Source organism: Cavia porcellus, unplaced genomic scaffold (assembly GCF_034190915.1).
Source record: "Cavia porcellus strain 051 isolate PalLab524CR breed Dunkin Hartley unplaced genomic scaffold, mCavPor4.1 scaffold_28, whole genome shotgun sequence".
NCBI lineage: Eukaryota > Metazoa > Chordata > Mammalia > Rodentia > Caviidae > Cavia > Cavia porcellus.
The window spans coordinates 49,179,967-49,252,055 of NW_026947511.1; the positions used below are offsets into that span (position 1 = coordinate 49,179,967).

Genomic DNA, 72,089 nt, shown 5'->3' on the forward strand with positions numbered 1-72,089 from the left:
CTCAGGTAACTATTCTACTTTTCAATTTCTTTCTATTTTGACTTGGTTCTTAAGTAGATAGGTAGGATAAGGGACTTACCCTTAGTGGATGCAAAAGTTCACATGTAAGAAGTATCTCTCAAGGTGGGGACCCAGCCAGCCGAGTGGAGGGAACTCCGGTCTGGCCCTGCATACAGCCTATCCCACCTGGGAACCACACTACCACCATTGCCTGCCTGAAGGTGAGGGCCCAGCCAAGGAGAGGAGACACTGGTCTGGCCCTGCCTGCTACCTTTCCCACCCTGGGACCGCACTACCACTGCTGCCAGCTGGAAGGAGAGGGTCCATCCCAGTGGAGGGGACTCAGGTCCGCCTGCTGCCTTGTCTGGCCAAGGAGCACACCACAGCTGCTGGCCGGAAGGAGGGAGCTGGGCCGAGCTGCCAAAACCTGCTGTGACCTTGCCTGTGACCTTCTTTTGATCTGGAGAGCACCAGCACTACTGGCACTGCCTGGAGGAAGGAGCAGTCCTGCTGAGGAGGTTTGAGCCTACTTAGGCCATAAGGAAAACTTCTATAAGCCTGGAGAGTTTTGCCATTCAAGGAGCTGGATTGTTACAAAACATCCAATCCCTGGAAGATTATGAGATCCTTGCTTTAAGGGTTTGGGGGCCCACTGGGCTTGCAGCCACAATATACTGGGCTTAACAGGATTTGGGATTGCCTGGACCACAACAGGTAGCCTTCTATCCCTCAGGGGAGCTTTGGTACCAGAAGGGGAAACTATGCAAATTCAGGAGGCTTTAGGTCTACCTGAGAGGAGCCTGGAAAGCCTCTTTTAATCCAGGGGCTCCGCTGCCCAAGGAGGGTGCTACTACCAGAGGAGTCCCAAGAGCCCAGGACATAAGTTTCAATTTATATGATGACTAGGGAAACTGTGGAACAACACTTGAAACACAGTAATATAGGAAAATGACAAAATGAAAGACCAAAATGCAATCTCAAACATCCAACCGATCCCAAGAAAGCCTAGGAGCCATGTACATAGAAGAAAATACATGCCATATACCTGAAATATATGAAACAATAGCAACCGAAATAAAGAAGCAGCTCTGGGAAGCTTTAAAGGAATTCAAACTAGAAATAATCTATCAGGTAAAAGAAGAAATAAAGAAATGAAGGAGATGCTGGACATATCTAAAGAAGACACAACTAAAAAAATTGGAGGAACTAAACAAAAAGATAGAATCTCTGGATGAACAATATAACAAACAAACAGAATATATAAAACAGATGCAAAGAGATATACAGGAAATCAAAAACTCCATTGAAAGTTGTAAAAACTGCCTGAATGAATGTGAAGATAGAATTTCAGACCTTAAAAACAAGATTGCAGCCAGTGAACAGGAAAGGAAAGATCTTTAAAAATAACAAGAAATCAAGAAATAACAATTCAACAACTGCAAGATGACGCAAAGAAGAACAACATAAGGTTGATAGGGATAAGTGAAAAAGAAGGAGATAATACAAAGGATGTCAAGAGGATATTTAGAGAAGTAAATGCTTAAAACTTCCCAAACATGAAAGTGGAAACTCATATCAGGATCAAATAGGCATATAGAACTCCAAAGAGCCATAACCAAAATAAAACTACACCCAGACATATAATAATCACCATTCCAGAAATTGAACAAAAGAATAGAATATTAAAAGCTGTCAGAGAGAAAAGACAGATCACCTATAAAGAAAAACCTATCAGAATCAGAACAGACTTCTCAACACAAACAATAAAGGCAAGAAGAGCATGGAGTGAAGTATTTCAGACCCTACAGGAAAATGATTTCCAACCTAGACTGATGTACCCTGAAAAACTGTCCTTCAAAATCAATGGAGAAATAAAATACTTCCACGACAAAAAAGATGAAGAAATTCATGATCACCAATCCAATCCTGCAAAGATTACTCAAAATAATCTAGATACACTTAAGAAAAATCACTTAAAAATCATTTATGTCACCAATAAACCAATATATAACAGTTATGACCATTAATGTAAATGGTCTCAATGCACTAATTAAAAGAAATAGACTGGCAGAATGGATCAAGAAACAAAATCCAACCATATGCTGTCTACAAGAAACCCATCTAACCCAAAAGGATACTCACAGACTGAAAGTCAAAGGATGGAAAACAATACTTCATGCAACAGTAACCCCCCCCACACAAAAGTGGAGGTAGCTATTCTGTTTGCAGACAATGTGAACTTCAAACCAATAATGATCAGAAGACATAAAGCAGGTCACTACATACTGGTTACGGGAAGGCTTCAAGAGGAAGAGATAACTATCTTAAATATATATGCACCAAATTACAAAGCACCCAGTTATATAAAACAAGTAATATCAGAAATGAAAAACCAAATTAGCAGTAATACAATTAGAAGATTTTAATACACCATTGACACCAATGGAGAGATCAACAAGACAGAAAATCAGCAAAGAGATAAAAGAACTGAATCTCACCTGTGAACAAATGGAATTGATAGACATATACAGAGTATTCCACCCAACAACAACAGAATACACATTCTTCTCAGCAGTACACGGGTCATTCTCTAAAATAGACCGTATATTAACTCACAGAACATATTTAAAGAAATGCAAAAGAGTTGAAATCATCCCCTGAATGTTATCAGATCATAGCACTATGAAATTAGTAATTAATTATAAAAGATACTGCAAAAATTCCACAAACACATGGAAACTGAATAACACACTCATGAGTAATCAGTGGACCACAGAGTAAATTAAAGAAGAAATTAAACAATATCTACAAACAAATGAAAACACAAGTACAACTTACCGGAATCTGTGGGATGCAATGAAAGCTGTCCTCAGAGGGAAATTTGTTGCATTGAGTTCCCACATCAGGAAAACAGAACAAATACAAATAAACAACTTGATGTTACACCTCAAACATCTAGGAAAAGAAGAGCAAGTCAAGACAGAGCCAAAAGAAGAGAGGAAATAATAAAAATCAGAGCAGAAATCAATGCAATAGAGACTAAGAAAACAATACAAAGAATCAATGAATCAAAGAGTTGGTTCTTTGAAAGAATAAATAAAATTGACAAACCCCCAGCCAACCTTATTTAAAAAAGGGAAGAAAAAGCTTAAATTCATACAATAAGGAATGAAAAAGGTGAAATCACTACAGACCCAACAGAAATACAGAAGATCGTCACCACCTATATCAAAAACTTCTACTCTCAAAGGTTTGATAGCACAGAAGAAATAGACAGATTTCTAGAAGCATATGAAGTACCAAAGCTAGGTCAAGGAGATGTAGAACTGCTGAATAACCCAATTTCTATTAATGAAATAAAAAATGTAATTTAGTCAATACCTACAAAGAAGTGCCTAGGCCCAGATGGATTCACTGCAGAATTCTACAAGAAATACAAAGAGGACCTAATGTCAACACTCCTCAAACTCTTCAATGAAATTGAAAGCGAAGCAATCCTTCCCAAGTCATTCCTGGAAGGAAATATTACTTTAGTACCAAAACCTGAGAAAGACCCAACTGAAAAAGAGAACTACAAACCCATCTCCCTAATGAACAAAGATCCTCAATAAAATATTGGCAAATTGGGTGCAGCAAGTCATCGTGAAGATTATACACCATGACAAAGTGGGATTCATCCCAGGTAGGCAGGGATGGTTCAATATACATAAATCAATAAATGTAATCCACCATATCAATAGAGTCAAAAGTAAGAATCACATGATCATTTCTATAGATTTAGAAAAAACTTTTGATAAGGTACAACATTCATTTATGATAAGAACCTTGCAGAGAATTGGAATAGATGGTCTTTACCTCAACGTAATAAAGGCCATCTATGACAAATCAACAGCCAGTATCGTGCTAAATGGCCAAAAATTGAAGGCCTTTACTTTAAAATCAGGCACAAAGCAAGGATGTCCCCTGTCACTGCTCCTATTTAATATAGTACTGGAAATACTAGCCAGAGCAATTAGACATGAAAGAGAAATTAAAGTCATAAAGATAGGAAAAGAAGAAGTTAAATTATCACTATTTACAGATGATATGATACTCTACATAGAAGACCACCAAAACTCCATTGAAAGACTTGTAGATATAATAAATAAATTCAACAATGTGGCTAGATACAAAATCAATACTCAAAAAGCAATAGAATTCTTATACACTAAGAACAAAATCACAGAGAAATAAAAGAAGCAACACCCTTCACACTAGCAACCAAGAAAATTAAATATTTTGGAATTACTCTCACGGAAGAAGTGAAAGATCTATACAGGGAAATTATAATACACTGAAAAATGAAATTGAAAACTACCTCAGTAAATTGAAAGACATCCCTTGCTCATGGATAGGAAGAATAAATATTGTGAAAATGGCCATTCTCCCAAAACTGTTATGCAGATTCAATGCAATCCCAATAAAAATACCATCAACATACCTCATAGATCTCGAAATCAATCCCAAAATTCATCTGGAGTGAGAAGAGACCTAGAATAGCAAAGACAGTGCTAACCAGCAAAGCCAACCCAGGAAGCATCACAATCCCTGACTTGAAGATATACTACAAAGCAACTGTAGTAAAATCAGCATGGTACTGGAATCAAAACAGAGCCAAAGACAAATGGAATAGATTAGAAGATATAACCACAACTAAAAGCACACTCAACCACCTTATCTTTGATAAAGGGGCCAAACATGTTCAATGGAAGAATGACAGTCTCTTCTATAAATGGTTTTGGAAAAACTGGCTCTCCATATGCCGAAAACTAAAACTAGACACATGCTTGTCACCATATACTAAAATAAAATCTAAGTGGATGAAAGATCTAAGTATTAAAACAGAAACACTAAATCTATTGGAAGACAAATTGGGTAAAAACCTTGAAGACATAGGAGTAGGTGAGAATTCATGAACAAGACTCAAACTGCACGGGAAATACTTCCCAGAGTCAATAACTCAGATCACATTTTATTAAAATGTTTCTGCACATCAAAAGAAATCTATAACATAGTGAAAAGAAAACTCACAAACTGGGAAAAAATCCTAACGAACTGCCTCTCATGGGGTAAAACATACCAAGAATTTTTTTAAAAAAATCAGACAGCCAAAATTCAAAGTCCCATCCAAAAATGGGCATCTGAGATGAATAAACAATTTTCAGATGAAGAAATTCAAGCGGCAAATAAAGATATGAAAAAATGTTCAGCATCACTAGTCATTAGAGAAATGCAAATTAAAACTACACTGAGGTTTGATCTCACTCCTGAAAGAATGGCCAAGATCAAGAACACCACCAACAACAAATCCTGGATAGGCTGTGGGGAAAAAGGAACTCTCCTGCACTGTTGGTGGGAGTGTATACTGGTGCAACCATTGTGGAGGTCAGTCTGGAGATTTCTCAGAAAGCTGAGACTGAAAGCACCATTTGACCCAGTTATTCTACTTCTAGGCATTTTCCCAAAAGAACTGAAAGCATCATACCACGGTGATATATGTGCACCCATGTTTACAGCAGCACAATTTGTAAAAGCCAGATCTTGAAAACAAACTAAGTGTCCATCAACTGAGGAATGGATAAAAAAAAGTTGTGGTATTTTTATGCAATGGAGTACTACTCAGCTATAAAGAATGATCACATTGAGACATTTATAAATAAATGGACGCAGCTCGAGACCATACTCAAAAGTGAAATAAATCAAACACATGTATAAATCCCGAATAGTTTCCCTAGTGTAAGAAACGGTAAGAATACATGAAATACGTGGTAATCATGATTTCCAGTCACTCTGGTTTGAAGCCATATAATGTTTTCACACATTAAGTGTAATGGTTTTAATCTGGGTTGTTTTATTTTATTGTCTGTGATACTACAAATAACTATTTTGAAGAAAGTAAGAGCATAATAGCTAGTGCTGATTTAATATCATCCTGTTTTGAAGCCCCATCAAGTTGTTGTTCATTTGTTTCCATTGGTTCTAACATGTTGTATCTTATTATATCTTAATGTATGCAATAGTATAAGCAAAATTTTTATAGACAAAGAGACAATATAGAAATTGATGTTCTGTTTCTGCTAGCTGGTTCTAAATACCCTACAATAATTTCATTCTCTTGAATGGTTTCACACCGTCTTGATAAGTTTGATGCTATAGTATATGAAGTTAGACTCAAATATGTCAAGGAAAGAGTCACTATGGTAACTATTATTAATGTCAGGCTATCTGGGGGTGAAACACAATGATGCTTAAATTTTTGGTTCTGACTGGTGTTGTTCTATTGATATGTTCTTTTTTTATCTCAATCTCTCCCCCTTTTTCTTCCCTTTTTTAAAAAAATCAATTTATTTCTTAGTATCTGTTAACTAAGGGAAAACTAAATTTAAAATAGTGTGATAGATTATAGTAACTTTTTTTTGTTTGCCTATTAACCTGATTTGAACCCCTGTATTGTTCTCCACATCTTGTTCTGACTGATTTTATTATATTCTGTTTTGCTTAATAGTATCAAGTTTGAGGGTATAGGCAACCAGTTGGAAGGCAACCAGATATTCTATGCTGCCCATTGTTGTTTGACTCTTATCTTCTTTGGAAGTCCTGTAAGCTCTCCAATGTGGGTTTTATTGGTCTTCTGTGCAGTTTTGTTCAATTCTTTTATACCAGCTGATATAGGCTACTCTTTTTAGTATAACAAGAGGCATAATGGTAACCACTGTTGATCACCTAGTAATCTTTTTTTTTTTTGCATTATATACAGTGTCCATCCTCCTGTTCTAACTGACTCTGTTTTGCTTTTTCACTGAGTTTTTCTTTGGTCCGTCTTGTTTTGTTCTTTGTTTTTTGGCTTTTTAAAAATCTTTTTTCATTTCCTCTTCAAAAAAAAAGTTATAAAAATTGTGGGAGTAATGGAAACTAAAATGTGTGATTGTTAGCATAAAAAGAGAGGAAGGAAAGTGATCTAAAGGATATAACTGCAAGTATATTTAAATGTGTAGGATAGAGAACCATATTGCTGAGTCTTTCTTGGATCATTGAACAGAACTGACTGCAATCTCACTGTATTAATGTCTACTTTGTATGCTTTCATTTTGTAATCTGGACAACTGTTTCTAAGATGACAATATGTAATCTATTAACTGGTGAATTCTTACTGTATATTTTTTTATCTTGAAAATTTGTATTACTTCTAGCCTTTTACTGTTTTGCTTCATTTAGTTTTATTTTTCTCTTTAAATAAATAAAAGAAGTATCTCTCTATAATGTGATAAATATCTGTGATTCAGCAATGAAATTATGAGCTCAGGTAATGCCTTAGCAGTGAGTGCTATTGAAATAGCAACAGATTCTGGTGTCACAGGAGGTAAAGTTTAATTTTTGTGGCCAAAGCAGGCAATTCTGTGTTTTCTACTATGAGATATAGGTGCATGTGTCAGATTCAATGGAGGAATGTGAATACAGTCAGTTCTAAATATTTATGGATCCCATACTGTGGGTTCCATCAACGTGGCACACATTTTGATTTAAAAAAAATTATTTGTACTGAACGAGTACAGATTTTTTCATATCCTAAATAAGATTTCAAATCTGTAAGTCAAATAACTATTTACAGAGCATTTGCATTGCATTAGATTTTAGTAGTAATTTTATATGAATATATATATATATATATATATATATATATATATATATGGTTGGTTGTAATTTGTACATATATTACATTTTCGATGAGGAATGTGAGAATCATATATTTTTGTACCTGGGTGACATCTGGACCCAATCCTCCATGCATGCTGTGAGACAGGTAGCACTATAATCCAGAAAAGAGCCAAGTTTCTATTACACACTCCTAGTGAATTAGTTGGCTGTTATTGAGTGATAAAGTACTCTAAAACTGAGAGGCTTAAAATAACAAAAGTGTATTGAGTGGTTTTTCCCATATTAAGGCTCTGTTTGTCTCTGGACAACGCCTCCTTGCCTTCTTCTAAGGAACTCACAAGTCAAAATGCTTGCTTTCTCACATGCATAATGACTCCTCCTGTCGGCATTAATGTCATTCCACCCAACCCTTTGACTTAGCCCCTGTCCAATTCCAAATAAAGCCCATAGTTTTTTCCCCCTAAAGATTCCAGAGGGTGCCTGCATCTCTTCAGCAGCCTTCCTGTGCCCTCAATAAAGGCCTTTTTACTTCTTTTTTTTTTTTTTTTTTTGTCTTTTTCATTTTTATCGGTACCAGGGATCGAACTTAAGACTGCCTGCTTGCAAGGCATGTGCTTATGCTGCTGAGCTAAATCCCCAGCCCCAAGGGCTTTTTACTTCTGTTTCTCACCTCTTTACTCTCTCTCTGTCTGTCTCTGTCTGTCTGTCTGTCTCTCTCTCTCTCTCTCTCTCTCTCTCTGTCTCTCTCTTTTTCTCTTTTGCATCACAGAAGACAAAACACATACTATCTCACAGCTCACAGATTGGGGAGCAGCTCAGCTGGGAGGCCTGGATCATGGTTCCCATAGATTGCAGTACAGCCAATGACTTGGGCTGAAGCCATCCGCAGGTTTAGCTCTCATATGGGAGAATTACATATAATATTTAACTGAGTCTGGCATATTTCATTCAACATTATGATCCCCATTCACATTCATTTTCTAGTAGATAACATTGTTTCATCCTTATTTATGCTTGCATGACATTCCATTATGCATATGCATCACCTATTCTGTCTCTACTCACCTGATGATAGCTTCTGGTGTGTTTTTAAAACTGAGCTTAGTGAATTTTGCTGAAACAAGCATAGGAATGACAAGCATATTAGTAGAGGATGCTGTTTTAACTCTTGTGGGAAATATTCCTGGGAGTGCTACAGCTGCCCGCTAGTGACTTTCATTGGTTCATTTTACCCTGGCTAGTATGGCTCTGTTTTGTTCTATTGTTTCTGGATTAGTTGCAGTGATTGACATACATTTCTGGAGATAATTATGTCCTGCTAACACTGAAACATAGTTTTCTGGAGAAAATTATCTCCTGCTAACACTGTAACAAGTAGTAACCTCTCTGATTCCTTTCTTGATACACAGCTTGTTCAAAACTCACTTGTTGGCCAAGGATTTAGATCAGTGCTGTAAGCACCTGACTGACAAGTGTGAGGTCATGAGTTTTATCCCTGGTATCCATAGTCATTTATTTACCTTCCATGTATTAGGGTAGTTACCAAATTTTAAAATATCCACTGATGCAGAAGTACACAATAGAGCTGTGAACACCACGTGATTGGAAGTGAAGGATATTAATGATGGGTATAAATCTATAGTCAAATAACGAGTGACTTTCAGAGGTCTGCTGTATAACATAGTGTACAATAGATTTTAAAAAGCTGTCACACACTAAACAGCTTAGTAAGAGTGTAGTGTCCTTTTAAAGTGTCCGCACATAAATGGAGAAGCCATGAGAAAACTATTGGATGTGATGGATATGTTTATTACCTTAATTATGTTGAGGCAACTTGAATATTGACATATATCTATATTTACCAAATTGCATATATTTTCATAAACTAGCTTTATCATGTTGGAAGAAATTTTAAAAGTAGTGTAGGGACTCGAATAAATATTCCTTCCAATAAGATATGTAAATATGCAATACACATAGAAAATACATTTCACAACATTCATTATTCACTAGAGAAAATTAAACCAAAACCACATGATAAGACCACATCCCCTCCCAAGCAAAGGGAAGTACGCCTGGTGAGGACAAGAGCATTGTGAAGAACCATATGAAATAACTTGGAATTTCATGAAAAATGTTAAATATAGAATAGAATATGATTCTACAATTCCACTAAAGTGATGTATTTATCCAAGAGATTTCAGAGCTTATGACCTTGGTGACATAGTTCAGTAGAGGAATGCTTGTGTAGGATTTGGAAGACCCTGGTTCAGTGTCTAATATGTTAAACAACAGCATAGATTCACACAAAAATGTGTAAACGTTCAGAGCACTATTTTTTATGATAGCAAAAATGGATAGAGAACCCAATGGTCCATTATCAGATAGACAAACAATAATACAATGGCAAATTATTTCACTACAGAAAGGATTGTTGGAAACTAATACATGGAAAAGTACGTAACTGTGTTAAAAGCATGTTTAGTAAAAAGAATTAGATACAAACATCATGTTTATATTAATTTTATCATACAAAATTTCACGAATAGGCCAATGAGTAAATACAGAAAATAGAGTGATGTTCACCAGAGGATGAATAGAGTAAGAGAAACTGGCAACTCATATGGGGTATCCACTGGGGTGGGGAAAACTTGTGGGAAATGGTGGTGATTGTGATGTTGTATAATATTATAAACATTTTAAAAATTTAAGTAGTATATTTTATGCATGCAAATTTTTTCTCAACAAATTGAAAGATATAGATATGAACAAACTGATACTATTCTCATTTTATTAGTGCTTATTAATTATAGAAATTACTGGTTTCCATTGTGGCATTTCATATAAGAATTTCTTTTATCATTTCTTCTTTTACCTGAGAGATTATTTCTAGTTTGAATTCCTTTAAGGCTTCCCAGAGTTGCTTCTTTATTTCAGTTACTATTATTTCAGATATTTCAGTTATGTGGCATGTGTTTTCTTTTATGCACATGGCTCCTAGGCTTTCCTGGGATGGGATGGATGTTTGGGATTGCATTATGCTCTTTTGTTTTGTCATTTTCCTGTATTTTCGAGCTTCAAGTGTTGTTCCAAGTGTGGGAGAGAGTTCCACCAGCCTGGGATGAGGTTCCCTGTGGCAGCCCCACTCACTGGACCTGGCAGGGAACCATGGCCTGGCCCCCAGGTCAGGAAGAGAGTCCCCCAGACTGGGGTGGGTTTCCACGCCACTACTTCTCCTCTCACCCCTCGCCAGTCCCGGCAGGGAACTGACCTGGTCCCCAGGCCAGGAAGAGAGTTCCCCAGGCTCGGGCGGGTGGCATTTCATACAAGAATATAGCATTCATGTGATCAAATGATACATGATGAAGATAGCCTCGTGGGGAATATAAACTATAGAAAGACAAAAGAGTATATTTTTCTGGAATGTGCTGGCCCACACCTGTCATCCCAGCACTTGGAAGGCTGAGACAAGAGGATCGTTGCAAATTCAAGACCAGCTTGGGCTGCAAAGGAGCTCAAGGCCAGCCTGAACTGCATAGCAAGACTCTGTCTCCAAAAGACAAAAATAAAAACTATGCCTTTGCAGAATCTAGCTTCAGTATGATAAATAACTACAGAAAAATGTGGGACTTGACAATAGAAAGTTAATAAATCTGCATAAGAAGCATCTTGGAACAGGGAGCTTGAACCAGTGGGTAATCTGGGAAGAAACAAAGGAACCCAGAGTCAACTGCTTACTCTGTGGTCACCTTAGCACAGTTTCAATTACAAGTAAACACAAAACTTCTCCCTCCTTCAGCACAGAGAGTCTCCTGGGCTTCATTTTGATAAAGAACAAAATCCCACAGAAACATGTTCTGTCATTTTTCGGTTGAGATCTGTGCACACAAGTATTTGCACATGTATTCAAATGAGCACATGAACCCTTGCAACGAATTATTGGTTTGTGATCTCCTGTGAGGTCCAGGGTCCACCCTCCTCTCCATATCCCATTTGGCTACACATCTCCTAAGGAAAACCTGGTTTGTGAGACAAGTTTTTCTCTGCCTAAGGTGGCACAGCACCCTCTCTGTGCCTATACAGGGGGCCCAAAGGCATAGGATTTCCCTGGAATTACCTTGGAATAGCTGGAATTCCTAGGGCAGGTGCATTGGACCTTAAACTGACTCTCCCAGAAATGGTGAATCCATAGATCAACAAATGTGAGTTTTTAGTTACTGCTGTTACTTGTGCCTGTGTAAATGTATGTATGAGCCTAAGTTACTGTCTTTCAGAAAAGTATTGTGTCACAAAGAAAGACCAGGCCCCAGAGCATGAAGCTGGAATTTGATAGGAGATACTCAGGCCCAGCCATGTGACTCCTTGTTTCTTTTCATCTTCTGATTAGGTTCTGACAGAGAGCTCTCAGTTAACTAATCACTCCCTGATTAGACATTGCTAGCTCTTTACCTCATCCTGATTCCAGGAGCCTGCTCTAACTTTTGGAGCCTGAGTTCTTCATGTATTTCTCTGCTTCTTGCCTTTGCTGGCCTTTGCCAAATGTTTCCCACATATTTTGAATATTTTTCCTCTACTCCACAATTCTGACTATCATGCTGATCATATTTCCAACCTTTCTATATGTCATTAGAAAGTTCCTCCTTTTCTGTTTTTATTTTTTTTAATCTCTTTCTTTCTGTCTTTTGCACTTTCTTTCTTTCTTTCTTTCTTTCTTTCTTTCTTTCTTTCTTTCTTTCTTTCTTCCTTTCTTCCTTTCTTTCTTTTCTTATTTATGTGTAGTCCTGGAGTTTGTACCCAGTGCCTTGAGCATGCTAGATAAGCAGTCTAATACTGAGTTTTAGCTTCAAGCCTTCTGAAATTTTGAGACAGTGATCTCACTGCATTGTGCTGGCTGGCCATGAACCAGGTATCCTTCTGCTTTAGCCTTCCAATCAGGTGAAATTAGGCTGTGCCACTGTGCCTGGTGAAACTCACTTCTTTTAAAATATAACCAATAACTGGCACTTAAGATATGTGATACCTATACCCTAAATATAGTGCAAATTAATTTGGCAAGATTGAAGTTCTACACTCATGCCTAATACACACAAACATAATAATGAAATAAAAATTTCTTTAAAAACATATTGTTGTGTATTTGTATGGGGCTATTAATATTCACAGAAAAAGCATTTCAATGTATACTAAATGAAGGTTTAGAAACAGCAGATTCCAGCCTATTGTGATTATGCTTCTGATTCATAGGAAATATTGAAATCACTAATGCGGCAAACTGAGAAATTTGCTATGTTTCTATGTTTGGAGAAATAACCATTTAACTAAGTTTGCAAGAGCACTGAAGTCTAACTGAGACCATTATAAAAAGGAGAGATTTACTTCTGGCCATCAGAAGCATAGTATTAAATTTATACTCATGAGAACTGCATACACTTTTTCTCTACTTAGCGATGTGATTCTATCTCTAGACTCCTTGTAGTCTGCTGACTTCCTTTGGAGAGTAAATGTGCAGTCTTTATTTGCTCTTATCTGAGTGAGGTGATGCCAAGAGATCATTGGCAATACAAGAAGAGAGATCGTCCATGTGGTTACATATTGTAGAATTGCCTTTGTGTTGAAACCAAACTGTTGCTTATGCCACATAGCATGTATCATTTTTTCTGTCATAGACATTTAGGGTTGTTTCCCCAAACTTAGCCATAGTGACCAGTGCTGCAGTCCACTTGAGAGTTGATTTCACATCATCTATTCTGTTCCACTGATCCTCAGTCTGTTTTGGGGCAAGTGTTATGCATTTTTTACCACTCTGACTTGTAGTATAATTTCACAGTCAGGGATTATGATGACCTCTGCCTTGCCCCTGTTGACCATAACTGATTTTGCTCTTCTCGATAGCTTCTGGTTCCAGATGGAGTTTAGGGTTGTTTTCACCATTTCTTTGAGTTGTGGTTTACACATTGCATGCATTCTGTATATCAGTTTTGAAAGTATGGCTATTTTCACTGTAGTTTTTTCTGCCCATTCTAGAACAGGGAATTCCTTCTCATCTTCTAACATTCTGCTAGACCTCCTTTTTCAGGGTACTGCAATTTTTAATAGGAAGCTTCTCCGCTTCCTTCACTACATTGATTCCCAAGTACTTCATTTTTCCTTGATGATCCTGTGAAAAGTATTGTTTTCCTAGTTTCTCTCCCAGTGAGTTTGTTATTTGTATACAGGAATGCTACTGATCTTTAATATTGACTTTGTGTCTTATTTTAGCTATTTGGTAACTAATTTCCCTTGTCTCATTGCTTTTGAATAATTTTTCCATAACTATGTTTCCAGGACTGGTGGTGGTGAGCATTTTCATCTATTGTGACCGATTACAGAATGGATGCCTTTAGTTTCTGTCCATTTAGTCAGAGGCTTCATGCTGGCTTATCACAGATGGCTCTCATCATATTGAGATAAAGACTTTCCATAGGATTTTTTATCATGAATGAGTATTGGACTTTGTCAAGTGCTTTTACTGCCAGTATTGAAATGATCACAAAGCTTTTGTGCTTGGTTCTATTGATGTAGTGAATTATATTTGTTGATTTTTTTTGTGTTGAATCATGCCTACATACTTGAGAGGAATCCTGCTTGGTCATGGCATGTAATCTTTTTGATGACATATTCTATGTTGCTTGCCAGAGTCCTACTGAGGACTTTTGCATCTAACTTTACTAAGGAGACTGACAGAAAAAGCTTTAGACTTAAGAAGAAGTCACTGCTATTAAACTTTTAGCTTATATCACTTATAGTGTGATATTGGGAGAAATGTTTTACCGATATATAAAGTTCCTCCTTTTGAAGGAAGGAGATTGGGTGTGAAACCACAGGTACAAATCCTTGAGGTAAAAGTGTAACTGGAATGGCGCTACAGGCCTTCCAGTTTCTCTGAAATATTAAACACTACTTGAGAATTGTTACTGCGGGCTGGGGATTTAGCTCAGTGGCATAAGCACCTGCCTTGCTAGCAGGCGGTCGTGAGTTCGATCCCTGGTACCGATAAAAATGAAAAAGACAAAAAAAAAAAAAATAAAAAAAAGAGAATTGTTACTGCATAGAAAAACAGCGAAATATAAAAAAACATAAGAGCAAGTAAAGATGCATCACAATTACTTTATCTTAATTTTTCTTAATTATTATACTTTCTTAATTATTATACATTTTCTTAATTATGTAAGGCAATGTTCATTCAAACTAAATCATCTCAATATATTATTTATTACATTCAGATGTAAAATATATTATTTTACATGTGTAGTATTTATATTAAATATGTGTATTTTGTACAGAACACTAATCACAGAAAAACAGATTCAAGGTTAGAAAGAAAATGAATGTTTTTGCTTAACTGAGTAACGACATTTATCCAAGTATCTCAAGGAAAGAGAAACTGGGATGGGAAAAGGAGAAAAGAAAGAATGGAAAATGAAAAATAAATATATTTACATATATAAAAATGTTTAAGATAATTATACATCTAATTTCTATTAGGTCATTGAAAAGTAAGTGTGCTTATAGTTTGATCAATTTTTCATGACTATGTCTTATAATCTGAGCAACTATCTGAAAGATAGCTATATGCAATGTATTAACCATTGTTACTCTCCTAATGTCTTCTATTCAATTTCTAAAAAAAATTTTATTTAAAGAAAGACTAAACAAAACAGAAAACAGGTAGAAATAATACATACTTTCAATTAAAAAATAAACAATAAGAAATCACTAGTTGATGCTTACAGATTGTTCTGTTAGAAATATTAGGCACTAAAGTGGCACATATGAAATGGAGATTCAAACAGTGAGACAGCAACCAGTTCTCTTCAACTATCCAACAAAAACTTATACATATGGTTATCAATCCTATACACTTAAACATACATGCAGTTATCCATATCTTCAATTACGTTGAGATTCAACAAACCCAAGCAGTCTAATATCACTCTGAACAAAGAATAATACTATTGCTGGGTTTCACATTATGACTCTACAGGATCAGCACTGGGTACTTCAGTGTCTCTTTTTCTTCACAGTATCCGTTCATTTCGTCATGTGCCATAAGATCAGTTCTCATAAACTGTTAATAGATTCTATACATGCATGAGTCCTACATGTATTTCTATTCTTTCTATGTTGGAAAAAAAATAAAGCAAGACAAACCAAACATATGCCTATAAACACATGAAACAAAAAAAAAAAACATATAAGACTGCTGTACAAGGAGTTCTACCATTGTTCCTGTGTTGTCTTTTGTTATCTTCAGTAGAATTAGCAATATCATCAGACATAGTATAATTGAATATATCAGTGCACAAAAGTAATGAAAACACAATTTTTATATAGTAGTAAACATCAAAAACAGTCAGTTATCAAACTGAATATGGATTGCAGTCTTGTCATCTTCAGTGTAGTTGCCTATACTCTCAGACTTGCTACTATCATTCATATCAGTTTTGAATAAAATCTGTTGATATCAAACAGCAATCACACAAACTACAATTAACTAAGATCAGTCATGATTTATTTTGAAATTTTATATTGTTTTTATTACTTATTTTTTCTGTTTTCTTTTTTATCTTCAAGAAAGTAAAACAATCATAAGAAAACGGAACGAAGCGATCAGAAAAAAACAGTGTAAGTGACACAGATTTCAAAGCAAGACAACAGGAGATCAACAGTGGCTACCATAATGTGTCTTTTTTCTTCCAAATAATTGTCTATATCTTGACATGCAATGAATTCATACAAAACAAAATAGTACAAAACTGATCAGAGCACAGTAATGAAGTAATTACAGGCCTTCAAAACCAGACAATAAGAAAATCAGCAATAACTACCATAATGTCTCCTGTTCTCTTCAAAATAGCTGTCTATACCTTCATGTATGTTGAAATTAAACAATACAAACAGACTAAAACCACTCTAAACAAAGAATCATAGCATTACTGTATTTCACAACATGACAATAGGAAATCAGCAGTGGATACTATAATGTCTCTTTTGCTTCAAAGTAGCTATTCATTTCATCATGCATAATATAATTGATTCTCATAAACTGTTTAGGAAAAGCTCTACACATGTATAAGCCTCTGCATGTAGACCTATTCTTTCTGTATTTGAGGGAAAGAGAAACAAAAACAAAACAAATTTCTAGAAAAACAAGAAACAACAAAGACAAAAATACAAGAGCAAAGAGCCCAAAACAATGACAATATAGGCCTTCAAAACAAGGTGGTAGCAACAGAACTAAGGTTGTTATTTTACATAGCGATCTTCAAAAGGGCTCTATTTTTTCTCTTTAAAATAAAAATGACACCCAGGTCTGTTTTCTCAGTACATATTTCTTTGGCTGCTTCATTCTGTACAATTGAAACCACTACTGATAAAAAATTTCTTTAATTTGACTAAAAAGTGAGACATTTGAAAATTTATTTTGATTGCAGCCTCATTTTCTACTTTCAAAAGAAAATATTCTTAGTGAGACATTTAATTTTAACTGTCAGAATTTAGCCTAAAATTTTAATGTTATGATTTCGCTTAAAATTGTGTTACTTTAGCATAATTTGTGCTTATAGTGATAAGGGCTTCTCAGGTGATGTCAATGTATAGTGATATTCATTAGTGGTAATTTCATCGCATAATGTGTGCATATAATTCAAAGATTAATTGATCCATGATCCAATAGACATTAGCATTTTTATTCAAATGTTAATTTTAACTTTTTTACATGATTGGAATTCTTTTAAATTTTTTTCTTAGTACACATTTGCACTACATACTATTACATTTATTTTGGGGAATTGTTTCAGATGTAACATACATTAATTCTTTTATGTCCTTTCCCCCTTCCCTCTGGGCTGCATCACTTTCTATTTTTCTTCACTCTCCACCCTCCATCTTTTCAACTGTCTTTCCTTATGACTAGGATACATCTTGCTACCTAGTATAAACTTTATAATGTTTATTAATTAGGTCTCAGTTTTCTCATGTAAGCTAAATCATTAATTATTTAAATGTGTGACTTATTTATTCCTCTAATATTACTTTACCAAAGGGCATTGATATGACAACGACTCAAGTTCATCATAGGTTGTGACATGGTAGTACTCCATTCTGTGTAAAGACCACAAGTTCTTTATCTGCTCATACATTGATGGATATACAGGTGAATCAAGATTAAGCTATCATGGGTATGGGTGTGCCACTGTCATATGATGTATTTAGTTTTTTGGGGAGAATGTTGCAGTCCCACAATAGGTGACTCACTCAAAGCAAGGTAGGGCTATAACTATCCCCCTGCACTATGAGATTCTTCATGTTAGTGACTCAGTTCTCCTGTATGGTTGGGTTTAATAGACAGTAACTTTTGAGTTTTGTATAATTTTATGCCATGAAATATAAGTAATGTTCTCATTTATTTCAATGATTTAAAATATAAAATCTATTCTGATATTACAGGAACCTAAAATGCATATCACAATTGATTTGACCCAAGTACCATAAATTGTTACATCCTGCCCTGGGTTGTGTTTGCAGAGAGAACAAAAAAGTGATAAGGGCGCATGTAGAACATGACAGGGAATCTTACATTTACCCTGAGGTGTCTGTGCCCAGGAACCTCACACAGCCTGTGGATAAAAGCAGTTATCTAACATTTTTTTCTGCTCTAAAATAAAAATAACATCCAACTCTCACCCTGTGTGTCTCTTGGAAATAACAAGAATACTCAACTCCTTTGCGCCATCTGAAAATTGGTCGTATTCCCAGTGTTTGCTCAATGCACTGAATGAAATGCCTATTTTGAAACCACAATAAGGTGGGCCTGAATTTTAATAAGAAAATTTTCTGGTATTTATTTTCCAGACTTCAACTTCAAAATAAAAACTATATGTTTTGTGCTCTTACCATGTGCTTCCCAATATGTGTTCTTATTTATTCATAATATGTGTGCAAGAAGAGATATTGCAAAAAATGTAAAAAGTTTGTAAAGTTCTGATTCCTTAAGGAAACTGCCCACTACTCTGAAAATTTTGACCTGGTTTTTTGAACAGAAGAACAAATAGTAAAGGAAAATTTAAGTCTAGGATTTGGAGATCTCACATGAATGTTTACTATTCACCTTGGAGAGAAGTCATAAATTTAATTGAAACACACAACGTTTTTTAAAAAAGATTTTGGTAAAATGCAATCTATCAAATGTACAGTCCATAAGGACTGTAAGTACACATCAAAATTCTTAGTATGAATAATTAATATAAATACTTAACAGATAAAAGCACTTAATGTACTTGTGAACCTTATGACTATTACACTAACTCTTCATTCCCTTCAGCTGTTAGAATTGAAAATAATAGATGAGATTGTAAAGCATCAAATTTAAACTATCTAAACAGAAATATTTTAAAGGTGTAGACAGTTTTAATATTGAATGTGCCTGCAAACAAAGAAAAGGCTGACTTCATTCCCACTTAATGATTCTATAAAAGTCTTCATGGTCATATAGAGAAATAGTTTTACTTATATGAGATTGTGCAATTGTTATTGTTGTCTCAGTTACTTTTCTCATTTCTAAGACATAAATACTCAGCACCCAAAGTTAAAAGAGGCAAGATTTATTTGACCCACAATTTGTAGATGTTTCAAACCATAGTAGGCAGGGTGGCATGGCAGGAAGGCATCACAGTAGAGAAATAGTCCACAGCAAGCAGGCAGTCAAGCTCACATTAGCCTCTTTCTGTCCTTTGTAGTCTACATAGGCTACCTGTCCTAGGGCAGGTGTAGCACTCAAACTCTTAACCCTCACCGGAACTAAGCCAAACCTGGACTGATTTAGCAATCATGCACACACTCTAGGCCCAGCCACTATTTCTGGATTCTTCACATTTTTCTTTTTTAGAATATCCTGCAGTATTCTCTGTAGAGTTGACAGCAATAATACAAAGATTAGAAGATGATAAGAGGATCTATAACTTAAGAATTAAGAACATAAAAGAAGAGGTAGGGACACAAACAAATGAAGTACAAAAGCTACTCTCAGAAATAATCCAGGAGAATTTTCCTAATTTAGCAAAAAAGTAAAGATACTCAGATGTATGAAGCATACAGGACCCCAGCCAACTACAGCCCAAACAGAGCTACACCCAGGCATATAATAATAAAAATACTAATATAAGAACAGAATATTAAAAGATGTCAGAGACAAGGAACAGATCACTTACAAGAGAACACCCATCAGAATTACATCAGACTTCTCAGCACAAACCATCAAATCACGAAGAGTGTGGGGGGAAATAATTCAGGCTTTGAAAGATAATAACCTCCAGCCAAGATTGATATATCCTGCACAACTATCCCTGGAAATTTATGGAAAAACATGGTGCTTCCAGGATAAAGAGGAACTAGGGGAATATGCAACGTACAAATTCAATATATGTTAATTTTCCCTACTTACCAGTGATTGTACCATACTTTTCTTTATTTCAGTGTTCTTTAATGTTATTTATCATTTCTGCTTTGAAGTTTATGTATGTTAAGCCCAATTCTGAATCCCGATTCAAACAATTACTACTGATGCTTCTCTTCCAGGGTATTTTTCATGCTTTCCTATCCTTTGCATGCCTTATACTACTTGGTTACAAATGAACTAATACAAACTACAGATTCCAATTGTGCTCTTACTATTGAGACTGCTACTTCTGTTGATGCTTTTGGCTTGGTTAACAATTTGAAGACATTAAATTCATAGTCTGCCTCTCAATTAATGTGTGACAAGGTCTCTGCTCAGCATTATTCATTACATTTTTTAACTGGCTTTCTAGGACTCATCCATGGTTCAGCAATGGAAGGAACAAAAGTTTGTGATAAAGCACTTTGGAAAATTACATTTTATTGTGCTTCATGATATTGTATTTGCTTTAGAAATTTCTTCAAATTTCAAGCAGTTATGTAGACTTTCTCACATTTCACTATGTGCATACGTAGTGTCAAATATTCAACAAAGGAAAGTTCAAAAGACAAGAACTACTTTTCATACTGAGCATATGTGTAAAATTGTGTATTTGGAGCCTCCAAGGGAACAGAAATCTATCAAAGCTCACTAAGGTGCACAGTGGTTATTTTGTGGAATTCAGGAATATTTACCAATCACTTGCCCAGCCCCGCACATAACATGACAGTAGCAGCAAAGAGACCCAAACACGATTGTTTGAAACTGTTTCTGGAGAGCTTCATTCCTGCCCTTTGCTATTAAAGCATTCCTAGCGCATCTAATATGTAGGACTCTGTCTCTAACAGTTTAAACCCTTTAGCATCTACACTACTGGAATTCATGGTTTGCAGAGACCTGGTAGAGTCAGCACCAGGCACTTAGGGACTGTAGCAGGACCTACCATCTGGAGTAGCAGCATTTTCTGTGAAGCATCACACTTTTCCAACATTAGTGTTTCAGAGTTTGGTGTGTGACTTTCCAAATTCCTGAACTCTGAGATGCTCATCTTTGAAATACTAATACTTTTAGTCTTTGGGGGGAAATGATTTGGGAGGCTAAGTCACCTTTCTCCATTTTATAGGCATCCAGTTAGTGTCATGTATCAACAATGATATCCAAAGTTCAATTACAAACACATTTGCCTAGCCAATTGATGTTTTTGCAGAACTCTCTTTGCAGGTGCTCTCTTTATGGCTGTGAAATCTATCATCTCAATTTGTGTATTCCTTAAGTAACTATATTCATTAACCAAATTACAGCATTCATTTCTGTATTTTTAATCTTTGTCTCTTATGGTTGGTCTACAAAGTGTTGGCACAGATTCCCTATGAAGGAGCAGGTAATGAGTATTTTAAGGCTTAGATGCTTTATTGTCCCTGTCATAAATAGTCAGTTCTATCCCTGATGCATGAAAAGAGCCATAGACAATAAATGAATAAATTGTTGTGACTAGTTCTAGAACAATTCTATTTACTAAAAGAGATTTGAAACTGATTTTGGATCTTTGTTCATAACGCAACTCCTAAATTTTATACAGCCTGAAAATCATTCAACCAAAGAGATGTCTTATTTAGCTCATATTTTTAAAAAAGTGAACAATTTTGCTATAAGGAATTTACTTCAATAGTGTACCATTACACCCTCCGTGAATGCCTTCACACCCAAGTACTGATGCTTCCCTATGCAGACCTTCCAATCTGCTTGCACAAAGCAGTGCATGTAGTGACCAATAATGGATTCCCTAAAATCCTTTTTCTAGATAAATAATGTGACACTGTCACACGATCTGTTTTCCACATAATGCATACAGTTTTAACCAGATTTCCTTGCTTCCTGTCATGAACGACTGTATATGCAGACAGCCTTCTCTTCTTTCCTACATCTGTTACCTAAACTCACTCAAGACTACAAATTGGATGCAGTCAGCACAGGACTTCATTCGAAGCTTGCATATCTAAATTGCGTGGCAGAAGACATTATCATTTTTGTAAAACATCGACTGATTCTACTCAGTAGGGAATTAAGCACAGTTGTCAGGGGCAAGTGTAGGGCATTCTGCACTCATGCATATTATAAGCTAGACACCACGGATATCCCTGGAAACTGTGTTCAGAATGCTGCCTTTAATACTAGGAGTTGTTGATACCCTAGTCTTCTACATGCTCCAATTTACTTACAGCCTATTCCAACCTGGGGTAAGACACTGCTCTATTAAGAGTAAGAATGGAGAAATTCACCTGCTTTACTCTCAGGTGTGAGAATGGTACTGTGACTGCTGTGCATACTTCATCAGCCAGAGTGAGATAATTCTCTCACCTAAATGTAGGAGGAAACTGACTGCATAATGTGTGATTTCCTTGTTTCTCATAAAGAGAGTAACTGTGTCCTAATCTATATCTGCAGTCTACAACACAGGAGGTACAAACCAGAGCTGTTACTTTCTATACGTACATTTAATGATGGACAGTGGAAAACACATTTCAAACAAGAGAAGTAGAAAATGTTTTAGATATTACCAAACAGGAAAACAACCAAAAGAAAATATTTTAAAGAAAAAAAATTGTCATGTCAGAAATTCAAATGTAAGTTATAATAATATATATTTATGCTCTTTTCAGACTGGAGGAAAAAATACTACCAAGCTGGTGAGTCTGACCAGCCAAGAGTGACTACACTCCTCAGGCTCTGCACAGTCTCAGGGGAGCTCTAAGTGGGGGAACAGGTGACAGAAGGCTTGGGGCAGTATATTCTCCTCACTGCTCCCAGACATCTCAGGTTTCAAAACCATCCTAAGTACAAAATTGCTCTAGTCTTCTCAGAGATTAAAAGATTATTTTCCTTTGCAGCAAATGTGTCTCTGGACCCAAACACAGCCCATCTGCCCTCTTCTTGTCTGAAGAAAGATGATGAGTAGCCATGGGGGAGAAACCTCAAGATCTTCCTAGGAGCCAGCTGAGATTTGAATCCCTTTCCTGCGTGCTGGGTCAACAGTCTTTCAGCTCAGAGCGGCACTTCTTGGAGGTGAAGGTCGACAGCAGTAACTCTGGGACCTGGGAATCTGTTGGAGTGACATGGTGAGGAAGGAGAAGACTTACATAAAACCTAAGGACGGTTTCTGGGCCATTAGGTTTTATAACGATGAGTACTGGGCACTCACCTCTCCATAGACTCAACTCACTCTAAAAGAGCCTCTGTCATGGTTTATGTTTGTGTCCCCCAGGCCTCATGAGTTTGCATTGTTCATATGTGATGTTTCATTGTATAGTGCTTGGATTGATGGTGTCAGTGCTCCACCCACAAAGGGGTGGAGCCAGGATGTGATGTAATGGCAGGAAGAAGGTGTGTTTTTCTCTTTGCTGGTTCGACTTTGCTGTTGCTGGCTGCCATGAACTGCAGCCCAGCCATGCCTGCCTGTCTTGGAGCCAACTGAGTGTGGACTGAAACCTCCAAAAACTGTAAGAAATAAACCTTTCCTTTCCCAACTTTGGGATTCAGGTATTTTGTCTCAGCGACGAGCATAAAGTGACTAAGACAACCTCCTAGTATTGTGTGCATTTTCTTAGACTATGAGGATGGATGTGTCTCCTTCTATAACATGGCAGCCACATCCACACCTTTTCTTAAGTTGCTTTTTCTGGGTCCCTGAGACCTTTCTTCAGGCTTTGGTCCAAATATTCAGGACATCTGGACATTTGTCCACTCCCTAAGGAGTCGTAAGTGGTACAGCTTGATGACGACCCTAACTCTCCTCTTAATGAGCTTGTGCACACATAATATTCTCCTGAGATTAGTAAGGGCTGAAACATCAGTCATAGCATGGATCTTCCTACACTAGAGTGCACGGTTTTTCTCAGTCTTTTTCACTGTTCTTTTAATAATTTAATTCCCCTCATGTACTGCAATCAAATATTATGTTGTACTGTAAGGAAATTGTTGCTTATGCTCTGATTAATACAAATATATGTATGTGCATGTAAATCAACACATTCACTTATTGTAATCCAATCCTTATTACAGAATTACACAGGGAAATGTGCACTGCTTATCCAGGGTTAGGGTGTCAAATATTTTACAGAACTAGCAATAAAATGGATTATTTCCTTTTGTGTACTTTGGGTTATCTGTTCTGGTTAGAAAATGACACACATAAAACAAAGTTACAATGTTTTAAATAAAAAATAATCAAAGTGCTCTCAGTTGTCCAAAACAGTATCACATTCAGGAGAAAACAAGTGTATGAATCTCATGCCTCATAATCCTGCATGGGAATTATACCTGTAATATACTCTTATGTCATCATACCCTTCTTTATCCTCTGACAAGGATTTATATTCTGTCCTCTGTTTTCATCACCATTTATTTTGGAGGGCATTTTCTTAATATATATGATAAATTTTTCTGCATTTAGCATCAGTGTAAAATTTAAGAGCGTTTTGATTTCTATAGCCACTGTACACAAGATACATAACAGTTCCATTAAACAAATAGAATTTCTCATGCTGTTCCTTTGTGATCAGATTCTCCTACACACCTATCATGGATCCAAGCGACCAACATTATTATTCTGCATTTTGCATTTTCAGGATGTCCTAATAGTTTTCACATAATACGTAATCTTTTGAAAAAGGTTGTTCTTCTTCTGTGTAAGGCTCTACATCCTCATCCATGTTAACGTAGATAGTAGAATTTAGTTGTTCACTAAGTAGAGTTCCACAGAACAGATTTCCTATTATTTGTTTATTTCTTCATAATGAACACTGTTGCTATTTCAGGTTGGAGTGGTTCTAAATAGAACAGCTACAAGGATTCAGGTAAATATTTTTATATGAACATCAGTTTTCATTTTTATATGGTATATAAATACTTGGTGTTACGATTTATAACTAGATAACCCTCCAACGCTTTATACACTCATTGGGCTGCATGTTGGTCAGTTGCTGGATCATGGGTATATGACACTTATCACTGTACTCGTCCCCAATGAGTTTGCAGCTGGGAGTGATGTTGGGATTGAAGCCTGGAGGGAAGCGGTGAATCACTATGCATCCTACCTGAAAGGATTTGTCTCCCTTCTCCTGCACTTGTTCCTCGCTGCCTCCATGTCACAGACTTTTCTTCTCTCCCATGCCGCAACCTTTCTCTCTCTCTCTCTCTCTTCCTCTCTCTCTCCCTTTCTCTCTCTCACTCTCTCTCTCTTCCTCTCTCTCTTCCTTCCTCTTTCTCTCTTCCTCTCTCTCTTCCTCTCTCTCTTCCTTCCTCTTTCTCTCTCCCTTCCTCTCTCTCTCCCTTCCTCTCTCTCTCTCCCCCTTCCTCTCTCTCTCTCCCTTCCTTTCTCTCTCTCCCCCTTCCTCTCTCTCTCTCCCTTCCTCTCTCTCTGTCTCTCTCTCCCTTCCTCTCTCTCTTCCTCTCTCTCTCTCTCCCTTCCTCTCTCTCTCTCTCTCTCTCTCACTTTCTCTCTCTCTCTCTCTGTCTCTCTCTCACTAACTGTCTCAATCTCTCTCACTCTCTCTCCTTTGTACTGGGACTTGAAGTCAGCACCTTGTGCTTGCCAGGCAGGTGCTTGTGCCAATAAGTATACCACATCCCTACCTTTTCTTACTTAACTTGTGATTTTTGCATACTGGATCTCAGCATATGAAAAGAACTAAGGCACTTGATCATCCTGTAAGAATAGACGCAAGATTAATAGAAACTGCCATACACTTCCAGAAGAACTATACCATTGTACATCCCCTCTGTAAATGTGTTTCAATTTCTGAACTTATTCAATTGCCCTTAATATTGTCAGAACTATTTGTAGTTTTCTATTTTTATTGCTTCAATGATATCCATTAGTATTTTTCCTAAGCATTACAGCATATAATATATCTGAGCCCAGAATTTACCAGGGTGAGTACTTGGGATCAATACATCTTACTTTTCTTTAAGTCTCACATTCATGAATGTATATACAGGTACAAGGAATGGGATTCCTTTTAAATCTACAGCTCATAACATTTGGTACAGTAATCTTGAAGGAACACTATTCCAGTCAAGATGCATGCCTAAATCACCTCAAAATATTTGCTCATGTCACTCTGTGTCAGTCTCAAAATTTCTAAAGAGGGCTGACTATAGGCATGTTGTTTATCACTAGTAGTAATAGTTTTGTCAATCTCATAGTTTACAATTCTCTATACTTTATAGTTTAAATCAAATCACCTTTTTCAAAGACATGATCACGAGTTTTAGATGGCCAGAATTGAAGTGTTCTGATTTAAAATTAGAATGCTCCATATCATGGGCTTATAGCCAGGCTTTTTGGAAGGTGACTGAATTGTGGAGCAGCTATCTGAATTATGGAGCAGCTATCCTGATTAGCTCATAGGGCCTGGTATTAAGAAGTAGATCATGTGAGGCTTAACTTGCATGAATACATTTCCTCCCCGGTTCCTCCAGTCTCTCTCTTCTTCCTGATGTCACAATTTAAGCAACTTTCCTACTGAAATCCACCCAAGCATACACTGAAAAAGGAAGCCAAATGGAATCTCTCCTTTAAATTTCAGGTATTGAGTAGTCAATCTCAGTAATGAGGAAAGAGATTAGACAAGGCATGAAAACACAGATAGATAAAAGGATACATTCTGCTGTTCTCTATCATGGTAGGATAAATATAAATCATAACTTCTTATGTATTTGATGAAGATCTGAAATAGAATACAAAAGCTCCAAACTTAGAAAAAATGTTCTTATTTGAAAAGTGCATTCTGTGTATATATGTTGAAATGTAACACTGGACCCCATTAATTATTGACTTAGTAAAATAAAAACCTAAAATTTGAAGGACTGCAAGGACAAGAACATGAAGTCACAAAGAAGCAATCCCTCTTGCAAATCAGCACTAAGTATGGGCTTCTGGGAGATGGGCCAGACCCCAGCATTTTCCCATGAGTCTGCAACATTGGTGGACTGCAGGTAAGAGAACAAGTCATCAAGAAGCAAGCCCTCCCTGTAAATTGATGCCATGCGCTGGAAGGAGGAGGGAGACCAGATGCTAGACCATTCCAGCATGTGGGCTGGGAAACAGAAAGAGCCAAATCTCCTCTCACCTCTGCTATATTCTGGAGAAACACAGGCAGCAATGATAGCTATTGAGGTAAAGTACAAATTAGTTATTTTTATTGTTTTCATTTTTTTAAGAGTGTAAAATGGAGCACAACAGAACAAAATAAAACATAACATAGAAGCAATGTAAGCGACATAAATTTCAAAGCAAGACAATCAGAGATCTTCACTATCTATCATATTGTTTCTTTTCTTTCAAATAGTTGACCATATCTTCAAATACAGAAAATTCTCACAAAACAACATAGTATTGAACTGATCTGAACAAGAAGAGAAAAGTGGACTGTACCTCCTGATATACTGTGTCTGTGTCTGTCTTTTTTTTTTTTTTAGTGTATCCAGGCCATCTATATTAGAGACTATAGCCAATCTTCTCTGCCTTATTTCTGCTATGCTATTTTTCTGTCATTATTTATCTGCTTTTATCTTTCAATCCACTTTCTGCCCCATTAATTAGGGCCTCTCATCCACTGTTTCTGAAATCTTGGTACATTTTTTTCTCCCTCTACAATCTTCATCAGTATTTTCTGTAGTGTTGGATTGGTGGGTGCAAATTGCCCCAGTTCCTCTTTGTCTTGGAAGCATCTTGTTTCTCCATTAATTTTCAGAGACAGTTTTTCAGGGTACATCAAGCTGGGCTTGAGGTTACTTTCTTTCAGGACTTGGAATGCTTTGCTCCCAGCTCTTCTTAATTTCATGGTTTTTATGGAGAAGTCTGTAGTGATTTGGATGTGTTTCCCTTTGTAGGTGATCTGTTTCTTTTCTCTGACAGCTTTTAATATTCTGTTCTTGGGTTGAATTTCTAGGATCGTGATTATTATGTTTCTGGGTGTAGCTCTGTTTTCATTGTAGGTGGCTGGATTTCTATATGCCTCACACATCTGAATATCATTTCTTTTCCTATGCTTGGGAAGTTTTCTTTAATTATTTCTGTGAATAAACTTTGTATTTCCTTTGTTTTTACTCCTGCTTCTTCATTCACATTCTTTATTCTTAAGTTATAGATCCTCTTGTCATTTTCTAGCCTTTGTATTGTTACTTTAAGACATCTTTTCTTTCTTAGTCACACATTGCATATTTGTCTTCAAGTTTTGATAGCATTTCCTTAGTTTCTTTCAAGCAGTTTTGCCACTTTTTGATGGAGTTCTTAATTTCCTGGTAATCTCTTTGAATTTGCTTCATATTTTCTAAGTATTCTTTATATTCTTCATCAAGTGTTTCTCTCCTATTTTTGTTTTCCTCCATTCTTCTGTCTGTGTCTTCTTAGGAGGTTCTTAGCATTACTTTTATTAATCTACATATATCTTTCTTCACTTGATGAAATATTTCACTTTTGAACTCATTAATGAGGTCTCAAAGATATCTCTTTATGTCCACTGATCCAATGTCTGATATTGCATATTTGCTGCACTCAAACTCTTTTGTATGTACCTCTCTTTGTTCAATGTTCTCAGGGCAGTGAGCTGGGGACTTTTTCTTATTTCTTTCTTTTGTCATGTTTTTCGTTTCTTCCATACAGTTGTACAGATGAAGTCCCTGCTCAATTCCTTGTTCGTTATGATTCTTTTGAAACACAATGGCTATGTATTTCTGCTCTCTCCAGTTTGATGTTGGTCATTGAGGTGCAAACAGGGGTGGCGTATGCCACTCCTTCCCTCTTGGTCAGTCAACATTCTGGGGCCTTCACTGTATTAGTGTATGTCATGAAAACAGAATTGGTTTGGGATGAATTATTGGGTCCCATGCAAGGGCATGACCAAGGCCAAGCAGATCCCGCCAATCTTGTCTGGGAAGGGAACAACAGACTGATGTCTCTGCTCGTCCTTTTTCATGCCTGCCCTGCCCAATTTCAACATGTCGTTCAGTTGGTTGCTCCTTTCCTATGGGAGGGCCTTATTTCCAGCACTCCTGAAAGGTGAGTGCAGGTCCCTTGCCAGCTCCATTGGGCTTGCAAACCTCCCACTTCAGCAGCAACCGTGGCTCCAGCGAGTCACAGAGGCAGAAGTTCAAGTGGCCCCAGCAAGTCACAGCGGCTTCAATAGTAGCCCCAGAACTGTATTTGACCACCTCCTTTCCCTTTAGTTTCTTCCTGGGTCGAGACGATCCATCTCTGTCTGTCTGGGCCACTCCATGATGTTTTATTCTCACATCTAAGATGTCTGTGTCAGGGAGCCTCTGTTTTCTGCTGCCTTCCAAACTGCCATTTTCACCTCCTCTCCTAAAGTACAACTTAAAGTTTGTAGTGTTTAGTGTTTCACTGACTTTGCAGGACTAAAGCCTGTAGTCTGATCATCTACTCACAGAATGACAATATGCAGTGAAACATCTATAGGGGATGTCCTTCTGAAGGGGGCAGTCTTTGTTAATTCCCTATTATCTTGTTTTGGGGTCCTCTATCCTTTTCATTGTTGACTTTTGATTGTTTTGAAATCATGTGTTACTTACACTGGTTTGTTTGGCTTTGTTCTGTTTTATTTTGCTTCATTGTATTCTTTTAAATAAAATTTTTAAAAAATTAAAAATAATTTGAAAGCATTTCTCATCGTTAATTGGTTGATTCAGTTTAAGAAATTTAGTTAAGATAAGCTTACCTAAATTCACTCAACATTTCCACACCCTGGAAGTACACTTGGGTGACTCCTTACCTGGATGGTATAAGATAAGTGAGGGAGGATGAATCTGCCTCAGTTTCTTCAGAGGAGCTCATTTTGGCCTTCCTCTTAATATTATCTCCTGGCTTTAGCCTAAGCTGACCCTTAAACATCTGGCATTGAGTTTTTAGCTTTTCACTGCAGAACTGTTAGGATCCTCATAGACTTGCATGCCACACTGCAAAGAGCTCCAGATTTTGGACTAAATCTTTTGGTCTCCAATGTATACACAGACCCTCTGCACTCTTCCTCAGAAAACTCTGGGTGGTCCCTGTAAGCCAATATTGTAAATCTGTATATATCTGTATGCCCTGATCTACAGCTGTTTCTTTAGTAAAACACTGAAACATACAGCTTCAATCAGATACAGCCTAGGATCCAATAGCTTCACTGTTGAACACTCCCAAACATTTAAAATACAAATGTCAGTATTTTCAAAACCTTGCAAAAAGATTCAAGATAATCAAACATGTTAAATTCCTTTTATGAAGACAGCAATATGCTGATATGTAAATATAAGATATGGATTCTACATGAAAATTAAATTGTCAACCAATATCCATGATGTACATGGAAAATCCTTCAAGAAACTATTAGCAAGCCAAATTCAACAGCATATTACAAGGATCATTTATCATGATCTAGTGTGAATTTTCCTAGCAATTCAAGTCCTTTACTCCATTTTGTTTCACTACAACAGAATGTCACAGCTAAGGCACCTTATACACAAAAAGTTTTAATTTTTACACTCCTAGAATCTCAGAAGTTCAAGGCTTAGCTGCCCTGCAGACAAATGACTTCTATCTAGAACATATAAATAACTGAAAATATCAGGTCCCCAAATTCAAAGATCCAATCCACAATGGACATATGACAGGGATACATACTTTTCAGATGAAGAAATAGAAATGGAAAATTATATGGCAAAATAGTCATCAGTGGTCATTCGAGAAATACAAATTAAAACAACACTGAGATTCCATCACACTCCAGAAAGAATGGCTGCCATCAAAAAAACAACTGATATAAAATGTTGGCAGGGCTATCAGGAAAAAGAAACACTTTTCCACTGTGTGTGGGAGTGTGACTGGTGCAGCCACTGTGGAAATCAGTATGGAGTTTCCTCAAAAAACTATGATTGGATGGCCAGGGATTTAGCTTAGTGGCATAAGTGCCTGTCTGGCAAGCACAAAGTCATGAGTTTGATCCCCAGTACCCTACCACAAATAAAACTAGGATTGAAAGTCCCATTTAATCCAGCTATTCCCCTTCTGGGTATTATCCCACAAATTGAAAATGTCATGGCACAGTGATATGCGTTCACCCATGCTTATAGCAGCACAATTTGTAATAGTGAAACCATGGAAAAACCCCAAATGCTGATCATATGCAGAAATGGATAAAGAGGTTGTGGTACCACACCAGCAAGTAAGCCCAGTATGGGAACCAGCACCATGCAGGGGCTGCCACTGGACTAGAACAGACAGATGTCACCCTTTTCCAGCACAAGAGCTAACAAACAAGATGTACAAACCACCTCACAGCCAAACACAGCATAAACGAAAGCCTTATCTGGAGATACACAGGCTGTAACAATAGCTATGGAAGTGAAATGCAACTGAATACTGGTGGTGCTTTGGTGTTTCATTAACATTGCAGGTCAAGGGCCATTGGTCTATCATGGGTTCAGAGGATAGCAGTAGGTACACAGTGTGACATCTGAGGCATCCCCTTGTGAGGGTTGCAGCCATTGTTGTTTCCCTATGGTCTTGTTTTAAAAGTCCTATATCATTTCCACTGTTTTGTTGGGTTGAGTTTTATTCTCTTTTGTTTTGTTTGATAAAGTCGAATCTAATGGCAGGGACAGCTATTTAAAAAATGGCTAGATAGATTATGGTACCAATTTTGGATTTACTATATGCTTGTTTTGAAATCCTTTATTGCATTCATTGTTTTGTTTTTATTGTTTCTATTCGATTCTATTCTGTTTGATTTTTACTATATCTGAAGTTATCTGCAAATAATTTGAAGACACCAAAAGGCATTATGGTAACTATTGTTTTTTTCATAAGGTTTTGAAGTCCTGTATCTTTAATACAGGTTTGCTTTGATTTGTTTTTTTTTTCTGTTTTATCCTACTTAACATAAAAAAAGAAGTTCCCAACAGATTGAAGAGAAATACAAAATAAAAATTTAAAAACTAAAATTAAAAATTAATTAAATTCAAAAATGTGGTTGTTTTATACATGAGTATTACTTGGCTATAAAAAGGATAATCTTGAGGCTTTTATATGTAAATGGAGGCAACTTGATACCAAATTTATAAGAGAAATAATCCAAGCTCCCAGTTATAAATATGGTATTGGCTTCCTAGTGTAAAAAATCTAAGTGAGTAATTAGATCCAAAATATGCAATAGGTATTACAATAATGAAAGGGACAGAAAGTTCTCAAAAAGACAGAAGCACTGGGAAAGGGGAAAGAAAAAAGGGAAGAATAGAAAAGATTATATATATGTTGGTAAACATATATAAACATATACATGTATATGTATGCTAGCCAGATAACTGTACTACAAATCTCTGATAGTATTATGAATTAATAACTGGTGATCAACTTAATGCCAGCTGGATTACATCAGCATGGCATTGAGCTAAGATGCTCCATCTGAGGAAAGTTGCTGGGATAAACAGGAGGAGAAGAAGGGAGGTGTTGAGGGTTGAGGTGTTAAGCTATTGAAGCATTAAGGTTCTCTTACGAGTTGCTTTCTGAGCTGTCAGTTTTTGTGGAGAAGCTTTGGTCCTCACATGGAGCATTGCTTTCTGGCTCCAGAGTGGAAGACATGCGCTGCTTGGTTTCCAGGACAAACTTGTCACGCTGCTTCCTGGCATGTACCCGACTGTGCTTGTCGTCCGTGGAGCTCGGGGCCTCCATGTCGCTGAGGACATCTGTGGTGCTTTTCAGGATAGCCTTGGTCTTTGTTTTGAGTGTGACTTCTCAGCTCCATCATACAGCACTCATCCCACCAGCATAGCTCCTTCATCCTGCTGGCATAGACTTTCTAGATTCCACCACAGACCTTTGAGTCTTCCTGGAACGGATTCATAAAAGAGACTGGCGTAAGTCCTTCTTGTGGGCTCTGGACCTCCATTCTGACTCGTGGGAGGCACTGTCCTGAGCTCTGGATTTTTATCTGGACTCATGTGGAACATTGTTGTGGAGTTTAGGCTCTTGAATAAATAATCTACGTCTTTGGTGTTGCAGATAGATTTCCTACATTTTCCTGTATTAACTCCCGGTTACCATTATAAAAATATTATAAATTCCATGTCTTGATCCTAATTGTACTCTGTGTACAACCCCTGACTACAACAGTTAATTTACCAAAAAACAGTTTGCACTGTCATTGTTTGATTGGTCACTTTTGTGCCTAGATTTTATAACCTCAACAACCTACTCTTAGATAACAATATACAATATATTAACTAGTGTTAATTCCCTACATTTTATTTTTGAAATTCTGTATCATTTCTACGCTTTTTTCTGCGTTGTTTTTTTTAAAATAAAAGTAATGAAACAAAGAATATCGTATTGTCTCACTAGTGGGAGCAACTCAAATTGCAAATAAGGACCAAGCTGTATAAGGGATATGGTGAAATCAGAAGACATTGTCAAAAAGAAAGTGGAATTGGGGAGAAAGGACGGGAGAAAGAATGAAAGTAAAAGAAAAGAAGGAAAAATGGAAACAAATCTTTGTGAATGAGGAGGAGAAGTAGAATTGAAGGGAGGGGAGGGCAATGGGAGAAAGAAAAAGACAAATCAAGGTGTATCATGTACAGTTAAAAATTCCCTATGATGAATGTGATCAGCATATATACTTAAACTGCACCAAAAATTTAATTGAATTGTTAAGTACAATTAAATAAGGAAAGTTGGCCTTCCAAAAAAAATAAATAATTCCTCATGGTAAGTGGATAATACAAATTTGCACAAGTTTTTAGAGTAACGGAAGGAAACACATGTGTATCAATGTCATTTATTACTGTTGTGAGTAATGAATATGAGGGAAATGACTTAATTAATGTAGAATTTTTCTTTCCTTCTGTATTTTTCAGGAATCAAATGCAATTGCTTATTGAAAACAGCATATCTGTCATTCTCTCAGTGACACTGAAGTTGTATTGGTGCTCCATTTCACACATGCATGGTCATCCCAATGTCCTCCTGCATCATGTATACCAAGATCTTCATATATCTGAGGTATTACCAGGATAATGCCAAAATTAAGAAACTTTGTATCATTTGACAGTGATTTCTACATGATCTCACAGTTAGAAAAATGCTATTTCCAAAGGACACTAAACCAATCAGATGTGCATGTTTCATATCTGAAAATAGCTAAGACTGAACCAGCACCCTGAGGAACCACACAATGTTAACATAGACATAACTTTATGATAATCAGTAAATCTTAAATCAAGACAAAGTTTTTATAAAGATTTTGAGTTGAGATGAAAAACTAAGTACTTCAATATACATATTTTTATAAGATATTCCAACCTGAAAATAACAAAGGAAATAAGAAAACATTATGAAAACTGTGCAAGGAAAAAAAAAGCTATTTCCAAAATATACCCCTCCTTCATCAACTTTCATTCTTGGATAAGACTTAGAGTAAATCATTCTTCAACATTATATAAAAATTATAGAAAAATTTCATGATTCATTTGATAGATACAAGTGCCTCTCCTTTCTCAAAATTTGTAAGCTCTTATTAATATTATTTAGGATAATCCCAGGGTAATAAACGTATACATGAACTAAAGCTCTTGTTCCTAGTCTAAGTCTTAAAACCACATTTGGCAATTATTTTTGAAAATATTTTAAAAAGAAAATGAAATCACTTCTTAAAGATAGATCAAAGGGCACTTCCAGAAACTTATTCCAAGACCAAATGTTCTTAACTATGTCATAAGTTTTAGTGACATACACTAAACCTTATGGTGAGGCAATGTATCATTAGAGCCATAGAGATAAGATATGGACCAAGGACAAAGCACGTAGTTGTGTGTCAAAATTTTAATTAGAACAGAGTTCAGAACAGTTTTTGTCTTTCATTCTTTGGTTAATATGGTAACACTGTTCTTGAATCTGCACAGGCCCTTCTTTACCTCTTGTTGTAAGACTCAGAAAGAACTGGCAGATAAAACATAAGAAGCATGTAGTTATTTATTGAAGCCTTTGCTTCCTGACCCTGGATCACGGTGTAAATATTTAGAAATTCATTTTATTAGTATCTTTTAATTTAATTTTTCATTCACATGTATTACTTGTACATATTTATGAAGCACGATATGATACTTTAGTTCATGTATACACTGAGTAAATATCAAAGAGTAATTAGATAACCATTATCTAATTCTGTAATTCTGTAAAATTCTGTAATTTTTTCATGACTGCATATTCATGCTATAGAATAATGACTTTCATATTGCTGTGTGGGTACATGCAGATAATACATTGTGATGGTGTTCACTGACTGCCCACCTCTTTTTCCCTCCCTCCTCTCATGGTTCTCCTTCCTCTTCTCTAAAATTCTAACTTCTGTATGATGAGCATAGTCAAACTCTTCTATTTTGAAATATATACTGCAATAGTAATTGCACTCTGAATGGCATAAAACATCAAAATTTATTCCTTTTATCTCACTATAACTTTGTACCTGTTGAGGAAGCTGTCTTCTCCCTATTCCTCTATTTTGTCTGTTTCTAATAACCACTATTTTGGTCTCAGTCCCTATAATGTTGACTTTTTCAGATTTATCTCCCATGAATGAGGGAGATCATGTGGTATTTGTGACTCGGTGCCTGACGTATTCCACCTAAAATCATGTCCTCATAATCATCCATGTTGTCACAAGTAACCAAAGTTCATACTCTAAGTGGCTAAATAAGGAGGACCCAACCCGGCTGAATAGAAGAGGAGTCACACTGAAGAGACTCAGAGAGCAACTAAAATCCCAGGTAACTGGAAACAGGGGACAAATATATGTAAATCCTAATATTGAAAAATCAATTTGAAAATCAATATGGCTTTCTTTCAGCAATGTTGATAAAAATCTTCCTATTCCTGTTGTAACTTTTTCCTTTGGTGTATGGATTGGTGATCTGCTTTGTGAAGTAAGTGTCAGATTAGTGCTCCCTTATGAAAACTCCTGAGAATGTCCTGAGGATAGGGCAAGGGATAGACATTCTCTACTGCAGTGTTATATTTCTTGTGCAAATAGCCCCCTAAACCTCATGCATTCATCGGTGGAGCTTTTAGGAGACAGCTGGCTCATGTGTGTGATGCTGGATTAGGGTGTATGATACCAGGATTAAGGATGTGTGCTAATGAAATTGGTTTAGCAGAGTTCTGGGTGTGGATAACAGAAGCCTCACCTTGGGTGTGGGTGGCAACAATCCATACCCTTCAGGCTTTGATGGAGTATGAACCTTTGTTCCTTCTGTATCTGCTGCTATTAATGATTTCCTCTCCGTATTACTCTTCTGCCATGCTGCCCTGCCTTGTAGTTACCTCTAACTGTGAATTCAAACCTCTACAAACTGTTTGATGAAATAAACATTTCCTCCTTTAACTTGTGGGTTTCAGGTATTTTGTCCCAGCAATAAAAATTAGCTAAAACAGGTAACTTGCTGAAGACTACACAGGTCTATTTTCCCATGATGTACAACCCTTCAGGTTCACTGCAATTGATTCCCATTCTGTGGGGATTGATGGGACTCAGGACATGTGTATAATAACAAACTGCAATTTGTGTATTAATCAATAAATCTGCCTTCACGCTTTACTTGTTTATTCTCAAGTGACATTTAACTAAAAACAGACCCATGGCTTCATACATCAAGGTCAGAGACTGCAGGAAATCTCAGTACTGATAACCACTTTCTTCCAGAAACCAATTTAAATTCCTTTTCCTCAGGAAATAAGCTATCATTAGCACCTGCCACCCACATCCGAGGTTGAGAAAACTACTTCTTTCCCTGCTTGCAGTGATGAAGTTTGAGCTAAAGATTTTGCATGGGATGAATGTTTGGTGATGCTTTGCATATTATTTTACCTAAACTGTCCTTATGTTGAATAGTACTGAAGATATAGTTCATTCAAAGTAGCACAATTCTGGAACTCATAAATGTATACCACATACGGAATTTAGCTCCTAGGCTTCAACTATTGAGCCACACATCAGACCACTGGATGTAGGGATTTTGAGAACATTGTTAACTTTTGTACCAAGGAAACTAGTGTGGAGCCACGGGTATCAGTACACATCCTAGATGCAAATATTGTCATTTTGAGGGATGTATAATGATGGTGATGTACTGACTCTTGAAGGAACTGGAATTCCTATGTAGTCACTGGCCCAAATCATATGAAACACTGTCATTTATAAAAACTAGTAGTATTTATTATTAATATCCATAGCCAAGATCCAAAGTTACAAAAATAATTTTAATATAAAGACATTATTCTCTTTAGACACCAAATGTGAATAGTGTAATGTAATAACAGGAATTGAGGCAGCTGAATTTTATAACTCAGTTCAACCTATAATTTCCTAAATTTTTATTCTTCCTGGAGTTGTTCAATCACACTCATTTATTATAATGAGAGACTGAGGTGATCATAAAATTTTAAAAAGTGTATGATATATTTTTAAAAGCCCAAAGGTAATTCTGAGTGAAATTTGAAGGGCTCAGAATGCACTCAGCAGATTTTAGTAATTTTAATTGTAGTACAATGACTCCTGCAACTAGGAATGTAAAAAACATAGAGAATGACCTCTTGTCAGCACTGTGGTAGACTGTGAATTAATGCTAACTTGTACATATGTAGTTGTCATTTAAAGTCCATTTAGAGAATGAGGCTTTAAGTAATGTAATATATAAATATGTGTGTATGTAATAATGATCTAATAGAATAATTACATTTTTAATTTGATAATAGTGTTCAATGTACTGAAACTTCTATAATAGTTTCATTAGCAAAATATTTTCATATGGCATCTTGACATAAAGTAAAGGAACAGAAAGTTGAATCATATCCTAAATAAAATAAGGAAATCACAATAGGAACCAGGACTGATTTATTGAACACACATAAAATAATAATTATCATAAGGTTTTGTATCAAAGACTGACTTTGGGTCAACAGAGATGGCTCACCATAGTGGATGAATATGTGTTTCAGGTGAAAATGTATCAAACATTTGTAGCCCTAAATTAAAACCATGTCTGTATGAAAGACACTGAAAGTTTCAGAAAAGTATCTTCATACAAAATCTCTGACCACCAAATAATGATATCATCCACCTCTGATGCTGATTGGTTCTTCCACCCTGAAATTATCCAAAGCCAGCATCACATAAAATGCATCTTGCTTCTCAGTATTTTTGGAAAGGCGTCCCTGACAAGGGTCATAGAGCTCACTGAGTGAGATTAGTATGCTCCTCTCTGACCCAGTTCTCTCCTGTCTTCCAGCATGCTTTGTGTGTGGCTCCCCTGAGGCTCTTGTGTATCATCTCTGACAGTGACACTGATGGTGCTGAGCCCACCTGTGGCTTTGGTCAGGGATACACATGAAAGTGCACACCTCAGATACTGAGCTACTATGCCTGACTTGGTGAAGAAAGGAGGTCATATTTCACTTTGTCAGAGCCAAGTCCCTTACAAAATCCTGCTGTTTTTTTGTTGTGACCACTTATTACTATCATGTGAGTCTCCAATTATTTCCACAAAGGAGCCCTGATTCTTGTCCTTCCCCTAAGACCTCCATAGGGAACCACTTTATAGCCCATACAGCCCCAACTCTGCTCCAAAGAAACCTCACTAGCCTTACATCAGATTCCCTTTGGAGTTTGAAAGAACAGAATTGTAATGGTGCTAATTGCCTGTTTAACACTTCCCTCTTTCCTGTTGAGTTATGCCAGGAAAGGGAAACTGTCTCTGGAAATTATACGTGGAGTCACAGGAAGCTGCAAGCTTCCACCTGGAAGAACCTCCTAGGTTTCTGCCCATGTACTGTGAGAGGTCATAGCAAGAGGCATCTTTGGTTAACTTCTCTTTTCTCTGAAATGGAACATTCCTGATGCCTGTGCCTTTGTGCTGGAGGTGCTCTGATGAAGTTGGGGTTAGGGTGCTGTCTTTCTCCTGTGGAAAGTGATAGATTTTTTGGCACAGCTAAAAAGATAACAGATGTGAAATAAAAGTGATCTTTATTTTAAGAATATGGAGAGAGACTCCCTGACATCCGGGGTCTGGCTTTATCTCTGCCGGATACATGGTATGGGGGCAAACATATAGCTTAGGTTTGGGGTTGTGCCTAAGGGGCATTACTAATGCACAAGTAGCCAATTGGAATTCATTTCATGCCACAAGTGAATTACCTAGGTGCAGGAAAGATGACCTCAAGAAAGAACAGTTTGGTTACGCCTCCCAGCCTCCCACCACTGCAGCTTCCATTCCAGGGTAAAATCCTTTCATCCCCATCTTTTTATTATTAGAAAAAAGGGCAAAGTTTTTCTTTCTTTTACTGCCTCTTGCTGAAAGGGGGCATTGTATTGTGGTTTAGGATTGTCAACAGGATGATGGTGATGCCCACGTAGAATACTGGTGCCAAGTATTTTAACCAGGATGATTTATCATTGGTGAATGCTCACATGTTAGACTAGAAAAACAAAGAGACAAGGTGTTATGAGGAGGTGGGTCACATCATATTTAAGGATCTAGGTGAGGTAGAAGGAAAGGTGCCTATGATTTAGGACATGTCATTTTTCAGAACCATGTTGAGGCAGAATCATTGCCATGGTGAGGTAGAATTTTGAAAATAAGTGTTATGTTAGGAGGAGGGCAGTTATGAGAGGTGATTATCCCCCCATCTGAAAGGGTAAATGTTAAGAGGGTAGGTAGGTATTTCTTGTCTCTGGTATGCATGATGTGAGAGTCTTTAGGAAAGCCTCTTGAGAGTCCTTCTATAAAGAGAATAATCAATAGAATGTAAGAAATTAGGAACCACAATAGGTAACAAAATATGACAGTCTGAGAGTTATGGTTGTGAGGACTTTATGAGGTGGGGATGAGTGAGCAAAGGATGGTTAGATCTGGGGCTGGGAGGGCACCAATTAACCTGCGAGTTGTGAAACCAGGATGTCAGTCTAGCAACTTTGACCACTGTTGATGTTGCCAAGAAGACCAGGTATGGACCGCTCCACATTGCTTGTAGCCCTTGTGATGGTTTTATGTAACAGGACTTTAGTAAGTGTATCAGTAGTCTCCCTGGTTGTGGGAAAGGCTTTTATTTATCCTGAAAAAGTATAAATAAAGGTGAGAAGATAAAATTTATCTGTCAGTGTTGACCAGGGTTGTGCCTGAGAAATTGGCAAATAGGAAAGGAAGTGGGTTCTAAGTATCCCTGAGGAGAGGGTTTACTAGTGATAATAGGTGTAAGATGTTGAGACCTCAGAGTCTGGTTCAGTCTGCATAAACACAAAGGAATAAAAAGGCATTTTTAAGATCTAGGGCTGTAAAGTGAGTGGTGCATGGAGGAATATGAGAGAGCATGGTATAAGGGTTTAGCACCACTGGGTGGTTTGGGTTAACAGCACTATAGAGTATCTTAATGTCCTGTAGCAAGTGATAGGACCCATCAGGCTTGAGTAACAGGAGAATAGGAGTACTATAGGAGTGGGTAGGTTTAAGAAAACCATTGTCTAAATGGCACTTAATTATAGGTTTAAGTCCCTGTAAATGTTTGGGGGAATACAGGAAGAATTGGAGGATCCCTGAGATGTATTAAAATAGGCATGGCATGGGCAGTGCAGGTGGTGGTGGAGGTATCTGAAACTATGGGATCGCCCAGAAAAGAAGTAAGTTTGTAACCTGCATGAAATGGGTCCTGTCCGTAAAGGCTGCATAGGTTGGCCATCAATATCCCCTATAGAGTTTGAGGACTTAATAGGGTTAGGGTTAGCAGCCTTAAAACTCAGGAAGAACCCTATACATGGCCTCTATGTCCACAAGTATAGAGAATGTCTTACTTGAGACCTATAGCAGTACTTGGGTTCTGAGAAGGACACCTTAATGGGGGCTGTGGACCCCGAGCCCCATCAGTCTTCAGTAGCAAGTCCAAGCAGATCTGTCAGCAATGACTCTGGAAGTATTGGCATTTCCTGTGAAGGCTAGAAGTTAGGAGGATAGTTTTTCCACTCTCTGGTGGCTAGGATAGTTACTCCAGTGGCCCTGGGGCAAGGCCCCAAAGGAAGGCCATGACGGGGAATTCGCTTGCCCGGTGTCATTCTGCTGCATTAAAAACATGGTCCAACAAGAAACAGATCACTTACAAGGGACCACACATCAGAATTACAGCAGACTTCTCGGCACAAAGCAACAAATTGTGTGAAATAATTCAAGCTTTGAAAGATAATAACTTCCAGGCAAGATTGATATATCCTGCACCACTGTCCCTAGATATTGAAGGAAAAACAAGGTGCTTCCAGAAAAAAGTGGAACTAGGGGAATTTGCAACCACCAACTCAACTCTACAGAGAATATTGCAAGACATTCTTAAAAAGAAAAATTCCAAGATTCCAGAAAAAGTTGCAGAGAGGCCACAGTGAATGGAGCAGAAAGGAAAATGAAGAAGAAAAACTGACAACTAATGACAAAAAGAGCTCAACAGAAATGAGGCAGAGAAGGTTGGATGGTAGGAACAGTTATTTTGGAGAAAACAAGACATCATAAGAGCTAGTGCTGATTTAACATCATCTTGCCATCAAGCTTTTGTTCTTCTGTCTCCATCTGTCTTAACATGTTGTATCTTATTGGATTTTATTATATTTGATAATATAAACAAAAAATTTTATAGACAAGGAGATTATACAGAAACCATTGTTCATTTTATGTTAGTTGATTCTAAATACCCTGTAATATTGTCATTCTCTTGAATGGTTTTACATTGTCTTGATATGTTTGATGCTACAGTATATGAAGTTGTACTCAAAGGTTTCAAGGAAAGAGACCCTATGGTAACTACTTTTATGTTGGGATATCTTATGGTGAAACACTATTTTGCTTAAATGCTTATGTTTTGAACTGTGCTGTTTTGTGGTTATGTCCTCTTTTATCTGAATCTTCTGTTTTATTTTTATGTTTTTATTTGAGGTGAAAATAAAAAAATAACAGGATATATTAAAGTAACCCACTTTGATTTCTTATTCACTTGCTTTGAAACCCTGTATTGCTCTCACCATCTTGTTTTGATTGATTTTCTTCTATTCTGTTTTGTTTGATAATACCAAGTTCGAGAGTACAGGCAACAACTGTGAAGACAATAAGACTCATTATGACACCCATTCTGGTTTGACTATTATCTTCTATTGGAGTCCTGTAATGTCTCCAATGTTTTAGTTTTATTGGTTTTGTTTTTTACTGTTTTGTTCAATTTTATTATAACTGATGATATAGGCAATTCTTTTTAAGATAGCAAGAAGCATTATGGTAACCATTGTTGATCATCTTGTATTTTGTTTTTACATTATGTATTATGTCCATCCTTTTGATTTGACTGACTGTGTTTTATTATATCACATTTGATTTTATTCTCTTCAAAAAAGTAACGAGAACTGTGGTAGTAATAAAACTCAAATTGTGTAATTGTCATTGTACCAAAGAGAGGAAAAGAAAGTTCTCTAAAGGATATAACTACGTGTATATTTAAGTGTATAGGATAGATAACCATATTACTGAGTTTTGTTGGATCATTTAACAGAACTGTTTTCAGTCTCACTGTTGGAATGTGCACTTTATATGCTTTAATTTTCTAACTTGAATAACTATTTCTAGATGACAGTATGTAATCCATTAACTAGTAATTTCCTACTGTTTATTTTTTTCTGAAATTCAGTACAACTTGTACCCTTTTTCTGTTTTTTTTTTTCTTTTTCTCCTTAACTAAAATTAAAAAACAAAAAACAAAGCATGGTTCAGGAGGGGCTCAAACAGTTCCACCTTGTGTCAGTATAACTGTCTCAGAGCTGTCTCAGAGTATCACTGCTATAAGATCAGATTCTTATTTTTTATCTCTGTTGTTGAAAACACAAAATGCCATGTTAAGAAAGTCTCCCTGTGGGGTTTGAGGGCCAAGTTTAGCCTTTTGTCTTGGTATCTGGCCCACAGTGGAAGGTATCTGTAGAATCAAATAAGTATGCAAGAGTCAAATAGTAAAATCAACAGGGTATTTATGATTAAAGTTTTGTAATGGCTTTCCATAAGGAAGTATCTTTTTATGCTGTTAAAATGTCTAATGCCATCAGATTTTTGGAGGATGGTCTGTTTTATTAATTTTACCTTTTTGTTTAGCAGAGAGTTCAGCTATGGCGTCATTTAACACCATGTGAGCATAGTTAATTACGGCTTGGCGGAGGGCTGAACCAGGGCAGGCTAACAGGCTGGGAAAGTCGCAAGCCTGGCCTCTGCCTCAGTGTTGGTCTTATTGTTTTGCATGCATCATATAACCTTTCTAGAAAAGGTCTGGTGGATCCCAGGAATCCAACAGGAATTTTTAATTATCTCTTAATTTTAGTTGTTGAACATCTAGAAGATTGATAACAGTACAGTACAGAAGAGGCTATCAGCTTAACATAGAACATCAAATGGCTGTCAACCATGAGTGTTTTAACATTTGAACACTGAAGAAATTTGTGAGGCATCTCTAAGCATATGCCTGGATATGAAAGAAAACATTTGTCATCATACATTACATAATTTTTGTTTAAAAATTATTTGCCTGGTTTCCTAATGTTGGTCTGATTTATATCCCTTGGCTAGAACACAAGAAAAAGGCAGCAGAAAAAATTCCAATTTTATATTTGAAAGCATGAATATACTATCAGATCAGCAACAATGAATTGTCTTAGGCATATGAACTTTAGTTAAGGCATCTCCCATAAGGCTATGGAGATCATTGCAGGCTTCAATTGATAAACAAGGCTGGTAAAATTACCAGGTGGCCACTTCCCCATTCATCAATTGAAGTGTTGTCTAATTTCTCCTCACCCAAGAGATTTTATTTAACCAGTTTTAGCACCATTTTGACAAGCTAGCAAACCAGGTGGAAGCCTGTTTTTTAAATCTATAACCCAAATAAAACTTGATTAAATGGTTTGAGAATGTAAAAAAAAAGTAGAAAAAAATGTTGTGCTCAAACAAGAAGGAACAACTGTTCATAGATCAGGCAAATGGACAAACATGGGCAGATATCTGTACAGTATAAATGGACTAAACAAACTGATTTTATAAGATATATATATATATATATATATATATATATCTTATAAAATCAGATTGCACTCAAACATGTTTGTTCAATTTAATAAAGATCACTTGAAATAAGAATTGACCCCTTTTTTCTCCCACTGTGTCCTCTGGTCTCCCCCTCCCAGCCACTGTGCTCTGCTCATGCTCAAGGGTGGGGGCTGGGATTGCTTGGGAGGTTCGTGGAGCATGCAGGTGTTTGTGGAACACGTGGGGGGGGCAGATCACACAGGTAGGGTATAGAGCTGGGGTTCAGTGTGAAAACCCACAGCAGCCCACTCAGCCTGGTGCTGAGAAAGTTACAGGATTTTTGGTATGTGACATATAGGGCAGAAACTATAAAGAAAGAAGCCATCTCCTAAGTTTGGGGAGGCAAAAAGATCCTGGAAAAACAGGGAGAGAAGGACACATTCTTAAAACAAAGGCCTAAAGATGGAGATTTTTTGCAAACTTGTTGTCAGTGTGATAAACTATAAATAAAAGAACAGCTTTTTGGTTTTAGGTAGCCTTTTGAACCAGGTGCCCCATAGATATGTTTTCTGGGGCACAGGAAGATTAAATCACAGTCAGGTAAGCCTAAGGACCATAATCTAAGCCAGGTCCAGTCCTCACCTGATCTCTTAGACTGAGAGTATTCAGTTCCACAACTTGTGTTCTTGATCATTACTAAAAAGGCATGAGTGGATTTTCCATAAATTAGTAATGGCTCTGTGTGGGGCTGCCCCAAGGGATGTGAGAGCATTACCTCAGTCCAGGGAATGGAAAGAAAATCTGGCATGGAGCTTGGCCCCACCACAGAGTAATCTTTGAACAGGATCTGCTCACCTGCAGCAAATGAATTAGAACAGTGTTGTTTGCAAACCAGCGGTGACAAGTTTAGCAGCTCCCAAGTGTTTAGAAGTGAGGAATTAATACAAAATGCAGTCCAGTCCATGAACCAGCAGGGGACTCATACTGGGAGCCTCCCAGGAGTCAATTGTCTGCAATTCCTGGGGAGGGAACCATCTCATAGAATTGTTGGCATGTCTAAAAGGATAACATATATGAAATAAAAGTGGCCTTTATTTGAAGAATGCAGAGAGAGACTACATGACCTCCAGGATCTGGCTTTCTCTCTGCCCAACACGTGGTGTGGGGGCATACATAGAGCTTAGGTTTGGGGTGGTGCCTAAGCTCCATTAATAATGCATAGGTAGCCCATTGGAATTCATTTTGTTGCACAGGTAAATTGCCTAGGGGCGGGAAAGTTGACCTCAAGATAGAGTCCCTTAGTTTTGTCTGCCAGCCTCCTACCACTGAAGCTTCCCATCCAGGGAAAAATCCTTTCAGAAAGTACCCTGTATTTGATGCAAAACAGTAAGTACTCAAAAGAGCCCTAGAGATAAGGAGCAACTGTAGGTTATTGTTTGGTTCCTTAAAGTGCTTAAACCATTTTCTGAAAACCTAGCACAGTTTAGTTTTCATAATGACCCTAATCTGAGCCTTTCTATCCTATGGGCATATCCTATGACTTGCACATCACTGGCTTGACCCTATTGGAACAAACTCGAGGGTTTTTTTTTTAAAAAAAAAAATTCTATGTCTTGTCATATTTCTGGTTTCTTTCAGACAGGTGTGTCCTGGGGTTCGCTGGCCCTCTCTGTATTGCTTATGGTCTTTCCGAAGCTTGCTGATTGTGGTTTTGCTGCACTTCCCAATTTGCTATTATCTGAGCTACAGGCGAGGATGCAGGAACCATGCAGGCTAGCCTCTAGCCTCTGAGCCAGTCAACCCACAATTTCCTTCAGGGACTTATGTTGTACCTTGTGGATGTCATTGAGTCATGACCTTTTTGTCCTTGGTTATTGGGTCACAACCAGAGGCGTAGCTCAACCTCAGCAGAGCCCACCTATCCTCTCTGTGACAGGGTGGCCCAGTGACACCAATACGGTGCCAGGATCTGCCCAACTCCGAGATGTCCTCAGCCAGCAACAGCAGCTGTGGCACCCAATTCCCAGCAATAACCAGGAATCAAGGCAGCTTCTCCTCTTGACCCCACTTCACTCTGCACTGCATCCACCCACCAAGGGCTTGGAACTCAACAATTCCCCTTATCAGCAGCCTTGGCTTCAGCTCGACCTTGAGTCACCTGACTCCATGAAACTCCCAGTGCTCTGAGTGAGCATGCAGGGTCCCAACCCTCCACTCACATTTTTCCTTCCTCTGCAGAGGTAGATTCTAACTTGATGTGGATTTTTCTATGTCTAGATCAGCATCGAGCCTCTACAGAAAGCTGCACAGTGTGGAGCCTAGCTTAGATGCCCAGGCACATGGTCCTCTCTGTGGCCTCCTCTGGCTCAGGGCCAAGTACCTGGTTTCCAGTACTCACGAGAGCCAATAAAGCTCTCTCCCTTGGCTCCACTTTAGACTGCACTGCATCTTCCCGTCAAGGGCCTGGGACTCATTGACTCCCGTTCTCTGCAGCTGTGGCTTCAACACCACATTGGATCATCCAAATCCAGGGAACACCAAGCACAGCGTAGAATAGGTCTCAGTGAGCACTTGGACTACAGCCCTCCACCCGCACTTTTGTTTCCTCTTCCTACTTTTTCAGAAACTGAACAAAGATGCTGCGGACAAAGAACTCAGGAAACACTGATAAACACTGGGTGACATGGAAAAGCCAAATGTGGAGATCTTGAACTTGCACTGATTGAATGAAATCAACAAGAAAATGAAGAATTCATGCCACTGCCCTGTTGGGTTTGTTTTGTAATGAGATGAACTAAAATAAACCACAAAAAATTGATCTCGAAATCAAGTGCTTGTGAAAAACAAATCTAGGATTTCAGAAGCAGCATGGTGTAAACCAATGTGCTCAACCTCTGTGAACAATCTGTGACACCCTGTGAGCACCTTGTGACCTTTTAAAGCAGACAATTTGCCTAAGGTCTGCTGACAGTGAGATGTATAAAGCAAAACTGGCCCTGGTAAGAATCACTGGTGTAAAGCACCCAAAATATCAGATAATTATGAAGTGGCTGAGAGTCACATAGAAAACTTTACCAATAAAGGATCTGATGAAGATCTTGGTTCTGAACAAATTTACTTTGCTGAAGAAAAGCCCACACTAGGATGAGATTTCTAAAAAAATTAATGTTTAATCAGAGATAAAATTGTTTTCAAAGATATTAGAGATTCTAAACTAATTTTTACTCTTCTTGGCTGTGATGATACTCACCACAAACAAAAGGGGAAACAAATAGAAAAAGTTAAAATTCAACATGTGTGAAGTGTGTATTTTACTTGTGAATTACTTTTTAAAAGGAAAATGTGAACAATCAATGATATGTTTTTGACAGTTTTAATGGCTTCTCCTGTCACTGTCTCAAATTCATCCCAAGCAAGTCTAAAATTTTATCTTTCCTGTAAAGTGCTGCTCATGCCATGATCCTGAACAACATGTTTGTAAAAGGTGAAGTTTTGGCTTTTAATGTGATGCATAAGACATCTGGGTTGAAATTTTTATTATCAAAGAATCTTGTCCTACGGAGTGCAGGTGTGAGTAATTTTTAAACTCTATGCTTACTGCAGATTATAGATGACTAATAATCCACAGACACCTGAAAGCACTTAGCTATTGATTTTTAAAGCTAATATTTAATAAATAAACCTTAACAAATATCTGGACAGGCTGGAGACTGTGTCCATGTTTGCAAATGGACTAGCAGAGGAAGCATAGGTAAAATATCATCTCATGAATGAAAAAGGAATCATGTAAATTTCAGTATATCAGAAAAAATCCAAACAAATGAAAGAAGATGACACAAAAATACAGAGTATCCATGTCCTAAAATTCCAGCAGCGTGGATCCAGGTCTGCAATTCCAAATGTCACCGGCACATGCACTGGGGGACCTGTGGAATGTGTTCTCAAAAGTCTTTGTACTTGAAGCCACAGGTGATGGTGTCAGAAACCCTGATAATACTTGTGCCTATCCCTTGGGACTTAGAGAAGCTATTATCTGTGTCCTATAGGCCCACAAAAGTGGTTCACAGGACACACTCCAGCACTCCATACGAGCTAAGCAACATAGACCCTTCTGTTTTTACAATAAGTTAACGTCTACTCAGTGTCCTATGCTGCTGTATATTCTTCCCTTTACAAGCTTTCAGTGGTCATCAGTTTACCAGCCTTGGCTAGGACTCCTAGGCCTATAGTCAGGCCCTCAAAACAGGGAGGCACAGGGAACATGGTATCTTCACAAAAGCTGTTTACAGATTCTCCAGACTTAGGCCTGGAGAAAAGTTGGCAAGAGGAGTGAATTTTGGATCAGGCCAGGACTATCTTACTGTTTGTGAATTATCTCCTTTGTGACACACGAGAAAGTTAATGAGTACAACCAACGTTTCTGTCTCAAATCACCTTCCATGCTGCTCCATGTTATCACTGTTACTCTGTGCCACAGACTGTCAGAGTGATTGCACACTAGTGAGTCTCTCAGCAGCAGAGGAAGCATTCTTTGTTTAGTATTTTGAAATGTCTAAATGCACTTAAGAATCTATTGTCATATCTCTCAAAGTGAGTAATTACAAACTAAAGGAATGGCTTGATTAGTGTTCATTAGAAAATCTAGCAATTGCAATAACAAAAAACCTTGGATCCTCTTTCAAATGCCACTAGCACTGCTTCTCACTGCCTTTCATATACCTCCTTGCTCTTGTCTCCCTCCCTTCCACTTTTCCCCTTTCCGGCTTCCTGCTCTCCAGTCCCTGTTCCTCTGCCCAAGGTTCCCTGAAGGTGTCACTGGGTTCCTTCCCTAATAGCTCCCTTCAACATCTAAAAGACAGGCAATGGAAACAGACATGTCACTTGCACTCTTTAGGCCAAATCAGAACTTTTGTCCCTTAGCAAAGATTTCCCAAATCCTACCAATGCATTCACTTCAAGCATCAATTTAGCCTGATCACCAGTGCCTACAAAAGTAGGTCTTAAGATCTTTCCAATTAGACCACTTTCTTGTGGGGAACATGGTGGCCCAGGAACAGATGGTAATTGCTGAATTGGAAACAGCTTTGGGAATTTAAAACCAGCTTCCAGGTTAGGATTTGATAAATGAGAGAAGAGCAGCTAGGCTAGAAGGGTTAGCGCTTGGATTTTCCTCCCATCAGAGATAATCTGGAAAACTGTCCAACCTTGAATCCCCCCCCCCCAAAAGGATGCATCAGTCCTCAAGTACTTTCATAGATTTGAATAAGACTGCTAAGCAAACTGCTTCAACGTTTGTCTTCGTGGCTGGACTTTCTCAGTCTCAGCACTCTTTGGACAGATTGGTGTCTACTGGTAGACAAAATGGCCTGGGAAATAGCTCCCCCTAGCGAACCAGCTGTGAGGCACTATTGAAAAAGGGAAACAAGAGTTGCCAGCGCCTTACTTTTCCCAGCTAATGGCCCTGCAAAGGCAGGTAAAGAGGGTCACCAAGCACCCACTATCTCAGACAAGAATGCTACCTTTTCTGTGCACACAGAGTACTTCAACGTGGACTGTCTTCAGTTCAAATACAAGCTATCATAAAATACTGACAAGTTACTCCCCATCTCCATCCAGGTTGACCTGAATTGGTCTGGGGGTAATTGTCTTACTTAAAAGCCATTGAGGGAATGAGGTATAAGACTGGGGACAAACAAATTATTCAGAACCCTGATTAATTCTGAAGTTATGCTGTCTCTCCTTCACCCTAAGAGAATTTCAATTTCTTCCTCTCCAGATTTCCTGTTTATCAAGATGTTCATGGTGATAACCAAATAAGGGAAGCTCCAAAATCTCTATCCATTTGCTTCCTGGGAGGTTTTCCTTTGGAAAGTTACTATTTCTTGCACACCCTGTTAGTTCCCATGCACCTTTTGAGGAGACGTTGGTCTCTACAAGCTCATCAGCCTATATCATCTCCTCCACCCAAGCCACTTCCTCTGTGGCTGAAAGGGGAAAGTGGAAAATAAAACACATTTATTTGTTTGCTTAAAAGAGAAGTCTTTGGATGGACCCCTAGGGTGCCCCAGTCTCCCAACTGGCTTACAAGAAGGACTTTTATATTTGATTCATGATCTGACTCACTGGGATACAGACAAGATGTTCCAACAGGGAAAGCAGTATTATTGCAGGTCCTCACTCACCATTGCATCTCAGGGTTACCAACTTCATCATCATGCTCATTTACCACTTTTCAGACGACATTTCGAACTATAGAATGTCTTTCCCTATCTGTGTATCATTTAAAATTCATTCCCCCTCAGTTTGTTTCACTTTTGCATTTTAATGTATTAGCAACGTTTGCAGTGCATAGTATTTTCATTCCTTGTGGGGAGTCTGTACACCTGTGTAACACACCTGAATTCTTTATTGCATCCCCCTTCCCTTCTCTCCTTTCCTTCTCTATCCATCTCTTGGTCCCTTCCCTCTTAGTACATTTTTGCTGTCACACACACACACACACACACACACACACACACACACACAAACACACACATGCACACACACACACACACACACACACACACACACACACAAACATAAGCACAAGCACAAGAACAAGCACAAGCAAAGCACATAGTAGGAAACACCAGGAAACAATTCTTCTTGTTTGGAACAAAGGGAACTCACAGATACTCTGCCCGACCACTTCTCCCACTTACCTTCTACAAACACCTGTTACAGTGCCTTTGATAATTGACTAATCTTTATTTGGGACTTGTTGTAGACTATGAAGTTGAAATTATCATTAAAAGTATGTCATTGCAAAGTTACTAGCTCATGGTATAGTTCCATTTTATTTTTCATTCATATAATTCTCTACTTAACTTTAAAAACTTCTTTGGAATATTATGTGTTCCCAAATGACATACTTTTCTTTTTCTTTTTCTTTTTCTTTTTTTTTTCTTTGTATTGAGGATCGAATTCACCACCTTCTCAGGGAGGTACTTATGCTGCTGAGATAATCTCCAGCCAAATATATTTTTATTTCTGGACAAGGGGCTGTCATATAACTGTCTTCATAAATGGAGAACTGGAGGATCTTGCCTTTGGGGATGATTCACAACCCCATTTATAATATTTAAGTCCATTATAAGAAAACCTTTCTTCACTTCAGAGAAAAAAGTATTTATTCTATTACACAATCACTTTAATGGCAAGCCTTCAGATTATAAGTGTGACAGCAGAGTTTTACGTTAGACTAACAGATTTGTATGTGAGCAGTGAGGGTGTGACTTATCAAGTAGATTTGACACAGGTCCTTGGCTTGGTACACTACATACAACTTGTCAGTTGGTGCTGCTTAGCTTGTGTACATTATGCTCAGAAACCTTCCTAGTGCCATCATTGGGGCTGTGCTGTTGCTCAGTCACTGTGGGCCCAACAAGGACCTGCGGGTTTCCTTTACCTGAGTAGCCTGGATAACCACACGGCATTACCTCCTTATCACACAGCGTGGTATCTGTGCTCTTTTTATGGTCTTATGTTGTACTTGGATAAATACATCTGGACAGAGTTCTAAACCTTACAACAATCTAAGTTCCTAAAAGGAAAATTTCAAAAGGTCCTCATGGCTGACGAAACTTCCAGTCCTCAGATACTTTCAATTCACATCACTCTGGAAATAGTTTCCAATTGACTTCTGCTCTGCAGTTTTTAGTGATCTTTTCTCAACTTACAATGAGAAAAGTTTTTTTTTTTTTCCTGAAAGGTGCACTTTCCTTATTTAATTGTACTTAAAAGTTTAAATAAATTTTTGGTGCAGTTTAGGTATATATGGTGATCACATTCATGATAGGGAATTTGTAACTGTACATGACACACCTTGATTTGTCTTTTTCTGTCTCCCATTGCCCTCCCTTCCCTTGAATTCCACTTCTCTTCCTCACTCACAAAGATTTGTTTCCATTTTTACTTCTTTTGTTTTCCTTTCATTGTCTACCCCTCCTTTCTCCCTAGATCCACTTTCTTCATGAAAATGTTTTCTGATTTCACCATTTCCCTTATACAGCTTGGTCTTTATTTACAATTTGAGTTGCTCACACTAGTGAGACAATATGATATTTTATATTGATTATTTTTAATCTTAAAAAAATACCACAGAAAAAATAGGAATGATACCGAATTTCAAAATAAAAATGTAGGGAATCACCACTAGTTAATACATTGCATATGGTTATTTAAGACGTAGTTGTTGAGGTTATAAAATCTAGGCACAAGGAGCTGGGGATTTAGCTCAGCAGCATAAGCACCTGCCTTGTAAGCAGGCAGTCGTGAGTTCGATCCCTGGTACCAATAAAAACAAACAAACAAACAAAAAAAAAGACCAAAAAAAAAATAAAATCTAGGCACAAAAGTGACCAATCAAATAATGACAGCACAAACTGTTCTTTTTGGTGAACTAACAGAGATTAGTAGTATAGTTATCTATCTAGTGTACATATACATGTACGCATTTATATATGTTTATCAACATATATATATATATATATATATATATATATATATATATAATCTTTTCCATTTTTCCTTTTTTGCTTTCCCCTATCCCAGTGTTTTTGGCTTTTTGAACACTTTCTTTCCCTTTCATTGTTGCAACAGCTATTGTATATTTTGGAACTTATTACTATTTCAGACTTTTATTTTTTACAATACCAAGACAATACCATATTTATAAATGTGAGCTTGATTTATTTCACTTATAGATATAGTTTCAAGTTGCCTCCAATTACTTATAAAAGCCTTAAGATTATCCTTTTTATATCCAAGTAATATTCCACTGTATAAAAACATCACATTTTGAATTTAAATGATTTTTTAATTTTAGTTTTTAAACTTTTATTTTTATTTCTCTTCACTGTTTGTAATTTCTTTTTTATTTTAAAGAGGATAAAACAGAATAAAACCAATCAAAACAAACCAGTATTCAAAACATTATGAAATCAGCATTATGAGAGCAGTATTCAAAATATTATGAAATCAACAATAGTTACCATAATGCCTTGTGATGTCTTCAAATTATTGGCAGATAACTTCAGATATAGTAAAAATAACACAGAACAGAACAGAATAGAAACAAGAAAAACAAAACAATGGATGCAATAAAGATTTCAAAACAAAAATATAGTAAATCCAAAACTGCTACCATAATCTATTTTGCCATTTTTGAAATAGCTGTCCCTGCTATCACATTTGACATAATCAAACAAAACAAAAGAGAATAAAAACCAACTCAAGAAAAAAGTGTAAACAATATAGGACTTCCAAAACAAGACCATAGAGAATCAACCATGGCTGCAACCTTCAGAAGGGGATCACCCCAAATGTTACACTGTGTATGTACCACTATCCTCTGAACCCATGACAGACTAATGGCCCTAGACCTGCAACGTTAGTGAAACTCCAAAGAACTGCAAATATCCAGTTGCATTTCACTTCCATAGCTGTTCTTCCAGCTTGTGTTTCTCCAGATAAGTCTGTAGCTTATGGTGGCTGTGAGATGCTTTGTACATCTTGTTTGTCAGCTCTTGTGCTGGAAAGTGGTGACATCTGTCTGTTCCAGTCCAGTGGCAGCCCATACATGGTGCTGGTTCCCAGACTGGGCTTGCTTACTCGTGTGGTACCACATCGTTTTTACATTCGATAGTTAATGAGCTTTTGGGGTTTTTCCAGGATTTAACTATTACAAATTGTGCTACCATAAACAAAGGGTTATATATATATCACTGTGCCATGGCTTTTTCAATTTTTCTGGTAAAATACCCAGAGGGGAGAAGCTGGATTAAATGGGACTTTCAATCCTGTTTTTTTTTTTTTTTTTTTTTTTTTCTTGTAGGGGGACCTGGGGATTATATTCATGACCTTGTGCTTGCCAGGCAGGCACTTATGCCACTAAGCTAAATCCCTGGCCCTCCAAACCTAGTTTTTTGAGGAATCTCCATACTGATTTCCACAGTGGATGCACCCAGCACTCTCCAACCAACAGTAGAAAAGTGTTCTTTTTTCCCGATAACCCCACCAACATTTGGTATCAGTTGACTTCTCTATGGCAGCCATTCTTTTTGGTGTGTGATGGAATATCAGTGTTATTTTAATTTGTATTTCTCGAATGACCAGTGATGAATATTTTTCCATATATTTATTTTCCACTTCAATTTCTTAATCTGAGAAGTATGTATCCCTCTCATATGTCCATTTTGGACTGGATTTTTGAATTTGGGGACATGATATTTTGAATTATTTATATGTTCTAGATAGAAGTCTTTTGTCTGAAGGGTAGCTGAGCTTGAACTTCTAAGTATCTAAGACTCTAAAACTACTTTTGTGTATAAGGTGCCTTACCAGTGGCATTCTGTTGTAGTGAAACAAAATGGAGTAAAGCGACTTGAATTGCTAGGGCAATTCATACTATGTCATGGTAAATGATCTTTGAAATACATTGTTGAATCTGGCTTGCTAATAGTTTCTTGGAGGGTTTTTCATGTACAGCATGGATATTGGTGGACAATTTATTTTTCATGTAGAATGCATGTCTTGTTTTTAAATATCAACATATCGCTGTCTTCATAAAAGGAATTAGAAATGTTTCATTTTCTTCATTCTTTTTGGAAGGGTTTGAAAAGTATTGAAATTTGTCTTTGAAATATTTGTGAGGGTTCAGCAGTGAAGCTATTGGATCCTAAGTTGATTTGATGGGAGGCTCTCTATCTTTCAGTGTTTTACTAGAGAAACAGCTGTAAAACAGGGTATACAAGTATATATGGATTTACAAGATTGGCTTACAGTGGTAACCCAGAGTTTGCTGAGGAGGAGTGCAGAGGTTCTTTGTGTACATCGGAGACCAAAAGATTTAGTCCAAGATCTGGAGCTCATTGCAGTTTCCCATGCAAATCTGTCAGGAACCTAACAGGTCTGGAGTGAAAGGCTAAAAACTCAATGCTTGAAGCTGAACGTCTGCACTGGGGGCCAGGAGATAATACCTAAGGATAGGCAAAAATGAGCTCCTCTGAAGAAATTGAAGTATATCCATTCTCCCTAACTTATACTGTACAGGTAAGGGCACTACTTCCACACCCCAGGGTTTGGAAATGCTGAGTTAATTTAGGAAAGCTTATGTTAACTAAACTTGTCAAGTTGACACAGTCAATCAACCATCACAAAGTCTTTGAAATTCTTTTATAATTAAAAAAAACTTTAAAAAATAAAATCGAGCAAAACAAAACAGAACAAAGCCATTCAAAGCAAACCAGTGTAAGTAACACAGGACTTCAAAACAATACAAAGTCAACAATGAAAAGGATTCAACACCTCAAAACAAGATAATAGGGGATTAACAAAGACTTCTCCCTTCAGAAAGACATGCCCTATAGATGCTTCATTTCATATTGTCATCTCTGAATAGATGATCTGAGTACAAGTTTTCGACCTGCAAAGTCAGTGAAACACTAAACCCTACCACCATTAAATGGTACTTTAGGGGAGGATTTAAATATGGCAGGTAGGAAGGCAGTGGAATACAGAGGCTCCCTGAGACAGACAACTCAGATGCTGGAATAAAACATCGTGGAGAGGTCCAGACAGAGGGAGGTGGATCTTCTCAACCCAGGAAGAACCTAAAGGGAAAAGAGGGCATCAAACACACAGTTCTGTGGCTACTAGAGAATCTTCTGTGACTTGTTGGCACCACCTGAACTTCTACTGCTGTGACTTGCTGGAGCCATGGTTCCCACTGGAAAAAAGACCCTCCCATGGGGTAGGGGCAACCAACTGGATGACATGTTGAAATTGGGCAGGGCATGCAGGAACAAGGAACAGCAGTGATTTCAGTCAGTTGTTCCCTTCTCAGACCAGATTGGTGAGATCTGCTTGGCCTGGGTCATGCCCTTGGCAAGGACCCAAGAAGTCATCCCAAACAAATACTCTATGTGTGGCACACACCAATGCAGTAAAGGCCCCTAAAGGTTGAGTGAGCCAGAGGGAAGGGGGCAGCATATCCCACCCATGTTTGTACCTCAACAACCAACAGCGAACTGGAGAGGGTATGAAATACATACTCAGTGTGCTTCAGAAGAACCATAACCAACAAGTAAAGGAGCTGTGACCTCCTTTATACAACTGTATGGAAGAAACCAAAAGTATTACTAGAGAAAGAAATAAGAAAAAGTCCCCAGCTCCCAGCCCTGTGAAGATAGATTCAAAAGAGTTAAATACAAAAGAGGTTGAGGGCAGCAAACATGCAATATGAGACAACGCATAAGTGAACATAAAGACATAGCTTTGAGATCCCATGGATGAGTTCAAAAGTGAAATATTTAATCAAGTAAAGCAAGATATAAGTACATTAATAAAAGAAATGCTAAGAACCTCTCAAGAAGATACAGAAAGGAGAATGGAAGAAACAAAAAATCAGAGAAGAGTATTTGATGAAGAATATAAAAAATACCTAGAATATATGAAGGAGATTCAAAGAGATCACCAGGAAATTAAAAACTCAATCAAAATCTGGCAACAATGCTTGAAAGAAACTAAGGATAGACTATCAAAACTTGAAGACAGATTTGCAATGATTGATCATGAAAGGAAAGATGTCTTTAAAAATAACAAGCAAAAGGATGTAACAATACAAAGACTAGAAGATGACAAGAGGCTCTATAACTTAAGAAAAAAGAATATGAATGAAGAAGCAGGAGTAGAAGCAAAGCAAATACAAAGGCTACTCACAGAAATATTAAAGAAAACTTCCCTAGCATAGGAAAAGGAAATTATATTCAGATGTATGGGGCATATAGAATTCCATCCAGCTACAACCAAAACAGACATATAATAATCAAAATCTCAGACATATAATAATCAAGATCTCACACATATAATAATCAAGATCTCAGAAATTCAACATAATAACAGAATATTAAAAGCTGTCAGAGAAAAGAAACAGATCATCTGTAAAGGAAAACCCATCAGAATCACGACAGACTTCTCGATACAAACAATCAAATTAAGAAGAGGTTAGAGCAAAGTATTCCAAGCCTTGAAAGAAAGTAACCTCCAGCCCAGATTGATGTACCCTGTAAAACTGTCTCTAAAAATTAATGGAGAAATAAGATGCTTCCAAGACAAAGAGGAACTGGGATAATTCGCACCCAAAAATACAACCCAAAAAGAATACCAAAGGACATTCTAGAGAGAGAGAAAAAAAAAATACCAAGATTTCAGGAACAGTGGCTGAGAGGCCTCAATGAATGGGGCAGAAAGTGGAATGAAAGATAAAAGCAGACAACTAATGGCAGATAAAAAGCACAGCAGAAATGAGGCAGAGAAGGTTGGCTATCGTCTCTAATATAAATGGCCTTGATACACTAAAAAAAAAAAAAAAGACAGACACAGGCAGAGTAGATCAGCAGGTAGGGTCCACCTTTCTCATCTTGTTCAGATCAGTTCTATGATATGTTGTTCATGTGAATTCTCTGTATGTGAAGATATGGTCAACTATTTGGAAGAAAAGAGACAATATTAGAGATAGTGAAGATGTCTGTCTTGCTCTGAAATTTATGTCTCTTACAATGCTTTCTTATGTTCTGTTTTGTTCTGTTCTTTTTTGTCCAATTTTACCCTCTTTGAAATAAAATTAAAAAGTAAAAGTAAATAAGTTATACTTTACCTCAGTAGCTATCATTGCAGCCTGTGTTTCTCCAGAGCAGTTGGTTGCTTATAGCAAAGGAGAGAAGAGATTTGGCTTTCTGTTTCCAGCCCACATGCTGGAATGTTCTAGCATCTGGCTCTCCCTCCAGCTGCCAGAGAATGGCACCAATTTGCAGGGAGGGCTTGCTTCTTGGTGACTTGTTCTCTTTCCTGCAGTCCACCAATTGTGCTGACTCATGGGAAAAGCCTGGGTTCTGGCACATCACCCAGTGGTCTGCACACAGTGCCGATTTGCAGGGAGGATTTGATTAATTGTAAGTCCTTGTTCTCTTCCCTGCATTCCTTCAAATTTTATGTTGTTATTTTATTAAGTCAATAATTGATGGGGTCTAGTGTTATATTTCAGCATATGTACACAGAATGCACTTTTCGAATAAGGACATACTTTCTATGTTTGGAGCTTTTGCAATCTCTTCCAGATCTTCATCAGATACATAAGAAGTTATGATTTATCTTCATCCTACCATGACAGAGAACAGCAGAGCTTATTCCTTTCATCTAGCTGCATTTTCATGCCTTGTCAACTTTCTTTCTTCATTACTGGGATTGACTACATACACAATACGTGAAATTTGAAGTAGAGGTTTCATTTGGTTTCTTTTTACAGTCTAGGCTTGGGTGGATTTCAGGAAGAACGTTGCTTAGATCATGACATCAGGAAGAAGAGACAGACCTGAGAAGCCGGGAGGAAATATATTCATCCATGTTAAGCACCATGTGATCTAATTCTTTATATTACGCCTTACTACCTAACAGAGTAGCTGCTCGATAATTGAGGTAGAGCTCCTCCATAATACAGTCACCTTCCAGAAACCCTACATGTAAGACCATGATGGGGAGGATTCTCATTTAGAATCTTCAACCTTCAATTCTGGCCTTCAAAAACTCATTATCATGTCCTTGAAAAAGCTGATTTGATTTAAACTATAAAGTATAGAGAATTATCAACTATAAGACTGAAAAAAAACTATTACTAGTAATAGTCAGCAGGTGTACAGTCAGCCTTCTTTAGTAATGTTGAGATTGACCCAAGGTGACATGAGCAAATATTTTGAGATGATTTAGGCATGCATCTTGACTGAAATAGTGTTCTTTCAAGATTACTGTACCAAATGTTATGAGCTCTACAGTTAAAAGGAATCCCATTCCTTGGACCTATAGATATACCTTCATGAATATGAACCTTAAAGAGAAATAAGATGTGTTGATTCCAAGTATTCACCCTGTTGAAACTTGGCCTCAGGTAGATTGTATGCTGTAATGCTTAGGAAAAATACGAATGGATGTGATTAAAGCAATAAAAAGGAGAACTACAAATAGTTCTGATAATGTTAAGGGCCAGTGAACATGTTAAGAAGTTGAAACATATTTGTAGAGGGAATATACAATGGTATAGTTCTTCTGGAAGAGTATGAAAGTTTCTATTTATGTTGAGTCTACTCTTACAGTATGATCAAGTGTCTTAGTTCCTTTCATATGCTGAGATTCAGTGCCAAAGAACCACAAGTTAAGTAAGAAAAGGTAGGGATAGGTGTATGCTTTGTGGCACAGGCACCTGCCTGGCAAGCACAAGATCCTGACTTTGATTCCCAGTACAAAGGAGAGAGAGTGAGAGAGAAAGAGAGTGAGAGAGAGCAAGAGAGAGATACAGAGAGACAGAGAAGAAAAAGTTATTTTAGTTCACAGTTTGCACATATTTCTTGGATCCAAGGCAGCCCAGATAGCAGTTGGGGCATGGGAGAGTGAAAAGTCTGTGACATGGAAGCAGGGAGGAATAAGGAGGAAATAAGGGAGACACATCCTTTCAGGTAGGATGCATAGTGATTCACCTCTTCCCACCAGGCTTCCCTTCCCAATGTCACTCCCAGCTGCAAAATCATCGGGGATGAATCCAGAGATAAGTGTCATATACACATGATCCAGCAACTACCCAAGATCCAGCCTTATGAGTATATGAAGTGTTGGAGGTTTATCTAGTTATAAACCATAACACCAAGTGTTTATAAACCATAGAAAAGTGAAAACTGATGTTCATATAAAAATGTTTACTTGAATACTTGTAGCTGTTCAACTTAGAACTACTCCAAACTGAAATAGAAACAGTGTTCATCATGAAGGTATCAAAAATAATAGTAAATCTGTTCGTGGAACTCTGCTTAGTGAACAACTAAATTCCACTCTTTACGTTAACATGGATGAGGCTGTAGAGCCTTACACAGAAGGAGAGCAACCATTTTCAAAAGATTACATGTTATATGAAAACTAACAGGGTATTCTGCAAAATGCAAAATGCAGAATAATAAAGTTTGCCAGTTGTATCCATGAGAGGTGTGTAGGAGTATCTGATCACAAAGGAACAGCATGAGAAATTCTATTTGTGTAAGGGAACTCTTACATATCTTGTTTACAGTGGCTATGGAAATCAAAACACTCATTAAAGCTCCATATGGATTTCAAATGCAGGAACTTTTATTATATGTATTAAAAATGCCCTTCAAAATAAATGATGATGAAGACACAGGACAGAATAAAAATTCTTGTCAGAGAATAAAGAAGGGAATATACCTAAGAGTATATTTCAGGTGTAATTCCCATGCGGGAACCTGAGGCATAAGATTCACACCTTTGTTTTCTCCTGAATGTGATACTATTTTGGGCAAATGAGAGCATTTTATTTCTTATTTAAAACATTGTAATTTTATTTTATGCATGTCATTTTGTAACCAGAACAGATACCCTAAAGTACACAATATGAATTAATCCATTTTATTGCTGGTTTTGTAAAATATTTGAGACTCTGACCCGGATAGGCAGTGCATATTATCCTGTGTAATTCTGTAATAAGGAATGGATGACAGTAAGTAAATGTGTTGATTTACATGCACACACATATATTTGTATTAATCAGAGCATAACCAACAATTTCCTGCATAAGCAACAACATAATATTTGATAACAGTTCTTGATGGGAATTAAATGATTAAGAGAACAGTAAAAAAGACTGAGAAAAACAGTGTGCTCTAGTATAGGGAGATCCGTGCCATGACCAAAGTTTTAGCCCTTACTAATATCTAGAGGGTTTATGTGTGCACAAGCTCAGTGAGAGGAGATTTATGGTCAACATCAAGCTATGCCCTTACGACTTCTTAGGGAGTGGACCAATATCCAGATGTCCTGTATCTTTGGACCAAAGCCTGAATAAAGGTCTCAGGGATCCCTAAAAAGCACCTTGAGAAAAGGTGTGGATGTGGGTGCTGTCTGTCATGTTATAGAAGGAGACACGTCCATCCTCATTATCTAAGAAAATGCAGACCCTACGAGGGGGTTCTTTTAGAGTGAGTTGAGTGCTTGGAGAGGTGAGTGCTCAGTACTCATCATTATAAAACCTAATGGCCCAGAAACCGTCCTCAGGTTTTATGTAAGTCTTTTCATTCCTCATCACGTTACACCAACAGATTCCCAGGTCCCAGGCTGTACTGCTGTCAAACTTCGCCTCCAAGAAGTGCCTCTCTGAGCTGAAGGACTGTTGATCTAGCATAGGGAAGGGATTCAAAGCTCAGCTGGCTCTTAGGAAGGTCTGGACATTTTTTCCCCATGACTATTCCTCGTCTTTCTTCAGACAAGATGAGGGCAGGATGGGCTGTGTCTGGATCCAGAGTCACATTCACTGCAAAAGAGATGACCTTTTAATCTCTGAGAAGACTTCAGGATTTTGTACTTAGGATCGCTTTGAAGCCTGAGTTGTCTGGGAGCAGTGAGGAGAATACACTGCCCCAAGCCTTCTGTCATCTGTCCCCCCACTTCGAGTTCCTCCGAGAAGACTGTGCAGAGCCTGAGGAGTGTAGTCACTCTTGGATGTTCAGACATGCCAGCTTGGTAGTATTTTTTTCTCCAGTCTGAAGAGAGCATAAATATATATTATTAGAACTGACATTTGAATTTCTGACTTGACAAAACTTTTTCCTTTAAAATATTTTCTTTTGGTCATTTTCTTGTTTGGTAACATCTCAAACTTATTCCGCACCTCTAGTTTTAAGTGTGTTTTCCACTGTCCATCATTAAAGGTTTGTATAGAAATTAATAGCTCTGGTTCGTACCTCCTATGGTGTAGACTGCAGATATAGATTAGGATATAGTTACTCTCTTCCTGAGAAACAAGGAAATCACACATTCTGCTGTCAGCTTCCTCCTACATTTAGGTGGGAGAATTATCTGGGCTGTGGCCAATGAATTATCCACAGCACTCAACATACCATTCCCATACATGGGAGTAAATCACTTCAGGTGAATTTCTCCATTCTTGCTCTCACTACAGCAGCGTTTTACCGCTTGTCAGAATAGGCTGTAAGTAAATTGAAGAGTGTAGAAGACTAGGGTATTAACAACTCCTAGTATTAAAGGCACCATTCTGAACACAGTTTCCAGGCATATCTGGATTCAGCTTATAATTTGCATGAGAACAGAATACCCTAAACTTGTGTCTGACAGCTGTGCTTAACTCCCTACTGAGTAAAATCAGTCCATGTTTTACAAAAATAGTAATTTATAATGCCATATAATTTAGATATGCAGGCTTAGAATGAAGTCCTGTATTGATTGCTTCCAATTTTTAGTCTTGATTGAGTTTAGGCAACAGGAGTAAGAAAGCAGAGAAGGCTGTCTGTGTATACAGTCGTCCATGACAGGCAGCAAGGAAATCTGATTAAAACTGTAAGCATTATGTGGAAAGCAGATCATGTGACAGTGTCACATTGTTTATCTAGAAAGAGGTCTTAGGGAATCACATAATTGCTCATTACATGCAGTGCTGTGTGCAAGCAGCTTGGAAGGTCTGCATGGGGAAACATCAGTACTTGGGTGTAAAGGCATTCCCTGAGGGTGTCATGGTGCGCTAGTGAAGATATATTACACATAAAACCATTATTCACTTGGTAAAACATATGAACTAAATTAGACATATCTATAGTTGAGTGATGTTCAGGCTGTATAAAATTTGAATCTTTAGGAATTACCTTAAGAACAAGGAGCCAAAATCAGTTCCAAATCTCTTTTTGTAAATAGAATTGTGCTAGAACCAGTCACAACAATTCATTCATTTATTGCCTATGGCTCTTTTCATGCATCAAGGATAGAACTCACTGGTTCTGACAAGAGAGAATTAAGCACATAAGCCTTAAAATACTCATTATCTGCTCCTTCATAGAGAATTTGTGCCAACTCTTTGTAGACCAACCATAAGAAGAGACAAAGATTAAAAATACAGAAACGAATGCTATAATTTGGTTAATGAATATAGTTACTTAAGGAATACACAAACTGCAATGATAGATTTCACAGCCATAATGAGAGCACCTGTAAAGTGGGATGTGAAAGAACATAAATCAGCTAAGCAAATGTGTCTGTAAAGGACCTTTGTATGTCACTGTTGATACATGACACTAACTAGATGCCTATAAAGCTTGGAGAAAGATGACATCCTGTGAAATCATTTCTCCAAAATACTAAGAGTGTTAGATTTTCAAAGATGAGCATTTTGGAGTTCAGGAAATTTGGAAAGTCACATACCAAACTCAGAAACACTAATGTAGGAAAAGTGTAATGCTTCACAGAAAATGCCGCTACTCCTGATGGTAGGTCCTGCTACACTCCCTAAGTGCCTGTTGCTGACTCTACCAGGTTTCTGCAAACCATGAATCCCAATAGTGTAGATGTTAAGGGGTTTAAACTATTAGAGATAGAGTCCTAAAAATTAGACGCCCTAGGAATGCTTTAATAGCTAAAGTGCAGGAATGGAGCCCTCCAGAAACAGTTTCAAACAAATGCCGTGGGCTCTCTTTGCCGCTACTATCGTGTTATATGTGGGGTTGGGCAAATCACTGGTAAATATTCCTGAGTTCCACAAAATAACCGCTGTATACCTTGGTGAGCTTTGATAGATTGCTGTTCCCCTGGAGGTTCCAAATACTCAATTTTACACATATGCTAAGTATGAAAATAGTTCATGTCTATTGAAACATCCTTGCTTAATATTTGACACCAAGTATGCACATGGTGAAATGTGAGGAAATCTACATAACTGCTTGAAATTTGAAGGAATTTCTAAACAAATACAATGTCATGAACCACTGATAAAATGTTATTAACTCAAAGTGCGTAATCACAAACTTTTATTCCTACTATTGCTGAACCATGGATGAATCCTAGAAGGCCAGTGAAAGAATGTAACAAATAATGTAAGCAGAGACCTAGTCACACATTACTTGAGAGACAGAATGTGAATTTAATCTCTGCAAGTTGTTAAACAAACCTAGCACATGCATACCATTAGCTGTCTCAATGGGAGGAACAAAACTGGAATCTGTAGTCTGTATTATTTCATTTACAACCACATTGTATAAGGCATGCACAGACAGGAAAGGATGAAAAATACACGGGATGTGAAGCATCAATAGTAACTGTTTGAAATGGGACTCACAATTGGGAATAACAAACACAAACCTTAAAGCGGAAATCATAAATAACATTAAAGAACCCTGAAATAAAGAAAAGTATAGTACCATCACTGTTAAGTAGGGAAAAATGAACACCTATTGAATTTGTAGAGAAAGTAGATTTAACAGAGTAAACAAAATTTTGTATTCATTTCTTAGTATCTAGTTTTATTAACTTTTAAGTGTCAGGAGAAAGAAGTGAGAAAAAACCCAAAATATTTAAAAAGTTATTGTACTTGTTAAGGTATTATGTGACAGAAGTTAAGCAGTATATATTTCTCTCTGTGTTTCGTACTATGCTGTCTTACATAATTATATGTCTTTGAATAAAGGGTAATTATCACAGGACAAAGTCACTTACCAGGGTACATATATGAATTCTGCCAGCCTACAGGTATACAAAATGAGGGGACATCGTTTATGTTTTTGGTTCTTGTCATATCATTTCCTCTGATTTAAATTGTATATTATGCAAAAAGGTAAAACAAAATAATACTAGAGAAACAATAGGTAATACATTATATATTGTTAACTTCAAAGTAATTACTCAGTGTACAAGATACAGGCATCAAATATTCTCTAATTGAAAATACCACAGAACCTTCCTTTTCATTGAACAGAAAGATACTATTATACAGCTGAACTGAATTTTTCCTCTAACCATCATTCCTTTCTCTTTCAACCATCATGTTTCCTTTTTCTTTGTGAAGCATTTCTTCCCTTTTCACATTAACAGGTGTACATTATAGATCTTATTAACTATTCCTTTTCTCACACTGGGAAGACAACATGATGCTTACACTTGTGAGTCTAATTTACCTCACTTACGAATATCATCTCAAGTTACATCCATTTACCTGTAAAAGTCTGAAATGAATCTTTCATTATGGTTGATTAGTACTCCAGCATATAAAAATAGCACAACGTTTTTATCCATTCCTCATTTATTGGGCATTTGGGATGCTTCTAAATTTAGCTCTTCCCGACTGTACTGCTATGAACATGGGTGCACATATATTGATGTGTGATGATGTTTTTAATTCTTCCAGGAAGGTACCATGAAATAGCTAGAGACAATGGGACACCTAATCCTACATTTTTGAGGAATTGCCACACTGAAATCCACAGTGGGCGCATCAGTCTGCATACCTAACAACAGTGGAAAAGTGTTTATCTTTCACATTTGCCCATACAGCTTTTGTATTTTTGATTCCTTGATAGCAGCCATTATATCTGGAGCAAGAGGGAATCTCAGTGTTTTAATTTGCATCGCTCAAATGACTAACAATGCCGAACATTTGTTCATGTATTTATGTTCCATTTCTACTTCTTCACTTGAGAAGGTGCAGTCATTCTCAGATGCCCATTTTTTGATTTTTAAAAAAAAAATTTTTAAATCATTTATGTGTTCTAAATAGAAGTGCTTTGTCTGAGCACTTGTAATTTTGCTAAAATTTTTACCATTCTCTGTTTTGTGATTTTACTTTGTTGATGATTACTTCTGAAATGAAAAGCTTATTAATAAGTTGAGACCCTTATTGCTTATTCTTTGAAGCATTTCCAAGTGCATTTTATTTTTATGAAGTCTCTGCCTATACCTATGTCTCCAAGATTGCTACCTGATTTCTCTTGTAGTAGATTTGGCTCATGAGAAGTGTCAGGTGATTTCTTGGTACTTTTCCTGACCCACAAGTGCTCCTGGCTCATGGAAAGTGTGGGTTGACTTCTTGGTTCTCTTCTTGATCCATGACTGCCAATTAGATCTTTGATCCATTTTGACTTTAGTTTAGTGTGTGGTGATAGATACAAGTCTAGTTTTAGTCGTGGTATGTATGGAGCCAGTTTTTCAACCACCATTTCTTAAGGAGACTATCTTTTATCCAGTCAATATTTTCAGCCTTTTGTGAAATATAAGATAGCTGAGTTTCTTGAGCTTGTGCGTGCATCTTCTAATCTGCTCCACTGATTCTTAAGTCTGTTTTTCCCAGTAGTTTTGAAGTATAATTTCATCACAGTAGTTTTGTGGTATAATTTTAAGTCAGGAGTTTGGTGCCTTCTGCTTTACCTTTGTTGCACAGATTTGAATTTACTATTACACATATCTTCTTGTTTCAAGAAAATTTTAAGGATATTTTCTATAGTGCTGTGAGGTATGCCAGTGGTGTTTTGATCAAGACTACATAAATCTGAACAACTATTTAGGGAGTAGGACCATTTTCACTATGTTGTTTCTTCCTATCTAAGAACAAGGGATACTTTCCATTTTCCAGTATTCTCTTTGATTTTCTTTTCTAGAGTATTGTAATTTTCAATATGTACAAATTTTACTTCATTAGATTGAATCCTAAGAATTTATTTTTTGGATGCTATTGTGAATTGTCTCTTTCCATTATTTCTTTTTTTTTAATTTTATTTAAGAGGAAAAAGAGAAAAACACAAAACAAAACAAAGTGGTGTAAGGTTACACATAATAGAGAACTACAAAAAAAAAAAAAAACATTAAGAAATCACCTGTTAATAGATTACATATTCTCATCTTGGAAATAGTTACTCAAATCACAGTATCAATTCTGTATCAATGAATTTGTTGTTTGTGTACAGGAGCATTATTGAGTATTCCAAGTTCACTTTGTACCCAGTTACACAACTGAATTTGGTTATTTGCTGTAGTTTTTGGGTTTTCTTTGTAGAGCATCATGTCATGTGTGAACTATGATAATACAGCTTCCTCCTTTCTTATCCTTATTCCTTTTATTTTTGTCTCCTGTCTAATTGCTCTGGCCAATGTTTCCAAATCTGTATTGAATAGAAGGCATGATAGTGGATATCTTTGTTTTGGTCCTGATATTAGAGTAAAAGCTTTCAGCTTTTTACCATTTAGTATGTTGTTTGCTGTTGGTTTGTTATAGATGAATTTTATTAGATTGAGATAAAGACCACCCATTCTGATAGTCTGTGTAGTGTTTTAAATTTTATTTATTTATTTATTTTTAGTTTGAAGGGTATAAAACAAAAGTATATCATGGAAAATTATTAAACAGTGAGAACAGTGTTGGATTTCAAAAACAAAACAGAAGGAATCCCCCATTGCTGTCCCATTGCATCTTTAAAACTTTAAAACTTTAAAACAGTTGCTTAGATTACTGGCCCTAGGCCTGCAAATCCAAGCAATCAGTAGAAGCACTATGTTGCTTTTGTACTGTAGGTGTTATCATCCCAGCCTATGTTCCTTCAAATTGCATGACTGTCTACACTTTGGGAGTAGTTCTTTTTGTCTCCCAGGCTCATGCACTGACTGGCTCATGGGAAGGCATGGATTGACTTCTTGATTCTCTCCCCAGCCCGCATGGCTGTCTTTGGCTCATGGAAAGGATGGGCTGACTTCTCAGTTCTCTTCTCAGATTATGACTGCTGCTGGCTTATGAGCAGGGTAGGCTGACTTCTTGGTTCTCTTTCTGTCCTTCATGGCTGCCACTGGCTCACATAAAGGCAGGCTGGTTTCCTGGTTTTCTTCCCAGCTCACATCTGCTGCTGGCTTGTGGGATGGGGGGGCTGACTATTTGGTTCACTTTCTAGTGCTGGCTGATAAGAAGCGTTGGGTAACTTCCTGGTTCTTTTGTTGGACCACAACTGCTCCTGGCTCATGGAAAATGTAGACTGACTTGTTGGTTCTCTTCTTGGTGCATGACTGCTGCTCTCTGTAGGTTGGTGTTTTTTTTTTTTTATCATGAATGCATCTTGGTCCTTTTACTTTATCCTTGTCATTCTTTAAATATTCAGCTGCATTTTTATCTGTGTCCCTATTCTTCCTCACAAAAATTCCTTTTCTTTTTTTACAATAACTCCTTTACTCGTCTTAAAAATATCGTCCTTTTTATGAACAGAGAAATACAAATATTGACAAACACATAAGAATTTATAAAAACATAAGCTAAAAACTAGCAAAGAAAGAAAATGACAAGGCATAAAATAGCCCAAACAATGGAAAGAAATATGGAGAGATTGAGAAATGAAGATGGAAAGGAGGAAAAATAGAGAATAAATGTAAAGAAGATGACAGGAGAAAGAAAGAAAGAAGGAAGCATTAGAAATGGAGGAAGAGAGGGAGACATAAGAATAAAAAGACAAGAATTGGAATAAGGGGAAAGACAGAGGTTGAGGGAAATATTTAAACCGAAAAATCAGTGGGAATCGAAGGGAAAAATTTGCAAAGTGTTCATAAAAATACTTTTCCATGCAAATTAAAGTGTTCCAAACCAGAAAAAATTAAATTCCTTTTATTTCATCCTTCAGTCTGACACACTGATTTTAGGCAATATTATCTTAGGCCTGATTTTCTGCACTGAGGTTAGGAGTGGTTAAGGGACGTTATTATTTATGACATTGGAACTGTGTGAGAATTTATGAATTATTTATCATTCTCAAACTGAGCTTTCCTGTCATCTCAAAGGAGATGAGCACAAAAGTTTGAGTCTCTTAATGAGATAAAGACACATAAAAATGGCATGTATTCCTCTTAGACTCATTAGAGTCATTATTAGTCTTACACTAGCCAAGTCATTGCTCCTTTCTAATATTGATTATCTTGGAAGAAAATCAAGTTGAATCATATAATATTAAACATTTCATCAAGATAAACAGGCAACTTGTTTCTAGCATTTTAACTATTATACAGTGGCAACTTGGAATTTCAAAAGGTATTCAGGTAATGTTTTGTATATTGTTCACTCATTGCTGAGACAAAGTACCTGACACTCAAACTCAAGCAAGGAAAAGTTTATTTATCTTACAGGTTTGTGGAGGTTTCAGCCCATACTCAGCAGGCTCTAAGACAGTGTGGCCTGCCTGGTAGGCAGCCGTTCATGTTGGCAGCAAACAACAAAGGCCAAAGTGCAAAAGAGGGAAAGCAGCCTCCTTTCCTCCCTTGCATTGTATGTTGCTTCCCTGCCCCTGAGCGGGTAAGGCACTCACACCAGCAATCCCAATATTAGGCATTGAACCAGTAACAAATGCTAGATTCAGCTTCCTCCATGATTGAATGAGGTTTGGGAGAGTGGCATCTGAACCCAAACCATCACAGATAAGCATAAAGATGAAAGATGAAGTGAAGCAAGAGATTCCTTTAGAGATGAGAGAAATTCATAAATATTTTAATTGGAAAAATAAAATTACCAATTTCCTTTTGCAGCTTTTCTGAAAAATAAATATGAAAACTCAGTTTTAACATTAAAGAATGAAGGAAACCCTTGCGTGGTAGGACTATGTAAAACTACCTGTGTTAGTTTATTAAGATTTTAAAAAACACTATATTTACATTGAGCACTTCTTGAACAAAGAAAAGGAAAAAAAACATAAGAAGTATACAAGGATAATTTTTCAGCTGAAATCTAAGGAAGGAATGATCAAAATCTCCGGTGAAGTATTTTTCACTTTAAATTAGATATTTAAGGTGTTGCCCTGTCATATGCCACCTGTGTAACTCTAGTTACAGTTTTTCATTGTTTTCCATACATTAGGTATTTGCTAAAACTTTTATCCAACTTCTCAGTTGAGTCCCATCTAGGCCATGTGCTGTGTTGCTCCTCTGACTGTAGAAGGCAAAGGAGAGCACAGGAGTGCATGTCTGTTAAACTCTAAGACTGAAACCTTGCACTGTGGTCCTTCACTCAGGGAACAGCAGGCTGCGGTTTCAGCTCCCAGGCAAGAGGGTGGACTTCTCCTCCACGGAACCACCCAAGTGCAGCTCTTAAATTACTCTCAGTATGAGCTTCTGGGAAGTGCCATGAGTTTCAATCTCTTACCAAAAGCTCATTCATCTAAGAGCCCCAAGAAAGAGTTTTTTTTTAATGCCCTGGACACAGCTAAAATGTAGTGCAATAGAAATGGAAAGGTACATGTAAAATGTTAATTAATTGGTTGCAGAATATGAGGAGAAGAAGGAAAAAAGGAAAGAAGAAATGGAGATGGTAAAGGAGGAGGAGAACAGGATTGACTGATGTATCTTAATTAGTGAGAAACCATAAAAATTGCAGAGATATTTGTAATAAGGAGAAAGGAGGAATGCAAAAATCAAGCAGTTATAAATAAAAATAAGATTACATTTTGTACATAAAATGATATTAAAGTTTACTATCCTTTTTCTTAATTGATCTGAGAAATAAAACATGTAGATGAATTACAAGAAAACAAAAGGACAATAAAATATAGTATAAAATCATTGATAGATTGGTGTGTTGGCAGAAGCCGGTAATTTCACCACTTGGAAGACAGAGGTGGAAGGACTACTTTAGGTTCATTTGTACAGGAATGTCCATGAAAACAGTATTCAAGGTAGCCCAAATCTGGAAGAATCCCTAAGTCCATAGTTAAAAGGTTAGGGTTAGGGTTAAACTGTGCATAGTCATCCAGTGGAGTATTAGTCACAAAGAAAAATAAAATTCTGACAGACAATAAAACGTGTCGAATGTGGAAAATTCTATACAGTTGAAAGTAGGCAGCCACAAAATGTCACAAACCCTGTAGCCTTGTAGATATGAGGTAAGCAGAGCAGATAAATCAAAAGATAAAAAGCAGACAGGGACTCTCAAACGCTGAGTGTGGGGATGCAGAGCTGACTGCTCATGGCGCCCTGAGTGCACCTGCTCTGGGAGCTACAAGCAGGTGAGCATGGCAAAGCCCTGATGTGTACTAAAAGTCACTTAATGTGCGCTGTAGAGGGGCTGTCTCAGCTTACCATGGATTTACTTCAATTAAAGCAGCTATTCAGTACAAGCGATCATAAAATGAAATAAGACAGCATCAACTCAAACAGTCAAGAATTGACCTTGCTTAAGTTAAGTAATTTGTAGACATGTGATGGTGAAATATCTACCTACTTAAGTTTAAAATACCTTTTATTTTCCTGAACAAGTAGTTATAGAAAAACTTGGCAGTTGAAAGAGCAAACAGGAAAAATTTTGAAAACAGATTAAATGAAAGAAAAATGCAGTCTGAGTAGTAGAAGTGTGCTAGAGGCAATATTTTATTTATTCTAAACCTTGAAGATGAAGATATTCTTTACCTCTTTCTTACTGCTAAGAACATGGTGTATCAGTAAAACTCTTGTGAGAGCAGATCAAAGTAAGAAACTCAACATTTTGCATTCTAAGTTCACTTGCAAAACAAATGAAGAATATTGCTGAAGTCAGTGAAGTAATTTATAAATGCAACAAAATGATCAAATAATAGATGTGGGGGAAAGTGAATTAACTTTTAGAGAAAAACAGAAGTATAGATAGAATATTTAAAGGGTTTTTCTAATTAGAATAGATAAAAATCAAAAATTAATACTTATTTAAAGTAATGAAAAGCAGAAAGATGAGGATGTAGTGATAGGTAACAGTAGGAACAGTGTGTTTCATACATAAAATGTTATTCAAACTCACCATTCCCTAATCTGAGTTCATCTGAGAAAATAAAAACATACACAAATTAAAATTAAACATAAAGAAAGTGATTCTAAGGTCATTGATATTTCTTGAATGCTCCTCTGTGCCAGGGCTTTGAAAACACTTTAA

The 72,089-nt window shown here is 37.2% G+C and overlaps 1 pseudogene; it reads left to right on the top strand.

Annotated features, from left to right (window-relative positions):
• The first annotated feature begins 22,817 nt into the window (after positions 1 to 22,817).
• LOC134473781 (butyrophilin subfamily 1 member A1-like) lies at positions 22,818 to 46,492 on the top strand (annotated as a pseudogene).
• The last annotated feature ends 25,597 nt before the right edge of the window (positions 46,493 to 72,089 follow it).